The sequence below is a fragment of the Engraulis encrasicolus genome, chromosome 13 (assembly GCF_034702125.1).
Source record: "Engraulis encrasicolus isolate BLACKSEA-1 chromosome 13, IST_EnEncr_1.0, whole genome shotgun sequence".
In the NCBI taxonomy this organism is placed as follows: Eukaryota; Metazoa; Chordata; class Actinopteri; order Clupeiformes; family Engraulidae; genus Engraulis; species Engraulis encrasicolus.
In genome coordinates, this window is record NC_085869.1 from 17,625,292 (window position 1) to 17,683,043 (window position 57,752).

At 44.2% G+C, this 57,752-nt stretch overlaps 2 protein-coding genes across 6 annotated transcripts in view; both read left to right on the plus strand.

Moving 5' to 3' along the window:
• The first annotated feature begins 597 nt into the window (after positions 1-597).
• mid1 (midline 1) lies at positions 598-45,556 on the plus strand. 5 transcript variants are annotated; one of them, XM_063213320.1, is made up of 12 exons: positions 598-767; positions 25,742-25,982; positions 26,515-27,001; positions 28,889-28,945; positions 33,861-33,956; positions 34,861-34,968; positions 37,488-37,636; positions 37,795-37,922; positions 38,668-38,811; positions 40,471-40,632; positions 42,388-42,595; positions 43,964-45,556. In XM_063213320.1, the coding sequence occupies exons 2-12, from the start codon at positions 25,804-25,806 to the stop codon at positions 44,310-44,312; spliced, it is 2,067 nt and encodes a 688-aa protein (XP_063069390.1). In that variant the 5' UTR covers positions 598-767; positions 25,742-25,803; the 3' UTR covers positions 44,313-45,556. The 5 variants fall into 5 exon arrangements, with proteins under 5 accessions (XP_063069390.1, XP_063069389.1, XP_063069388.1 ...); XM_063213319.1 differs by lacking the exon at positions 598-767 and adding an exon at positions 11,639-11,919; XM_063213318.1 differs by lacking the exon at positions 598-767 and adding an exon at positions 13,807-14,504.
• Positions 45,557-46,970: 1,414 nt separating this feature from the next.
• The window catches only part of cog3 (component of oligomeric golgi complex 3), a 29,085-nt gene continuing 18,303 nt past the window's right edge, over positions 46,971-57,752 (plus strand). Inside the window, exons 1-10 of the mRNA XM_063213316.1 lie at positions 46,971-47,333; positions 47,894-48,040; positions 48,541-48,602; positions 48,896-49,061; positions 55,197-55,271; positions 55,363-55,455; positions 55,597-55,722; positions 55,918-55,998; positions 56,386-56,429; positions 57,350-57,476. Coding sequence (XP_063069386.1) covers positions 47,151-47,333; positions 47,894-48,040; positions 48,541-48,602; positions 48,896-49,061; positions 55,197-55,271; positions 55,363-55,455; positions 55,597-55,722; positions 55,918-55,998; positions 56,386-56,429; positions 57,350-57,476 — 1,104 coding nt within the window. The 5' untranslated portion in view covers positions 46,971-47,150. The remainder of the gene's footprint in view (positions 47,334-47,893; positions 48,041-48,540; positions 48,603-48,895; positions 49,062-55,196; positions 55,272-55,362; positions 55,456-55,596; positions 55,723-55,917; positions 55,999-56,385; positions 56,430-57,349; positions 57,477-57,752) is intronic.

A 57,752-nucleotide genomic window follows, 5' to 3' on the forward strand; every position in this document is an offset into this window, starting at 1 on the left:
GTCATGCATTGCCCGCCCTGTAACACCTCTGTTAATACATTGATATTGCTGGTGTATTGCTATGACAAAACAATCCAAAAAAAAGAATAAACCAGTCACGTCCTCTCTGCTTTTGATTATTCTCCCAAGTCCATGTTGACAAAGATAATACACTCAGATGTAAAAATAAAGATGTAAAAATAAAAAATAAATACAATTAACTCAACTCAAGGCAAAATGTGAGTGTACATATGCTGCCATATCTGCTTATGTTGACAAAGATAATACACTCAGATGTAAAAAATAAAAATGTAAAAATAAAATAATACAATTAACTCAACTCGAGGCAAAATGTGAGTGTACTGTATACGCTGCCATATGCTTACCCAAATGAAAACCAAATGCTATGAAAAGGTGTCTGTCAAGCCAGCATGTTCAGGGTTAAATCAGAGCCTTGACACTCCTTGCTCCTGTGGAAACCTGTAGGGCAGATGTGCATGTCGACTCGCCAGAGAGGTATGCGCGAACACACCCAGCTTAGGCAGAGAACTGGGGAGAGGGAGAGAGGTAGGGAGAGCTGTACTGCGGATTCAGGAGGAGATTCTCCACACATCATACACCCAAATACAGACAGACAGACAGACTGACAGACAGACAGACAGACAGACAGACAGACAGACAGAGTGACGGACGGACGGACGGAGAGCCTGAGTGACAGGCTGCAGTGACACTAGCCCAGTGTGAGGAGGCCGCACACTACAATACACTGAGGCACCATGGGGAAGCAGGTAAGACATGCCACTTACTTTACGCTCAAGTCATCTTGCTCTCAACTAATGAGTCGACAACATCCTTTTCTAACTTAATTCCTTCAGATTGTGAAAGTAATGTTTCACTCATTCACTGGCTCTGACTCATTTAATGTAATGATTCACTGGTATGTGTGTTGATTTTATTCTGTGGCAAAACGAGGCTGGGATGGTTTCTGTTTAAAGTCTTTTTTTCATATTTAGGTTACTAAATAATACAATCATGCAAGACCAAGTGGGAACATGGACAATGAGATCAGTATGAGAAAAACAATCTTACATCAATTTGTAAGCCGGGGTCTATTTACTGACATGCCTCCAAGTGGATACATACACGTAAAATGTGAAAACTGTTCCAGGCTCTTGCAATAATGAGAGTCTTATGGATTCGCAACTTCGAAAAGAGTACCGGTCACAGCCTGCATGGGTGGCAAATAGCAGAATGAGTGATGTACAGCCAAAAGTGCAGACTCTTAGCTCCTTCACTGAAAGAAAGGAGTGAAAGAAGAGGACGTGCACTTGGGAGGAATAAATCACAAACAGCTTTGGGGCAAGTTGTTTCTTGCATGAGCAAACAGTCTACTAATAGCTTAGCGAGGCGTAGCATAGGAAGGACCAGCAGTTTGGCCCTGTAGGGCAAGTGACTATACGTATTTGATCACTTACGATTCCTTGCACACCTATCACAAAGGCCCCTGCCATGCCTCTCTACAAGGGTTTACAACCAAATGGGTTATATCAAATCAATCAGGGGAAATCAGGCTTTCAAGCAGATAGTGAAATCCTGACATTTGACCAATCAGTAGTGGCCTGGAGCCTGTCAAACTTTTTTTTCACTCGGGAGATGAAATTTTTGTGCCCTATAAAGGGTTAACATGTTTCCTCTGCTTACGTTTGTTTGTGGTAACTCTGAACGTCATAGATTACAGATGACATGGCAGCCATCACATGTGTTTAGACTGCAACAGAAAGAAAGCAATGTCAGTGAATGTGACTAGTCCTGGCATTCTCTGGACAGTAACCATGCATGTATGAGGAGAGAGCCATTGTGCTTTGTGTTCAGGGCTGAACTGACCATCTGGCATACCGTGCATTTCCCGGTGGGCCCTGCACCCTCGTGGGCTCCAATTTTCAGAAATGTTTTTGTATTCTATTTTTTTGTACATTTCTGAAAATAGGGGCCCACAAGGGTGCGGGGCCCACCGGTGAGTCAGTTCTGCGCCGCTAATTATGAGGGGCCCCTTTAAGTCAAAAGTGCCCAGGCCCTATTTCTCCCCCTGTCCAGCCCTGTTTGTGTTTCTGCCTTCTTTGAAACAGATGCCTGACCTACAACAGAAAACTAGACGTCCATCCATTGTCTAGATTTGACATGAGAGCTGGTACAGCTTGGTAAAAAGCTTGAATGCATATTGGCCATGAATGATTTATTCCTGCAGTATACTTATGGTTTATCTGGATTTCATCTTGGGCTTGAGCTTGGCTGACTACAGTGGTTGCACTTGACTTTTAGCTCAGAAGTACACCTTGCATCTGAACTTGAAGTAGCAGAAAACGTAAATATATTTTTAGGGTTTGCTATCATGGTTCTGGCTGGGAAAGATAATGTGGTTCTGTTAGCATACATTTGAGATTCCATGCTAAGTAGCCTACCTGTATTAGCTACAATAGGTTCTCTGATTAGGATTTATCAAATACCACCAGCCTGGGACGCATTGTATCCCATTTCTGACAAAAGACATAGTACGTGTATGTGATAGAGATTAACATGTTTTAAATGTTTTAAGTTGACAAAGATGTAATGTGATGTATGACACTATCATCACCTGCCACATGTGCTTGTCACTGCTGTCAGAGCAGGGCGACATGAATGGTATGCAAAATAGAAGCAGCTTCTGAATTCATCTGGGGAAGTTGTTTGAGGGCTGTTGAGCATATGTGGCGTACTGCAGATGCAGACACATACAGTACATTTGGCAGACCATTTCTGTTCCCTTTCACGGATATAATTATGTTGTCTCCCAAGACTCCATTCTGCGCTTAACTTGCAATGCACTTTTTGTGACAGGGTGAGGCTTAATTAATGTGTAACGCTGATGTCCCCACGGTGTTCAACGAATCCATCACGGGCTGGAAGCAATTAAAATGTCTCCACTAGCAGCATGTGAAGAATGTGACCAGCTCTCTTACCATAAACAGGCAGAAGAGAGATGCCTTTGAGTATATTCCACAGCAATTCAGAAATGTCACTGGTTGTGGGATGGGGGAATCAGTACTTGCAATCTAACATTTAAAGACGTCCTGTGCCTGAAAGGCTTAAGAAGCCTAACTGTTGTAGAATCAATAATTACTTAGGCCTACTTTGTTTTTAGTTGGTGCAATTATTTTCTTTGGAATGTTTTTGAATGGTAGTATGACTTGTAAACTCAGTCAGTCAGTGTGTGTGCGTGTGTGCGTGTGCAGGTGTGTTAGTGTGTGAGTGCGTGTGCGTGTGCATGTGTGTGCGTGCGTGCGTGCGTGCTTGCTTGCGTGCTTGCGTGCTTGTGTGCGTGCATGTGTCCAGAGAAGCCTTAAAGTTGTCTTCGAGACCAACAGTGAAGGTCTTGGAGGTCACAGATAATCCCTCTTAAAGCTCTACCTCCATAACTGCAAGTGGGTGATAACATCTCCACACTATAGGAAGAGAGAGAGAGAGAGTCTGTCCTCTGGCACACGTCATTCATTCCCACTGGCCTTATCAATAAATACATCTTCTCAGCCTGGCTACTGTTTCAGCCAAAACTATAAGGACAGAGGGAATTTGGAGTTTGGAGATTGGAGTTTGGAGAAGGACCTTGATTGTGAAGTTCAATCCATTGCATGAGATACATGCAAAATCTGGCCATTCCTATTTGATTCTGTGTATAATGACAGGAATGTTGCTGCTGTTTAAATATCATTTGGAATTTTTTAAAGGTAGAGTTATTTTGTCGTTTTCTTCCAGAATGCGTATTAATCTTTTTCCGGTATTCTACGTATTTTCTACCACCAGCAATTTCTACGTATTCATTATGGGAAAATCAGTGGTGTAGTCTACGTAGAACGTGGGTATACGGAGTATACCCACTTCTAAATTTCAGGGATTTCAGTATGACCAATTAAAATGGATTGATCAATTGTTTTGAATAGCACAGATTTATACAGTATACCCACTTCAAAAAATGCTGAAATATACAGTATACCCACCATAAAAAAGTAGACTACACCACTGGGGAAAATGACACTTTTCATATATAAAAGGTGAATCCGTTTCTGGCTTTTAGACTTTCCAGTACTAGACCTTTTTAGCTGAAAAAAACCTTACTTTAGTCAGACCATACATTTTTGTTTATTACTTTGTAAATATTTGTGAAAAGATACAAATGTGGTAATGGGCAGCATAGTTGCAATGGGCAGCATAGTTGCAATGCCTGCTCTGCCACAATCCTAGCTTTAATCATACTGTCCTGCTTGTTTTCTGACAGTTGGAAAGCACCCATCTACAGTAAATACTCAGTTCAGATGTATCAAAATGTAACTTTCACTACTATGGATTTTTGTTTGCCCCTTCTGATACTTATATACCTTTCATTGCTCATTAACAGTTAAATTTGTCTCTCTCATTTTGAGCTCTTAGCTCAGTCAATATTGATCAGAGTTGTTGTTGTGGTTTCCGCGGCGATGGGGATGGGAGGGCTCTGGCATCCAAGGCATGAATGGCTGCTGGTGTTGGCAGCCTTCACCAGTCGCTATGCCAACAGCAGAGAGATGACTTCCAGGTCACTGCTCAGTGGAGCCTCGCTGCCGAACAGTGGCGCGGCCGGCATTAATGTGCGCTGTTGTAGGCTTGCTAATTATGGCAAGGCAGAGAAATTGTGGAAATTTGACCATATGATTTGGATCATATGGTGATGTCACCATACAAGAAGCAGAGACATGCTGGCAATAGCCCTACATACATCGTCATAATTGGGGAAAGCATGCCAATCATGTGCTTGACCTACTTCTAACCCGAGAGTAAATATAAGACTCATAATGAACTCAGTTCATTAATGTAAGCGGTGCATCAATCTCCCACGATAGTTTGATGTAGGCCTGCACTCTTGTAATTTTTTAATATAATATCTCGTGCTGTTTCGTGATCCCATGCTGTGTCGTGATTTAGAGCTGAGGCTGTGATGTGATGAGATGAGATGCCAGCTCTTCCGTCTCTCCCATGCACCTGCGCTTGGTGCGGCCCATCAGCTGGCCTTCTGCTGGGATGGGCAATGCACAGGGACGGATTATGACTCCATGGGCCCCTGGGCCAGGCAACATGAAAGCCCCCCCCCCCCCCTCGATGGGTGTTGATGGTGTACAACACGATTCAGGGTCTGAGGCAAAATGTGAGAGTCTAGTATGTTGTTGTTGACAAAATGTGAAAATAAAGTTGTTAAAAGTGCAATTTTTTAAAAAGTTTGTTTCGGGGGCTGTTTGGGCCTTTTATTGTGACAGGACAGTTTGAGAGGAGACAGGAAATGAGCAGGAGGGGGATTTGGGGCAGGGCTGGGAAATGACACCGCCTGGACTCGAACCGGAGTCCCCATGGGCATGCTAGCCCAAATGTGAGGGGGCTTATAAAAGTGTGATTTTTGCACAGTATTAGAATGGTCACATAGCGCCATGGGCTTCAGAGGGCCCCTTTGACTCTTGGGCCCCTGTACCTGGGCCTGGTAGGCCTGCGCATGAATCTGTCCCTGGGCATGTACGGTAGGGCTGAGAGCAGCAGGCAGCGGCTCTGGGCCTGTACAGTACAGTGGCACTGATGGGATGGGATGGGATGGGATGGGATGGGATGGGATGCCACACATGGTATGCGTGTGGTGCAGCAGTGTGGGGAAGCCCCCCTTCCATATGACCCCATCTGGATGCACCGGCTGCCTGGTTATCTGGGACACCTCATCAGCAGCGCGGCCTCCCGGAGGTGACACTCCTCCTCCCCCTCATCCTCCTCCTCCCCCTCATCCTCCTCCTCCCCTCTTCCTCCTCCTCCCCCTCTTCCTCCTCCTCCCCCTCATCCTCATCCTCTTCCTCCACCTCATCCTCCTCCCCCTCCTCCTCCTCCTCCTCCCCCTCCTCCTCCTCCTCCTCCCGGACGTGCCCCCCCCCCCTCCTCCTCCTCCATCACCAGCAGACACTGACACACCCACACACACACACTCTCTCTCTCTCTCTCTCTCTCTCTCTCTCTCTCTCTCTCTCTCTCTCTCTCTCTCTCTCTCTCTCTCCCTCACACACACACACGTGCACACACACACACACACCCCTCAAGCTCCCTCGCACGCACGCATGCACACGCATGCACGCACACACACACACACACACACACACACACACACACACACACACACACACACACACACACACACACACACACACACACACACACACACAACCCTGCAGGTCTCTCATGTCTTTGTTCCCTAATTTGCCGTGCCTTTGTTTTTTTGGGGGGGTTCTGAGCGAGGGGAATGGGGCGTGTCAGGGCCCCGAGTGTGGCCGCCAGGGCCGCTAACAGCCTTGACTGGGCCCAGGACAAAGTCATCTGATAAGGCCCCCCGTCCCAATACAAACAATGTAATGTGGACCCAATCCTGGGGCCCCTCTCTCTCAACAGCACACTGAATTGCATGTACAGTATGTATGAAATGCGCTATATAAATAAAATTGCCTTGCCTCTCTCCCCCTGGGCCCGGGACAACAAACCCATTTCTCCCACCCCTGTCGACGGGCCTGGTAGCCGCCTCTGGGACGGTGACTGTGGTGGTGGAGCGTGGGCTTCTGGTATGGAATGGCCCAGAGGAAGAGCAGCAGCCTCCCCAGAGGGGTTCACGCTGACATGGGCACGTCGCCGCGGCGGTGGAGGAGGCAGGGCAGGGGGGGGGACCGGGGGGGCGTGGACTAGGGAGAAAGGGGGATGGACCATGCTGCCTGGCTACAGTAGGTGACCGGGTTTTGTTTGGGACCAGGGTTTTGGGACATGTGTCAGTGTGTGTGTGTGTGTGTGTGTGTGTAACGAACAGCCCATGCAGCCAGCCTCTGTCTTCTACGTACTGTGCAAGAGCAAACCTCCATCCATCCCTGTGGGCCAGAATCTTTAGTGTAAGTAGCTTCTTTTTTTTAGCTGTGGTTTCAGGCTCAGCTAAAATGATTTATGACCTAATTTGTTTCGTTATATGTGTAATGGGATTCTGTGTGTGTGAAAAGACACAGCTGGGGCTGTTTTTGGGGGGTTGTTTAAGCTGAGAAAAATGATGCATGCGTTTACTTCATTTGAAGGTATCTTAATGAGGTATCACAGCATTATGCTTCCCAATGGTGTTCGCTAATTCTCCTGATGTTGCTCTCAGCACCAGCTGAATATATGCAGAAAATACCACACAGCACTATCCTGGCTGGAGAAATAATTTAGCACTATTATTTTGTTAGACTAGTTGTATGTGACCTTGTTGTATACACTGTTCAGCATGTGGAGAAGTACATGCACATGCACTTTGCTCTGAATGATAGTTCTGTTCAATGGCAAATACTTGCAGTACATGCTGTTCAAATCTGTGTTGATGTAGTGCACAGTGCACAGTTGATGTTGTGCGCATGCCAAATCAATTATGTATAAAGCTTTGTCTACGGTATGGCCTGTATACTGTGACTAGTGGAGGGTGACGCCATATTCCTTCAGCTTGGTTGCAGCTCCCATCACATTAGCCCCACTGGATGTAATGCATTGCAGTGAGGGGGGCCACACAGACAGTGTTGCCAGATTGGGCTGTTATCCCGCTCCATTGGGCTGCTTAGGATAGCTGTCTGCGGGTACGAACAGTCATATACTGTATGGGCATTGGTCGGATTTTCCTGTAGACTTATAGCCATAGAAATTATACAGTTTGGTTGAAATTTGGCGGGATTTGAGCATTGTTTAGGGCTGGAATTATCAGACACTTCTGGCATCCCTGCACACACAGACCCATTGGACCCAATGGATGTAATACTTTAGAGTGAGCTGGGGCACACAGACCATGAGAGACAGAACCCATTCTGCTTGAACTCAAGCTCAGGCCCTTTTCAATATGTTTCACTGCCAACAGCAGAATGTACGGATGCTGTTGGTTTATTTCAAAACTACATGAGCCAATAGCTGAAAGGAATATTTGATGAATAGCGGGTTTGTTTTGGGGTTTTTTTGTTTGTTTTTTCACTGACTGGCCTGCTACATCACTTGCCCTGCAAAAGCTCACCATGCAATGTTTGGGTATTTTTGGAGGGAGATGGAAATGATGTAAGACATCATCATTATCCTCCATCCACAAAAAAAGCTGATGCAACTTCCCAACATGCCAGCCACATTCATTATTAGTGTTCCACCACCATCAAATATTTTCTCTGAAATCTCAAACATGATGCTGCTGCCAGGCTGCCTTCAGTGCTGTCCAAACTTTTGTTTTCTCTACCCGCAGTTTTCCCCTCCAACTGCACACGAGAATCGAGAATCCAGCTGCATTTCATGTGGGCGAATTGGAGTCAGTGCCATAACCACACACATCTCAGAAATATCTTCTTGGAATAGGTCAAGTGTCCCAGCAGAGCAGATTCAAAGTTTCCACTCAGCCTTGGGTGTTTGCAAAATAAATGCTTTCAGAGTGGACTTTCAGATGGTACGTTTACTTAGCTAGATGTTATCAGCGAAGCGCATCCTTTGCAGAATGGCCAGCACTTAGACATGGCATATCTAAATAGGCCAGAGAGTGCCTGGTCTCTTGTGTCAAACATTTGTTTGATGCTCCTTGTTGTACACCAATTCATTGTTATGCACTTCGGGTGGGATTATACATTTTCAGTAAGGGAAGTGCTGGCATTGTCTCATGGCTTTTTTTTTTTCATGTTAAACCTGAGCATGTGTCTGTGTGTGCAGTATGTAACTGCAGTTTGTAGAAAGTGGGCATCTTGCCAGTCAAAACCAGCAGGTGAATGTGTTTGCACACCTGGTCCTGAGGTGCACTTCAGAAAATTACCACATTACTCACGTAGGCAACATGAACATGCACTGGAGTACAAACACAAGGACAAATGACAGATCACATACATAGCTCGACTCACACGAGCTGACATCACTTAAAGCAGTGGTTCCCAAACTTTTTCAGCAGGGACCCCCTGTATTATTACTGTATTCATGGAAAATCTAGCAATATTAATGGACAAAAAAATAGTTTGTCCGCAAAATTGCTAGAAATCCACCAGACAGCAAATACATCTATTAATCATACAAGTAAATAACAGTCCCTTTTGTCCAGGCGGACCCCCCTTCAGTACCTCCACGAGCCCCATAGGGCTCCCCCCGACCCCCAGTTTGAGAACGGCTGCACTAGCTAACATCACTTAAACTGAAGCAGCGGCCTGCTCTCTTGGAGGTCGTCGGATAAGTATGCCTGACAAGATGAGTGTCCTCCTGACAACTCTCGTGCCTCTCCGTGTCAACCTGTCAACTTAAGGCCTTTGTTTAGGCCTCTGCTAACTGACAGGCCCTTCACTGCTTCTGTTGCCTTGTTGAGAAAAAATGCCACCACCGCGACAAACAACTTGCTTTTCTCTATCCCCCCCCCCCCCCCCTCACCCACCCCCCAGTGACTCCAGTGCCTTTCACTGGTTCTAAAGCTTGTGTGTGTGTGTGTGTGTGTGCGTGTGTGTGTGTGTGTGTGTGTGTGTGTGTGCGTGTGTGTGTGCGTGTGTGTGTGTGTGTGTGTGTGTGTGTGTGTGTGTGTGTGTGTGTGTGTGTGTGTGTGTGTGTGTGTGCGTGCCTGCGTGCGCGCGTGCGTGCGTGCGTACGTGCGTGTGTGAATTGCCGGCCAGCTATGTGTCCGAGCAGAGCAGGAAACAACAAGCTGGCTTTCATCTGCTAGGCTGGAAGCCCTGGGCTGGCCATGAAAAGATTAGAGTGAGTGCTGCTGGTTGCACATGCCAAGATGTGCCCAGAAGCGCTCGCACACCGCCATGGCAACTGGACCTGAGCAGGCATGAAATGTGTGGTCAGGCAAGCTGACAAGGGGGGACAAATGGGTCAGTTGTCCCGGGCCCAAGGAGATGAGGGGCCCCATAATTGGGTCCTCATTACATTGAATGTATCGGGTGGGGGGCCCTTTCAGATGACTTTGTCCCAGGCCCAGCCAAAGCTGTCAGCGGCCCCTTGTGTGGTGATCTCTTTGCTGCCCATGCACAGCTACAATGGAAAGGGTGCAACACAAAACAATTGTCTAACTCAGTCAGATACTGTACTTATAAAGCAGTTTGTGTTTATAGAGTACCTACTTATGGTATGTGCTCAAAGCTGTGGTTTGAAGCATAGTAGGTGCCAGAAATGAGGATGCAGTGGTGCATTGGCATCCTCCCTTTAGGGCTCGCTAAATGAGGCTCTCTCAACTTATACTGCAGACAAATGAGTGCAGCAGCAGTAACATTGTTAAGAAATAGGCTAAAGAATCAAGAATGGATGTGATGTGTTCCTTTTTCATTCTTAGCTGATAAATATGATTACTGTATATAAATATGCAACGGAATAAATACCAACTTAGTGTAGTGTGGATGAGGCAGTGAGTGGTATGCAGTAGATCACCTCACATTCAGCATGAGCTCCAGCTCTGTAGTGAAGCTCATTCAAACCCCTCTTGTAGAAATCTGAATAGACGGCACTGGGGTTAACATGTCAAGAATACACAATCACAGCAATTGTTTACAATGTTGCACAGCCTAGGTAATACAATTAGCAAATGAGTGAGGGGTACATTGTGAAGCTTAAAGTAATTCCACAACTGAGCCTCACTCATGAAAGACAGGTCGATGGAGAGAGAGAGAGAGAGAGAGAGAGAGAGAGAGAGAGGGAGAGAGAGAGACAGACAGAGGGAGAGAGAGAGAGAGAGAGAGAGAGAGAGAGAGAGAGAGAGAGAGAGAGTCTGCATTCAGCAAGCTTGATTGACTTATTAAAGGAATAATACGGCTATTGTGTGTGTGGGTCAGCCTATGTCCGGCATGCCTGCCATGCAAATGAGATGACAGTGGCCATGATGAAACCACATTAATGTGCACAGCGGCCAGCGACGCAGGTCAGTTCAGTCTGCAGGTTCTGCGGCTCTGCGCCCCCGTGGTGACAAACCCCCACCCCAACACCCCCCCCCCGCCCTCCGCTGCTCCGCCGAGTGCCGGCATCCTATCCCATAATGGCCAATCAGGAGTGTCTCCTTGGCAGCCACCCCCCTCATCCCCCCCTCTCAACCACCCCTCCGTCTTGGCCAGCAGAGTTGAGAGACAGACAGACAGACAGTTCCCCACCAGAGGAGGAGAGCAGGAGGGTGGAGGGCGGAGAGCGGAGGGTGGAGGGGGGGATTATGTACCTCACCGGGCTCCCCCAGGGACGGCCTAATGATCCGGGCCAACAAAACGAGACAGAGCAGAGCCGAGCGGAGTGGAGCCGAGCTGAGTGGAGCGGGCTGGGGAGCCTGAGAAGTTGCTGCCGCTTCTGGAGCCATTTGGACAGCACCAGCACCACGCAATACCCCCCCCCCTCCAAAAACCCAAACCCCCATTTGGACAGCACCGGCACCAAGCAATACCCCCCCATCCAAAACCCAAACCCCCATTTGGACAGCACCAGCAACAAGCAATACCCCCCCCCACACACACACACACACACACACACCAACCCTCCAAAAACCCAAACCCCCACCACACCTCCGCTCCAGCTGCCTCCCCCAGAATGGACTAGAGTTAGGACGGAGTAGTGTAGTGCGGGTCTGTGAAACTGTGAGGAGAATATCAGAGATACTGTGGTGGCAGGCAGCGGAGGAAGAAGGCAGTGGTCTATAGCTGAAACTCTGATTCTAGTAGAGGGGGACAGACACACAGAGGAGGGAAGAGAAACAAGAGAAGGAGAGAGAGAGAGAGAGAGAGAGTGAGAGAGGGAGAGACAGAAACAGAAACAGAGAGAAGAGGAAGAAATTCTGGTGCTCTCTCAGCACTTTTCCCCTCAAGTCTCCGGCGCCTTTGTGCTGAGCTGTCTGTCACTCACGTCACGAGGGTGGATGTCAGTCTGGTAAGGCGATGCTGAAATGCCATGCTTCTCTGTCATTAGCACTAATGTATTTTGCTCGGGGAGCATTGTGGTGTTTCTCTCCAGGCAGGAGAGAGAGAGAGGAATATTTGTGGGCTTTGCTGGAAACGGAGGAGGCAATGCTCGTTGGCAGATGCACCCTGCATTTCATTTCAAGCATGTTACTCTACTACCATGCCTCTAAGGACAAGAGATGGAGACTTTTTTCCCCCTTCTTTCTCCTTATTTGCTTGCGTTGTTGCTTTCCTTCTGATGTCGTTAATTATTAACTGTTTGTATGGCAAAGCTATTCAAGGAATGCAGAGTTGTCAGAAATCTCCTGACATGTGCCAGGCGAGCATTTGCAATGTATAACGAGTTGTGATGTAGGCCGACTTTTATTTTCTTTTAGTTTCTTAGACAACATATTTAAAAAGTTGCTGACTCAAGTGAAAAAAAGCAATAAAAAGATTATTTGAAGTGATTATTTCACCAACAAAACTGAGAAATGAAACCAAGTAATGCTGAGACTGATCGTGTATGCAGTTGAGTCATAACCTGCACGCATATTTCTTTACCTGTAACTGTAACTATTGAGCCCTGTGCACTCCACAGCCTCTCAGGATAGTGTGTTGTAGGGTGGTCCGGAGTCTGGAAGCCAGTGAAACTCCCGTAATCCCAGAAGCCTCTTTGCTCCACGTTTGCTGTTGAAAAGGCGATTAACCAGTGTAGTGGTTTGCCGCCTAATCCCCATTACAGGGCCAGTCTTGGGCATATAATTCACATTATTGAGTTGGAGCTGCAACTCAAAGTCTCAGCCTATCAGCCTCATGCTGTGGCTTTGTTTACACTGAAGTGGACTTTGTTGTGATATAACTTAAGGAGGCGTTGGTTAATTCAAGTTTGGCTGTGGCCTACTGCACAGTGGAAAAGAACAAGTGAAGCTCCTTGTGTGAACTGAAATTATCATGTGAGCCTAAGCATTAAACTATAATAATACAGTAGACTAACAGCAACAGGAAACCTCTACTCTTGGTAGGCTACACTGACTGGTCTGAGGGGATCACACATTATCTTGTTGTCATTTAATTGTGGGCTATAGCTCAGTTCTCTCAGACTACGGAACGAGAAGTGCAGTTCTTCTCAGTGTACTGAATTCTAAATCCTTCCAAAAAATCCCTATGTCATTTCTGGAGTAGGATAAGCCAACTGCATTCTTCTTTACAACCACGGCATGGAAATAAGCAGGAATTGGGAACTGATGCCATGGGGAGCCGAGGAGGGACACACACAAACTTACAGTAGTCTCTATCATTTCCACCACAAACAAAATTCCCCTGTGTTTATGCAAAGCAACAGAAAGTTTTGCAAAGCACAAATAGCTATTGCGATGTTATTCTCCGTGTGGTTGAGTGCACAAACTGAAAGCTAAAATAATTTCACGCTGCTGGCACACGCACGGATGGAGTCGGGGGGGGCACGTTGACTGACTCCGCTCAAGATACCAATTGTTAATGCCACGAAGTAATGATAGGAGATATTCTGTGGAGATAGAATTACTCACATTTGGAATTCATACAGAGTTAAGATCCTTATCTGATCGTCTGGAAAACTTTATATTTGCCTTTAACTGAATGATTGAGAGAGAGAGAGAGAGAGAGAGAGAGAGAGAGAGAGAGAGAGAGAGAGAGAGAGAGAGAGAGAGAGAGAGAGAGAGAGGGAAGGGAGAAAAGTGATTCCATTACTGAGCTGCGCTGCCAGCTACAAAGAGAGAGAAGCACTTCAGGAAAGTGAGACAGAATAAGGAAAACTGATGATCTGTGCAGATATGATCATTTTGGTTATGGATTATGCCTCCCTCCAGAGGCTCCCTGCAGCTACGCTGATTGATTCTCTCCCTTGATTAAACTGAATGAGAGCAGCTGAGACTCTGCATGTTGTGCAGACAGCAACACAAATGTGAAGTGGATGGCACTCAAATGGCAGTATGGCACTGATTCATTCTTATTTTGAAAATGACTTTCTTTCTACTGCCTCTGAACCGTTTAGCCGTGAACATAGACCAGACTTTGCATCATATTTCCTCATATGCCACATTGCCCTTTCTCCTTGTTATTTTCAGAAATTCAAATTATTACAAGCTCTCTCCATTTTTTTTCATTCATAGCACCACATGTGTTTAGGGCCTGGAATTCTTTCAACTCTTGTCCAACATACCAGTACTTTCATATGTCCCACCTCTGCTCGCCGATTGGCTAACACTGCAATGGCCCCACCCACTGCTCTGAATGTCAAATTCTATTTGAGAAGCCAGAAGGGACGGTTGGTCAGAGGCCCCCCCCCTGCACTCCTCTTATTGGCTGAGCAGGAGAGCTGGAGGGTCAGACAACTGCCACAAGACGCAATTGCACACAGAGAAGATAAACAAATAAAGTCAGAGAGCTGTTCCCTTAACTTTCCATGTCGATGTTCTCATCTCTGGGGCATCAACAGCACAGCAGCACACAGCAGGCTCAGGCGTGACTCCCAGACACGCTGACTCTTCTTCTCCTCTCTTCATGGATTATGGCAAAGTAATCATGTGGCAGGTAAGGGGTGACGTCACTGCTATATCTTACATACCTGTCACAAAGACCCTTTTTAGTCTTTTAGTCAGAGCTAGAAGTGGAAGAAGAGTATACTCTAGAAGTAGAAGTGGAAGAGGAGTATACTCTAGAACTAGAAGTGGAAGAAGAGTATACTCTAGAAGTAGAAGTGGAAGAGGAGTATACTCTAGAAGTAGAAGTGCTCTAACAGATGTAATTACAACACAAGTGGTATGATGTTACATGGTTACGACTTTGGAATATCATACATGCAGTGTTGTAATTACACTTCTACTTCTTCTATTTTATACAACTCTGCTCTTAGTTGTCCTACCATGTCTGTGGGCAAGTGGGCAATTCCTTACAGCATAAAGGCTAGTATTTTTGTGTTATTAAATCGATTGAACAGTATTGAACATAAATATGTTTGTTTTTTTGTTTTTACTTGGTGTGCAACCAAGCAAGTGTGTTTTTTTCTGGTAGAATGTGTAGGCCTGTGGAGTACCACCTGTGTTGTCATTTCTGGCTACATTTTAGAGAATCTCTACTGTATAATATATTGCACTGCTACTATAATCTGTTCAATTAATGTGATCCTGAGTTTGAGTAGGCTGTATCCTCGTACTAGGCAGACAGCTTGACTGCAGGATCTGTCTATCTCCGTCAGTTTTACAGCACTGTGTTGTACTGTACATGCAAGATGTCTGTGGGCAAACAGAAGGCTGCGAACTCTGATCCAGTAGGAGCTTAGTTGGCTTAGTTGGCTGTCTTAGTCAAGTCTGACGAATTAGTTACTGAGCTGAGATAGTGGAGCAAAACACACATGCAGCAAGTCTTATTCGCCTCCAGTTGGCTTCAATGATCCGAGCTATCACCATGAAATGCTCTTAGGCAGTTTTATTAGCCTGAGTAATTGTGTCTTAAAACGATGAGGCATTTTCTTTTGTTGGGTGATGAGGAGTGCAAGCATGGCGAATGCAGATAATTGATCATCTATTAACTAGAGTTCTAAATGTAGTGATCCTTGCTTGAATACCTTCCATCACCTCAGGGGCAAACTATCTTGTGCTTGTCACCATGGGAAACAAACTGTTTCACTGGGGGTGTCGTTTCGGTTGGACCTGTTGTTTCACAGAAACCAAAGTCATGACGCTGCGTGTAAGGTCTGGATTGCATTGTGTGTGGGGTGAAGATGTGGCAGCATGCATAGCACCTGAGGTCATTTATTCTGGCAGCTTACTCAGGCTTTGTGGAAATATCTACAGCTCTGAGTGCAAATGACAACACACTCTCTCTTTCACTGGCTACGCCCTCTTAGACTATAGGCATCTTTCTGCCAGGAAACACAAAAAGGGAATTAATGGGAAGTTGTTGAGAACAAACAACTTTCCTGGTACTTTGAATTTCTGCTATGTATAATGTAGTCTTTCAACTAACCACAAGATGGCAATGTTGGCATTTGAACTGGCTTCAAGCACACATGATGGGAATGTTGTGATCCAGGTCTTACAATTCTCATTTAATCTTTTCATTCTTCACAAGTGCACAAAGGAAATAATTCTGCATGAACTTTCTGTATGGCTGTGTTTTTGTGTGTTTGTAGGCCTACCTCTTGGTAGTCTGTATTTAACCTTGAGCGAAAATGATTATATTCTTTATTCTGTCAGACCTACACAATAGCACTGTGGTTAGAGACGACACTGTTGGTTAAAAAAGAACATGAACTTTCCCCTTTCTTTGGGCTTTGCTTAAAGCTGGCCCTCGGACAGTCTGCACTGCAGTGTGCAACGGTCTAATAGAAGGTTACCGACTGAGGAAAGGACAGGGCTTTTGGAAGGAATTTTGGAAGTTCACAGCAATGGAAAGAAAACAGTGTTTTCCTGCAGACAGCACCTGCCAAACCACGGGAGGAAGTGGGCGAGTTCTGATTACTGACCGGGACAGGCCCGGGACCGGGATGACCCGGAGAGCAGCAAGCCTACTCTGTGCTCCCCCCTGGCAGAACACTTTGAGCTTGTTCCCTTTTTTCATTTTTATTCTCATTTTATTTTCCAGTGTCTGGTCTTGCAGGGTGGGCCTAAATGAGAAGAGTTGTATAAAGTAGAAGTAGGCCTAATCTTACAAATGTCATTATAACACTAGTGGTATGATAGCCTATTACATGGTTTCAACTTTGCAATAATATACTAATAGTGTTGTAATTGCATACTGCATGTAAGAGTACTTCTGCTACAACTCTGTAAATGAGTAGACTATCTATAAGTAGAGTAGTCAAGCATTACAAACATCATAGGCCTACTTACAAACTCAGCCACACCTATGTGCTATGTGCTTAAAGGCTCCTTTTACCATTGAGTCCTGTCCAAAGATGAAAACACTCAAATAAACAATGCCGTTTCCCTTTTTCAGCTGCAGTTTCCTCAGTAATTTGTATCCCCCTGAGTTTCGATAAATCTGCCATCTTAAAGACATAAATTGACTTGAGGGAGACAATGTTTATATCTGTAATTGCTGCCATACTATGGCCATCCTCGCAGTAATGTGAACAGGCTGTGGTCTGCTGACCAGAAGATACTGAAGAATGTGTCTAAGTGTCCTGTTCAAGATTGTGCTCTCAGCAAGCCTGCCAAAGAATCTCTGGCCTTTTGCACCGAGTGGAATTCCTCTGCCTCCAGCAGGTATCAAGCAGCGCTCCTGCCAAAAGACCGCGGAGAAAGAAAAACATATCATGAGAAAGGAAAAAAAACAGCTTTGCCGTGGTGGGCTTTACTTGACAGCGCGTTAACATCTTACCTCAGACTCAGTGCTATAATCGTGTTCCTTCCTCTACAAATTCGTTCTATGCTAATTGCGCCCTGGATCATATTAGGCAGTTGGGCGGGAGCTTATCGGTGTGCCTGGAAGAGATGGAAATCTTAATGAAGGCATTTCAGATCACTTAAGTGATGATAAGCCTTGAAACTGAAGGTCAAATCTTTCTCATGCCTGCCTTTAATAGCAAATTTGACTGGAGCAGAAAGAAGCACAGACTTGTTTTAAGCTTGTTTGCTCTGTGATTGTTCAATACCAGTCCGAGCACTAGCGCCCACATGCTGAGAGTGGCATCAGCCAATGTAGGCCTAGCCGTTAGGGATGTGACGATACACTCAACTCACGATTCGGTTTGTATCGCTATTTTTGACCTACGGTTCGATACACTCCATGATTAAAAAAAAAAGTTGTCTTTTTGATGGTCGTTTATAGGTAGAATAGGTTACAAGAACTACTAATTAGCCTACTTAGGCCTACTAATGGTTTTTTTTCAAAGTTTTAAAATAAGGGCCCTGCCTTGCCTAACGGTAGGGCACTGGGTTACTATGCTTGCGACCCGGGTTCGAAAGGGCCGGTCTTTGCCTTTGAGGCCATTTGCCAATCTTTCCCCATGTCTCTTTCCCCACTCATTTCCTGTCTCTCCTAAACTGTGCTATCAAATACATTATTATTGAAAATAATAATGATGTTGATTTGAAGTTTGGAAGTTCTGTCACATTATATCATGTGGTTGTTTTCTGAACCAAAAGGTAACAGAATTTTGAAAGGGCATATCACGATACAGTATCTGCGTATCACAATTTCTCGGTTCGATACAATATCGTTACAGCCTTAATAGCCGGCAAAAAAAATCTAGGGCAGAATAAGGATAATCACACTGATAATCGCTTTGATACGTCCGTCCAGAGTGAAGATTTAGGAGATTAAAGTCTGTCTAATCATTTGCACCAGAGCTGTGAATCACATTAGGAGGAAAATGGGCCTGCCTGCCCCCATGGAGCGCTGTTGTTTAGCAGGCGGCAAAGAGGAGTGATTGGACACAGATATGGTTCTGTGAGTGGATTACAAAGAACAAGGATGGATGTGTGGAACCAGTGGGAAAAAAACACACACACACAAGCGAGGCAGAGAGCAAAAAACAAGACCAGGATATGGCTAAGTGCTCAGCTGTGCCACAGATGAGAGATTTTAAGGCTTGTCTGCTGAGGTTGTATTGTTTGCTGGTCATTTCTTGGGCATACTGTTCTGTAGTATATACTGTAGAGATTTTAGTTAGGCCTATATGTGGCTTATTGACAGTGCTGAAGCGAGCACCACTGACACAAACTGACATGTTCTCCTGACCTCAGAAAACCTAGGGGCTTGCAAGTCTTTTTTTGTCCAAAAACAGAACTATTGTTTCTTTGTTGCTTGTGTTTGTGTATAGTCTCCAGTTTCAGCATGACATCCAAAATCTGTGAAACAGAAACCACATATGGTATTTGAACATGTTTGTCAGGGCACTTTGTCTCATGTCATGAAATGACATCGGACACATTACGGACCATTATGGAAATCCACAGTTATTTGCAACTATCATGTTTTTCCCACTCTGGCTCCTGCTATGTGCTTATAGTTTTGGAGGCATCAGAGGCAAAAGCAAATTGGCAAGTCAATACGTACTGACAGGGCTATTTGGATTCCATTTAAAGGTTACAGCTTTTTCCATTGCGGTCACTGTATGGACCAGCAGTCAAATAGGCTGCTGGCTGGTTCCAGCTAACGTCTATGTACAGGAGCGGCGCTATTGGGTGGGCAAAAGAAGGGCATTTGCCCCTGGGCCCAGGGCCCTCCCGTAATGGTGTTGGGGGTCCTATTATGACCTTGGAAGGCAGTTATGGCAGGTATGGAGGGTCCATATCTGAGTTTTGCCCTGGGCCCCTATGTACAATTTGTTCCACTATTGTCCATGCATACTCTCTGTCCCCAGCCGTGATGTTATCAGAGAATACCATGAGTACCATTTAGCAAATTGCTGTTGTTGGGCATTAAAAATACCAATGTGACTACATTGCAAAGCTTTCCCTTAATAACACAGAGGATAGCGTATCATCTCCTCTTCCTCCTCCTCCTCCTCCTCCTCCTCCTCCTCCTCCTACTACTACTACTACTCACCACTTGATTGCATGCCAGTGTGGTGTAGGTAGAAAGTAATGTAGGGGCCATGCGTAGGGAGGGAATATATATTTGCTACTACCACTACCACTATAGTAGTATTCGTAGAGTAGTAGTAGGCCTAGTAGTATACTAGGCCAACTACTACTCTACGAATACTACTACTTCTACTACTACTAGGCCTACTACTCAGCACTTGATTGCATGTGAGTGAGGTGTAGGTGGTGGTGAGTGGGAAGCTACAGTAAGTAGTGTAGGGGGCATGCACCAGGGGTGGGTACCCAACCCGGCACCCCACCCCACCCAGCACCCCACTCAAACCGGCACACCACGCTCCTCCATTAGGGGCCATAAAGCATTAATTGAGTGGCACAGACGGTGCCCAGTCAGGCCCTCTGTGATCCACTGACGCCCCCACATTCCAGCCCAGCAGGACGGCTTTGGAAGGAGCGTGGGGCAGGAATGCCGCTTGCATTCCATTCAGCCCCTTGCGTTGCGTTCCCTTAGTTAACTTAGCCCTTGGCCGGTGGTGGTGTAGTGTTCACAAAGGCATGCCTCCAAACGCCCCCGGCATGGAGCTGCGGGTCAACGAAGCGGGCTATTCCCACCCTTCGGCCGGGAAGGAGTGCTGAGAGATATGTTAACAATCAGCAGCCAAAAAATGTATAAAAGCTGCAGCTGAGGGGGGTTGGAAAAAAAAGTCGACTCATGAGGACCATATGAGAGGTACTGCCACGGCCGGATTAATGCACAGGCTAGATATGGCTGCAGTCTAGGGGTCCCCACCTGCCAGGGGGGCCCTGATTGGCCAAAAGTGAAACATTGCAGAATTGTGACAAGATGCAATACTTGAAAATGAATCTGTCCTGTTGAATACAGTTAGTAGACATGCTATCCTTAATTCATACCTCGTAATCTATGTAAATTTGTCTCAACATTTCCCTTCCGTGGGGCCCCACAGCAACCGGTAGCCTAGGGGCCCCAGGCCATCTTAATCCGGCCCTAGGTACTGCCTAAACAATCTCATGACAAAATGTATCAGAGGATGGGAAGTGTGTGACAAATGAGCTCTCCATTCAGGTGTTATGATTATCTCTCAGCAGGGTCTAACGGGTGACAAATGATCTACTGTTAGGAGCAAAATGTTACAGTGAAGAATGGAGAGCACGGGATGTTGTGTTGGAGTGATGTTGGGTGCTTTTAGAGATGCTCCACAAAACTTTTAGCTGCCACTGTGTTTTTCATGTATTGTTGTAAGTTCTGTTCTGTTTTTGTTCATGTTGTGAGTGTATTACAAAAAGAACCGGCTGCACTTTCTGGTCCCGTTAGGCTTTTATGGTGTGTCAGGCCTCTTTTTGACCACACCCACTCCTCTAGATTGCAGCTAGTCACAAGTGTTACTTCAGAGCTCATAAGTGAACCGTACTGAGACCAAGTCAATGAAGGTCTCAACACGGTTCACTTCCAAGGGGTCTGGGTTAGGGGTGGGCGATATGACGATATTATATCGTGAATCGCGATATTGAGTAAAATATCGTCTCAAATCTGCCAAAGTGTAGAAATCGTATAGATCGTCTTGCAGTGAGGATGTTTATTATCAGTATCAGAGTGATGTTTTCTCACTTGTGTTGTTGTCTTAACTTTATTCTTTACATTATTGTATTCCAATTGTACACTTTATGAGAGTATCATCAGTGTGTTAACATTTTATTGACTGCAAATTACAAATTGCAAGTATATGAAAGTTGTTTTTTGTTGTTTTTATTTTTTGGATGGAAGATCGTGATAAAAAATCGAAATCGTGATTTCATGTTAAAATATCGTGATACAACATTTTTGCCATATCGCCCACCCCTAGTCTGGGTACACTTTAGAGCGTTCACACATGCACAGACAATTCTGAGTCACAGGTCTGAGTTCACTTAAATGTCTGAAAGGGACCAGGTGTAAAAACCCTATTAGTCTCAATGGGACACTCCTGGCTAAATAAAGGAGAAAGGAAATGAAATGGTATTGTGCAACCACTCATACAGTCTGTTGATCTCACATACAAATGTGCATAGAGAGGTGCAGAAGGGGTGGGGGAGCCATGTGTCAGATTTTTTTTTTTTTTTTTTTTTACTTAGTTTAATGTTTATTTGACATGGACAGAGCACAACATACAGTTGAGCCAGATTATAGCCACAAGGCAAATTTTCATCTGTAGTTCCTATAGTAGGGCAGACATTTATGTTAAGTTAAAAATATGATTAGAATTAATAATAATACAAAAACATAACAAGTAATGGGTGGGACTATGTGCAGATATACGTAGATTTTGGCACCGTTGTTGGATGTTGTTAGGCAACCAAACAGTTAAAAATGCATCCAGTGGGAGCTGTCCAAGTGAACCTTTAGCGACTTTTGTCCAGCAGTTGAACTTACATATACCCCGTTTTGGCTCTGAGAGGTGATGGATTTTGGCTGGATAGCTGGAATGGCTGGATGGATGTGGCACATTGTGATGTAATGTGTTGGTGGTGTGATGTGGTGTGATGTGGTGTGATGTGGTGTGATGTGGTGCGGTGTGGTGTGGTGTGGTGTGGTGTGGTGTGGTGTGATGTGGAGGCAGGTGGAGGGATAGAGAGATGCAGGCTGTATAAACTGGTGCCATTGCTGAAAATGAATGAATGAATGACTGAAAAAATGTCAGCAAAGTCAACAGACTTATGTAGAGGGTCACAGTGACAGGTTGGTAACACTGAGGAATTTGTGTTGTGGTGTGGTCTGATGTGGTGTGGTATGATGTGGTGTGTTGTGGTGTGGTCTGATGTGGTGTGGTATGATGTGGTGTGGTGTGGAGGCAGGTGGAGAGATGCAGGCTGTGTGCTCTGCTCCACGTCCACATGAGCGAGCGAGCCTCTCTGCTGTGCTGTCTCTCTCTGACGGTAGTCCCGCTCTGCACCACGCTGCGTGTCATCACTTATTCTCCTCCTTAATCTCCGCTGATAGAGCTGTGGAAAGTTCCCGCACCCGCGACCGCACCAGAGTGATGGGATGTGGAGAAACCGTAACGTCATGTAGAGTGAGGCAGAGTTAAACTCTGAGAGACAGGAAGAAGATACAGTAGAGAAGAGATTCGGGAGATATACCGTACAGTAGGTCCAGTTGGAAATGTTGGGAGGACTCTGACCAGGCCACACGAAAGCTGGATAACCTCTGAGGACTTCATCCAAGAGACTTTCCTGTCTTGTGCACCTTTTTTTCTATCCCTCTCCTCTACTGTGCAGTCCTTTCCCCACAGACTTTTCTTTGTCTACCCCTCTCTCTATCTTTCAATCTCTCGTACTGTCCCTCACTCAGGATTACCCTGCGCCTTCTGTCACTCTTATTCTCTCTCTCTCCCTCCTCTTCCTCCTCCTCCTCTCTCTCTCTCTCTCTCTCTCTCTCTCTCTCTCTCTCTCTCTCTCTCTCTCTCTCTCTCTCTCTCTCTCTCTCTCTCATTTTCTCCGTTTGTGTCTGTCCTCCCTCTGCTCCTCTCCTCTTCGTATTCCCGCTCCGCTCCGTGTGCCGGTCACTTCTCCTAGGTGGAGCTGCGCTTTCCTGGAATTGTCGGGCAGCTTTTCCTGTTGTGGTTGCTGCCTCTCTCTATCTGTCTCTCTCCCTCTCACACACACATACACACACACACACTCTCTCTCTCTCTCTCTCTCCCTCTCTCACACACAGACACACCCTCTCTCCCTCTCTCACACACATACACCCCCCCCTCTCACACTCATTCTCTCTCTCTCTCTCTCTCTCTCTCTCCCTCTCTCTCTCTCTCTCTCTCTCTCTCTCTCTCTCTCTCTCTCTCTCTCTCTCTCTCTCTCTCTCTCTCTCTCTCTCTCTCTCTCTCTCCCTCTCTCTCTCACACACATGCAGTCTGTCTCTCCCCCACTCTCTGCTACTCTCTGAGATGCTCAGTGTGCTCAGGGCTGGTGTTTGTGTGTGTTGCCACTGGATGTGGGATTAGTGGGTTATGGACAGCCATGCCATCTGGATATCCATGCCTGCTGCTGCAAGAGGAGTGTTTTTCCTCTAAATGCGCTTTGCTTTTTTGGGTCAGAAGTTCCACGCCGGTCAAAATGTCTGTGCCGCAGCTCAAAATGGGACGAAATCCATCGGTGGGTAAAAGTGTGAAGTGTGCTGTAGTTGGTGGTGCGAGTGGGGAAAGCTTTCTAGTGAACAGCCAGCATTCAACGGGGCTGCTCATGGAGCGCTTTCCCCCCCCATGTGCTCTTCTGTGCTCTTTTCTCTCGTCTCTCATGCTGCTGATGTACTGTAGTGTATGTGGAGATAGCTATCCCGTCAGTAAATCACCTCTAATATTAAATGCAGGTGTTATGTTTGGAGGAGTTTGATGTCAGTCTGCAAGTATGCAACTTTTTGGTCTTGTGCCAGGCTATTTTTCAGACATGTTGAGACATGTTTTACAATTAATTATTCATTGTCAAAGGTACTCATGTTGACATTAAATATGTCCTATGTTTGTGAAAGGACTCTGTGGACTGGATACCATGAATTTAACACGAAACTATGCTATGTACAGTACAGCTTTGCTGCATGCAGCACATGTTTTGCACTGAGCCCTCTGAGCTCTCGTTTAAATGTTTTAAAAGGGCACACATGTTGGCACATGTTTGTTTTGAAAAGCACAATAAGTAGTTGCATGTCCCAGCAGGGAATGCATGACTGTTTAATTTTATTTCCCAATGAAATAAAATGTCACGTTGCAACATTTGTGATATCCAATGATGAGAAACTGACCCATCAGTTGAAAAAAAAAAAAAGATCACTGAACCCACAGTGTCCCAAAATGCCGGCAGTACAGTGCAACGCCTGGGACAGACTCCTGGGACCGCCCGGAACAATTCGCTCTTGTATTCCAAAATGTGGACTGTAGCGAGCTGCTCAGCCTTGTTGAATGGACTCCAGTTAACGATCCCTGGCCCACTGGCCGACCAGCCGGGCAGCATAATTGCTGCATCTTTTGCCACTTCAAAGAGCGCCCGGCCCGGCCCGGCCCGACCCGACCCGACACCGCTTGGGCCTGTCTGGTCTGATAATGAGCTTTAACTCCACTTCACACTTAATGAGTGAAGGTAGAGTTAACCCGGTGAAAAGAAAAGAGAAGTGGCCACAGCCTTGCCTCGCCTGCCCCGCTCTTGCTCGCAGCTGTGGTGTCTGTCAGGGCCAACGCTAACAAAGGCTTAGTGTACGGCAAGTGCGTGGAAATCCTGCACTGAGCAGTCATGACCAAGCCTTCTGCTTCACTGAACCATATGCAGGGCAGCCGAGGGGGGGTTATATTGTCCTGGGCCCAGGAAGAGAGGGGGTCCAGAATTGAGTTCTCATTGCACTGTATGTACTGTATTGCGTGGGGGGCCCTTTCATATGACTTTGTCCCGTGCCTGGCCAATGCAGTCAACAGCCCTGACCGTATGGCATGGCCACCCTATGGGCCCTGACCGTAATGGCATGGCCACCTTATGGACTTGCAGACTCATGCTAAACAAGCTGCTATACATGTGTGTGTGTACAGAATGCCTTGTTTTTGACAAGGTATCTTCCTCTTCCTCTTCCTCTCCACACATTGCATAACCAATGCTGCATGCGTTCAGAAAGGTCTTGCATAATATATAGGGAGGTTGATTTGTTTAGAGTTTGTTCCCCTGAGTAGCTTTGGGGACAGGAAAGCTGGGCAGAATCATCAAAGCTGAAAAGGGGCGTAATTATATCAGCCACCATGACATGAAAATACATTTTCAGAGCCTTTGTGTTCTTGTTCTGTCTTTTTCAAAGTAAGTGTATTCATGATACGATACTCTGCATCTGAAAGGTTGAGTCCTTTTTTGTGTGTCTCAGTGAAGATGCCTTTGTTTAACAATCTACGTTCTATGGGTCAGAACAATGTTTGGATTGTAGGCCTACATAACTTGATAATGAACAAGGTGTCTATGTGTACAGTATATTGCCTCTTGTATCTTGTTTAGGTTTTGTTTGTATATCTACTGTATACTATGTTCTTATTCAATTGTGCCCTGTAAATGCTGACAGTGCCCCCATTTAATTTGAACATCTTACTGGGTTTTTAAATCAGTTTCTTCTCTTGAACTCTCTCCCTCCTACCCCCCCCCCCCCCCCCCTTTTGTTCTCTCTCTCTCTCTCTCTCTCTCTCTCTCTCTCTCTCTCTCTCCGCACCACTCACTCATCACATCTTAAAGTGAATTCTGCATTATCTCCCGTTCCCACAGATAGCTGATCAGCTTCCCTGGATTTCGCTGACGACACCCCTTTCTCGTTCCGCCGCGTGAAGATGGAAACCCTGGAGTCGGAGCTGACCTGTCCAATCTGTCTGGAACTCTTTGAGGACCCCCTGCTGCTGCCCTGCGCCCACAGCCTGTGCTTCAACTGTGCCCACCGCATCCTGGTCTCCCACTGCATGACCAACGAGTCCGTGGAGTCCATCAGCGCTTTCCAGTGTCCCACCTGTCGGTATGTCATTCTTCTGGGATACATTGCTTTAATCCAGAAAGTCAAAGAATGCGCGCACATTAGTGGCACAGGTGCTGGACCAAACGTAAGATAACTGAAAAGAAAATAAAGGTCCGCAAAAGGTCGTTGCACTGTGATGAAGGACGGTTAGTCCGAAACGTTGTGCCATTAAATATTTGGGAGCATTTAACAGTGTTGCGGACCTTTCTTTTCTTTTCAGATACATTGTTTTAACACTTTGAGGTATAAGTATGCTCCCCTAGGGCCTAGGGGAAGTAACATGTATCTATGTTTGGAAGTCAATCATTGGGTCAAAGGTGAACACCCCTATAGAGCACACCTACCACCTATGGGTGCAATTGCTATTACACGCTGGAGAAGGGTTCGTGGGCAAATAAACACAGAAAAATCTGAAGAGTGCTGTCCTTTGCTTCCTTTATTCATTCATGGTTTATGTGGGATTCAGCACCCAGTTAAGAACTGTGAGAACCATTAGGCGATAGTGTGAGCATGTCTTCTTCACTTTTTTTAGGTATGCCATCACCCTCAGCCACAGAGGCCTAGAGGGACTCAAGCGCAACGTCACCCTTCAGAACATTATCGACCGATTCCAGAAGGCCTCGCTGAGCGGGCCCAACTCTCCCAGCGAGACGCGGCGCGGCGTGCGCGCCACCACCTCCGACATGACTTCGCCAGGCGAACGCGTGCAGTGCCAGTTCTGCGAGCAGGATCCTCCGCAGGACGCGGTGAAGACCTGCGTCACCTGCGAGGTGTCGTACTGCGAGGACTGCCTCAAGGCGACGCACCCCAATAAGAAGCCCTTTACCGGGCACCGGTTGATCGAGCCACTGGCGGACTCGCACCACCTGCGCGGCCTCATGTGTCTGGAGCATGAGGACGAGAAGGTCAACATGTACTGTGTCACGGACGAGCAGCTCATCTGCTCCCTCTGCAAGCTGGTGGGACGACACCGGGACCACCAAGTGGCCGCGCTCAGTGAGCGCTTCGAGAAACTCAAGGTAAGGAAGAGCCTGCCTGATCTGCAGCCTGACCAATGGATGCACGTGAGAAGCTTCACTGTGAAGGTGATGATAACACTGGGCAACTTTTTGAGAAAACTGTCTGGGCAGCGATACAATACGATGTAGTTAAGACTGTTAATCATACAACATTTTTATTAGGAGGATTAGCAACAGACAACTTTTTTCAGCCATTCTATCAGAAAATGAATAGCCAATCATAATGTTGCCTGGTAACATTGCTCAAAAATTTGCCCTATTTATCATTACCTTAAGAGATCCAAGCTAACATAACACTGCAGGGGATTTAAGGGAATTTAGTTATTTAATTTCTTCACTATTTTATTCACGGATTTTTCTCATTTTGTTTCACGTTTTCATCTCATCATGGGTTGGCCTATTTATTTATGTGTGGCCCTGATCCTCCATCTTAAACGACTCTCTTAAACAAATTCTCACTTATGAGCAAAATTCATTTTTAACAAGATGAATCAATAAACAAATGAACAAAATTAATGACATGTTCTTTGTGCCACAGATGTGAAAATATGTTATATCAAGCCGTTTGTTCCATAAAGACGACAAATAGGATACAGTATATGAATAATATTCGTATTTTCAGTCAGTATAAGTGAGCAATACATTTTCACTTAAGAACTCTTTCCATGTGGCAACCACTAGCACAATTTGAAGACAGTTCTTGATCTCTGTCAGACAATTAGCATCAATAAGGACCGCTTTTAGGGCATTTCACAGTTGCTTAGAATCGATGTCAGACTGCTAACAAATTAAAACGAAAATGACGGCATAGCCCCTGATTTGACTCTGTAGGTCAGCTTTTTTGCCAACACGCAGTGGAGTTTGGAATAGGCTGTTAAGTATCTGTGTAATGGTCTATGTTGAAGTAGACTTGAGCTTCTGCAGTGTTCATTTCCCCCCTCAAGTGATAATAATTACCCCTTCATATCACACAAGCAGTCCTGCATGAGCTGTGAACCCTTTTGTGCTGTTATGTGTGTGGTTCAAATGTGCCAAAAATATACACTCTCTCCCCGAGTTAATTAATTGTCAGAACGAAGCACATCTGATATCACTTTGGCGAGCCCTGTAGCAATTAGAAATTAAAATGGGGTTTGGATGTGGAAAGGAAACGACTAGAAGAGGAGAAGTTAAATGATGTTCCAGTGCTTAATGCATCTGTCAGAGAAATGATTGGAGCACCATTGATGATTTGGCAAATTTCCAAGGACTCACCAGTGGTACTGCTATACATGGGTTCACCGTGTTTAAAAACACGATGTTGTGAGGAGGGGCAAGACACTGGCAGCCAACCATGTGAGCCACGACAGCGGTTTCCAACAATCAGAGGTTGAGTTGTGCGCAGCTAGTGTCGCACAGCCAGGAGAAAACAAAAAACGAGAACCCATGTATATCTCCGTGGATAACAGTTCTGACATGGTCGGGACTGTCGCGTCTGCTCTGCTGTGTTATTCACCCTCCTGCCCTACCCAGTCCATACCAGTGTATTGTATTATGCATGGACCCCGCTGACAACTCAGTTGCTCGACTCCTTCACGTTGGTACCTGTACCTGCCCTACTGTGTGCACTGTCTTATGTCTGTCTGGTCACAAGGTGAATGTATATCAAGTACAGTAATGTGACCCACTCTCACCTTCCCCCACCAATCCAAATAATTGTCAAGTCAAATGGTAATGGCATAGGCCAAGGAGATTATGCCCAAATAATATCTTCTTAGATATTAATATAATGTATTATAATATTATAATATATATTATAATATATAATATAATATCTAAATAATATCTTCTTAGATAAAGACTTAACTGGTTTCTCCTTCCATGCTGTCGGTCATGTTGATGGGGCAGAAAGAGGCTGACCACTCTCCAAGTGAGGAGCAGGGGCAACAGGAGCAAACGGAGCAGGTGATCCTCATCACATAAACTCCCCCCTCCCCCCACCTGACAGGGATACCCCCCCGAACTGGCACAGGCAGGGACATACAGTGTCCAAGTCCAATCTCACGCACATTCATTTTTCGGGTGCAGGTTCAAAATCATGAAGTTCATAAGGTAATGCAAAGAACTGGAGCTCCCATTTACTCCTCAGACTGAGGAAGGGCCAGGGTGGCCCGAAACATCCCACAAGAATAAAATAGAGTAAATGGGAGCTCGCATCAGTGTGCGGTTCTTTTCATTACCTTAGGATACAGTGTACCTGACATTTGAGCATCCTCTTTAATCCTCTACTGGATTTTACGAACTAGATAGGCATTAAGAAGTCATGATCATCATCAAATATGCATGAATTTATGTAATTGTAATCCTCCCTCTTCAAACATACAGTGCACTTAAGAGATGAATATTTCATGATATTATTATTATTTGATACGTCTTTCTATTTTCAAAACACCAAATATACTATTTTCTCTAAGCAACCAGAAACAGCTAGACACAGTGGTCTGGCCCTCATGTCTCACTGCCGACATGTTTTGCTCCCCTGCATTTCTCCAGCCAGGACAAACACTCTGTTTGATTGACAGGTTACATTGTCATGTGGTTTCACGCCTTGTGTTTACACTTCAGATTTGAGCTTGTCACAAGATGTTATCTTGCACATGATAGGCCTATGGTTCTCAGGAGCAGGTGGAAGTGGAAGGACACAGAATATTATAACAGCTGACATGAATCAGAAACACGTCCTTCTGTAGTCTATTAATTCATCAGAGGTCATTGTGTGAAATGAGTATACACGGTGTGAGATATCTTGTGTACATTGTAAAATGCTGTTCAGTATATGTTATAGCTTAGAAAACCTTTGAGCAGATAGGTAAAGCCTATATTTGATGACTGAATATTAAAATGAAGTTGCATAAGATGAAGCGTTTTTGTTAGGGCTAAGGGGGTGGGGTAAATAGATAAAATGTACCTAACGGCTCACCAATGCTGAGGGATTGTATTATCTAGTCCTATAAACTCAATTATTACATTAAATAAACTATATAAATAAAGACACACATATAAATTCATAAGTGATGCAAAATATTACTATTCCACTACCATTCTACCATTTTAGATGAACTGGAAATATCTCTAGTAGGATATGTCATTTTGGAATATTAATACTCAAGTAGCCTTTCAAAATATAGCTCCTCTAAACAGTTTGATATATTAGGCCTACCTAATATTTCATTTTCATTATGCACTTTTTGGCCTGCTCAAAGAAGAACAGTCTACTTCCAGCTCACTCATCTAGCCAAGAAGTATCGGCCAAGAGATACATATCCCTATTTGGTTATGTCTCAAACGCATTGAGTTCTACAGCAGGAGCTCGTGACTGGGGGTCATTGTTCATACATTGGCTTATCAAACTAATGAATTGAAAGGTCACTTGTGTTGCATAATGTGATAAAAGTGTAATGTAATCAGTGGCGGAGCAATTGCACACAGGGCCACAGGGCAAAACACTGATAGGGCCATCCATACAGCCTGCCAACGTCATAATAGGGCGCCCACTACCACCAATACGAGAGGGCCCTGGGCCCAGGGGCAAATGCCCTGCTTGACCCGCCCGTAGCTCCGCCCCTGAATGTAATCATATGCTCTTTTTTTGGATGAGTGATTTGGGGAGGAAAAGATTGTAACATTTCTACTAAACAAATCTCTCTTTATTAAATGTCAATTCACTTGGCTTTATGTTAGAATTAGAATTAGAATTTAAAGAAGAGCTTGCATTCAAGTTAACCTTTAAGAGTGTACCGTCACACCGGTGTGACGGGAATGTTCAAGCAGTGAAAGTTCTATAGAATTCTGGGCATCATTCAATTCAATGTGGAATTTTAGAATCTTGCATTGCTATAGAACACATTCTTTTTATAGAATGTTCAAAAACCCACCCTCTTAAATAGCATTCCCTCACGTCTGCCGGGTTAGCTCTCCTGTTTTTGTCCACCTCTACCAAGGATGAATCTCTATCTGCTGCTCGCCTCCCCAGAGGGTCATACAGCTCCTGGCCACCCGCAGGCAGACCAAAAAATGGAAAGCAATTAAAAATGACGAGAGAGAAAGAATGGCAGCTTCCTGTGGTTGGAAAAAAAATCCTTGCGGTTCCACACCTTTGCTATGTGATTGTGAACCTCTTTTCCTTCCTGAGAATAACCTGAAAGTTTTCCTGCAAACATTGACGTCCTGTGCCATGCAGGTTACATTCCTGCGCCTGCCTCATCCCCATGTCCCTCCAGGGCAAAGACAGGGGAACACTTTACAGGATTGGTTTATTACACATTCACGGGCAGCAGTGCGCCAGTAACTTTTCAATGAATTTGACTGATCTACTCATCTATTCGCCCATGAAAAGTCAAATCTTTCCAATTTTACCATGTCCCATTTTTACTCAGGCAGTCACGACCTAGCACCTCCTCTGCTCAACTTCATTTCACACTATGACTTTAAATGAGACTGGCTGACGCATCGGCCTAATGTTTTAGTCAGTAGAAGATGTTTTCTTAGACAGCCCCTAAAAGTTGCCCTGAATCACAGGCTCTTCCTGAGAATGGAAACACTCTTCCCTCTCTCTATTCCAACACCTAGAGTTGAAAAGTGTTCTCATCTGGCTGCTGATTCCACACTCCTGGACTAATGGCTTTCATCACCTTCCCTTCTGCATAAATAAATGATGGCAGGGCTGTTGGGCTGGCCATCTGGCATAGCGGGCATTTCCAGGTGGGCCCCACACCGTTGTGGGCCCCTTTTTTCAGAAATGTTTACAAAAAAAATCACTGGTTGGTCAGTTCTACACCACTGCACCGAGGGGCCCCTTTAAGGCAAAAGTGCCCGGGCCCTATTTCTCCCCCAGTCTATCCCTGCAAGTCTATGATAAAATCTCCAGCACTATTTCTGTGAGACATGACTCACTCGGGGGCCATTTATGAAGTGGCAGGATGAGAGAGGAGAGAGATGACCTGACCTGAAATGGCTTTTTTGCCTGTATGTTTTCTAAACCGTGTATAAACGTGGTCCTAAGGGCTGGGCCTCTGCTTTCCTTCTGATTCTCTATGCCAATCATTCAATCGGGCAGTCATGGGTGAGCGGTTAGGGCGTCAGACTTGCATCCCAGAGGTTGCCGGTTCGACTCCCGACCCGCGAGGTTGGTGGGGGGAGTAATCAACCAGTGCTCTCCCCCATCCTCCTCCATGACTGAGGTACCCTGAGCATGGTACCGTCCCACCGCACTGCTCCCCATGGGGCGCCACTGAGGGCTGCCCCCTTGCACGGGTGAGGCATAAATGCAATTTCGTTGTATGCAGTGTGCAGTGTTCACTTGTGTGCTGTGGAGTGCTGTGTCACAATGACAATGGGAGTTGGAGGAGTTTCCAAGCTGTGTTGCTAACTTCAAATGTGATTGTGGATCAATTTTAGTTCAGTAAAAAATAGGGCTGGGACTCGATTAATTTTTTTAATCGAATTAATCTACAGGCTTTGGAATTAATTAATCGAATTAATCGCATTTTAATCACATTTAAATATCTGACTTGAGAACAGTGAAAAATTAGTTTTTTCACATGGATTTTGAATAATTACAATAAATAAGCTTAATCTAAAAATATTATACATTTTTAAAAGAAGGGAGAACTCTTCTCAATTTCAGCAGGCTGTTCACCATCAGGCGTAATACTGCCCTCCACTGGTCTAATCCAGAACTATGTACCTATATTATACTGCGATTCATTTTAAAAATCGTGTTAATTAATTAATCGCATTGTGTGATAAATTAATCTAAATTAATGCATTAATATCCCAGCCCTAGTAAAAAAGCATGGCACTAGGCTGATGGTAACGGATGGCAACCTAGAGCACACTACTGTATGTCACCTCATGGTAAGGTCGCACTGTAGGCTGTACATGAACCTGCATAACACAATATTATACCACAAATCAGTAGCAGGGGTTAAATGTATTGACTTAATACAATATGTTACTGCTCCACAATCATTTGTTTATTTTTTAAGATACTGATACTAAGATCGCGAGGTAAAATGAAAAACTTTAAAAAATTTAATTCATTGCTAGAAAGTCATAACCTGGGAAAGATGCATGCGTGTGCTGTATTGGGATGATGACCATTTCCTACAGGAGACCTACATGGACCTCTTTCTCATAATCACAGCATTAAGCTCATCCAGGATTACACATATGAAGTAGTAATATACTCCAACCCCCAACACACACTGCCCCCTCCATATGTCTCTGTGCACAGCCTTCACCCGTGGGTCTCACACAGGTCAACTGTGTGTCACTTATAATGCCCTATTGTGTGATGAAAATGGCTACCGATGATGCCAAACATCATAATGTGCACCGTACTTACTCAGGACAGAGTATCTATGCACTCAATACTTTGTTGTGTTCGTCTGGAGTCGTGGAGTCAATGGAAGCATTTGGGCTATTTTAAAGTGTTCACATTGACAATGAAGGGTGTACAGTAATAGACGTCATTGGTTGCACTGCACTCCACTTTCTGACATCAGAGGCAGATGCTTCAGTCCTTGCCTCCGTGACCTTAGCAGGACCTCCCAGACCAGATGAGGGGATTTCTGGTGGTAGGGGGTTGTCCAAGCATTTGAAATGAGACTGATTATTAAAAAAAAACAATCTGACACGCTCACTCAGTCTTTGAGACTGTTCCGAGCTGTGCCATCAGCAAATGAATGTTGGCTTTTTAATATATTTTCCTAACATCACAACTGATGACACATTATTTATGTAGTTTTATTTTATTTGATATTTTCGTTACTCTTTCCTGCTTCCTCTCTAACGTATTGATGGTTTGGTTTATTTCCAGCAAGCTCTTGACGTCAACCTCAGCAACTTGATCAAGAGAAATAATGAGCTGGAGAATCTCATGGGCAAGCTGATCCAGACCTGCCAACATGTAGAGGTGAGAGAGCTCATTTGCTTTGGCTCTTTAAGTTACAATACATGTTAAAGTTAACTTGCAACCTTAACATTAACAATGTTATTACAGTAACAACTATGTGCTAGTACAGTAACAACTATGTAACATTGCAATTGTTGCTGCGTTTACACGAGACATTTAATTCGGCGTTAACTGATTTTAATTCTGAATGAAGCTTAATTCCGCTTTGAAAACATCATGTAAACACCTCTTAATTTGAAATTAAAGGAAAGATCAAAGTAAACTCGAAGGAACTATTTAATTCTGAATGAAAAACATCATGTAAACGTAGTGATTGAAACATTGTACATAATTAATTTGTGTCTTTTCTTTACACATAAGAATTTTGTCGTTTCTCACATTTTTTAAAAATAATTAATTAATTCACCGAACAAAAGCTAAAACAACACAAATGAAGGAATATGTCATATAATATAGGCCTACCGTGCCATGTGTGCAGCAGTAGAGTAAAGCATGCTGGGATGCTTCAGAGTAACAATACGCTCTCTGCCATAAATATGAAGCCCACACGGGGTCACATGTGTTGTGCATGCATGAAGAGGTTTCATGGCATATTAACTAAGAATAAGCAGTGGGTCGTAATGGCCTCGTTATTCCTCCGATGCGATGTGGGGATGGAGAGATGGCATGGAAGCGTACTCACTACTCACTTGCCTTCCACCTGCATTGCTCCTCTGTCAGCTGGATAAATTGCTGCCTCGTGCCAGAAGAAAATAACAAAGTTGCATGATCTCTCTAACACACCGTATGGGCTTTTAGAGAAAAGAAAAATACATTTCACCTCTGACTGAAAGTTCATATGAAATCATTTTAAATGTTAGAACATGATATGAACCTCTCTGAATGTGTCTAAAAAATCTTTCAGATAAACGCAGCTCGTCAGGAAAGCAAGTTGCTTGAGGAATGTGATACACTGATTGATATCGTACAACAGAGACGGCAGATCATCGGCTCCAAAATAAAGGAAGGAAAGGTACTGTACTACAACACCAAAGTCCTCATGTCACATTTGTTTTGTTTTATTAGTTTTTGTCTATCTATTCAGTGTTTATGTTCATACAAATCACAATAGAACTAGATGAGATCTTTAACGTTAAAGCCCGACTGGGAAACTCCAACTCATTGTGACACAGCACTCCACAGCGCACAAAATATGAAAAAGAACAAAATGTGTCCTCATATTGTTGTCATGACTGATGGCGACAGGGGTGACATTTGAGCCAGCCATTTTTGTACCTCCTCTCAATCCTCACTTTACTCATTGACCCATTAAATAGAGTCAGTAATCAATGTTTTGATGTGATCCCAAAACTCCAGTGCAGTGAAGTGCAGTGCTAACTCTATGTCCTCCTATGCCTATGGGCTGAGGCAGGGAAGCAAGGGGGGACAAAAAGGGTCAGTTGTCCCGGCCCCAGGTAGGGGTGGGGCCCAGAATTGGGTGCTCATTACATTGTATGTATTGGAGGGGGGGGGGCATTCAAATTAATTTGTCCTGTGCCCGGCAAAAGCTGTCAGCAGCCCGGGGCTGAGGTTTCGGTCGGCCTCCCATTGCCCATTGCACATGATTTCCCTGATTATTCAAGTGGGCTTGTTCTTCTTCTTCTTCGGGATCATTTTGACGTTTATTGGAGGGAGCAGATGGGCCATGGTGCCGCGGGGCCTCCGGTGCAGCCAGCACAGCTCTCGTTCTCGCTCTATCTCTCTCTGTCTCTCTCTCACACACACACAGCTCTCTCTCTCTTTCTCTCTCTCTCCCTTTCTCTCTCGCTCTCCCTCTCTCTCTCGATCCCTCCCTCTCTCTCCCTCTCTTGCTCTGTGTCTTCCTCTCTCTCTCTCTCTCTCTCTCTCTCTCACACACACACTCTTTCTCTCTCTCACGCTCCATCACTTTCTCTCTCTCTCTCTCTCTCTCTCTCTGTATCTCTCTCTCACACTCTCTCTCGCTCTATCTCTCTCTCTCTCTCTCGCTCTTTCTGTCTCTCTCTCTCTTTCTCTCTCTCTCTCTCTTTCTCTCTCACACACATACATGCGCACACACACACATACACTCTCTCTCTCTCTCTCTCTCTCTCTCTCTCTCTCTCTCTCTCTCTCTCTCTCTCTCTCTCTCTCTCTCTCTCTCTCTCTCTCTCTCTCTCTCTCTCTCTCTGTCATCCCTCCTCCCCCATGCTAATCAGCCCTTGTCCCCATGGCAGGGTAGAGGCCAGGAGATGTTGATGCAACGGCACACATCCTCCTGTACTGTACGCTGCCTCCCAGTTGGCTGTCCTTGCTGTGCACTCCCCTGGGCTCCTAGGCCAAGCACAGCAGGTTGACTTTCTGCCATTTGTTTACTTGAATACACTATTTATGTTGCGCATCAACAGTCTTTCGTGTTTCGTGGGCAGTGACATGTCACTCTCGCAAGACTTCAAATTAGCCGTGTCTGTCTCACATTAGTGTCTCTCCAAGCTGTGGGGCGCAGAAGTACACACGGTACGTGCTTCTGTGTTAGCACTAGCGTACTGTAGCGTGCCGCATTGTAAGTAGGCCTAGTTTTCATTTCCTCTGCTCTCTCCGCTAGAGCCATTAAGGGGGTCTTGGCAGGGCAGGGTCGCTGACAGCATTGGCCAGGCCCGGGACAAAATCAACTAAAAGGGCCACCCTCCCAATATAGTATATAATGTAATTAGGACCCAATTCAGTGCCCCCTTTCTCCCTAGGGCCAGGGACACCTGACCCATTTGTGTCCCCACCTGGCAAGGCCCTGGACAAGATCAACTAAAAGCCCCCCCCTGTAATTAAAATGTAATTAGGATCCAATTCTGGGCCCCCTTTCTCCCTGGGGCCGGCACACCTGACCCATTTGTGTTCCCACCTGTCAGCTAAGCTTCCCTGGCCCTGGCCTCGTAGGGGCACAGCTGCCCTGCTGAGTGGCTGAGCCTACGTCTCCCGCTGATGGGGGAGATCAGGGGCGGCTTCCGGAGGACCTCCCAGGGGAGCGGCGCTTCCTTCCTCTTCTCGTGGCAGAGTCAAAAGGCCTGCCATCTCCGCCTGACAGAGCAGGATCCACGTTACCATGGAAATTAGATTTCCACCAAAAAAAAAGTTATAGTTACTAGGGAAAGAATTTGGATGTTGCTTTTACGTGTGTCTTCCATAGCACCAGCCAAAGCCATATCCTGTCCATCGAGATTACGCTAAAAAAAACAACTTGATTAAAGTGCTTGATAGTTGGCCTCAGTGTTCACCATGTTATGATGGTATGTGGTGTCATCAACCTCTTGACCGTGTCGAGTGACCGAGTCAGCATTTTGCATGCATCTCTGTGAACAATTGTGAAATAATGCTTCAGGAAATTGGGCCTGTACACTAAGGTATTGGCCAAGGGTCGGTTTTGCGTTTTGCGTTTGCCTTTGTATCCCAAGGGCACTGGGTCAATGTTGGTAGTTGTCGCCCTAAGCCTATATAGAGTCATGTCAATTGAAATTAAATGATCCGCTATTTTCGCAGGTGGTTCGTCTGAGAAAGCTTACACAGCAGATTGCAAATTGCAAACAGTGCATAGAGAGATCATCATCACTCATCACCCAAGCTGACCAGACCCTGAAGGAATCAGACCCAGCTCGCTTCCTCCAGACTGCCAAAAGCATCTCTGATAGGTGAGAGAAAGTGCATTTTCATAGAATTTTGCACAGTCCTATACCAACTTAAAAGAAGATCACTGTGTCTTACATTATGTGATACTAGTAGTATAGGCATATATTATTATTACATCAGAAATGTTTGAGGTAAATCTGTTTTGTTTTTACCTCCCCAGAGTCTCCATGGCTACGGCATCATCTCAGATCTTGATACCAGAGATAAACCTAACGGATACATTTGACACATTCACATTAGACTTCACCCGGGAAAAGAAAATGCTGGAAACTCTGGATTATCTTACAGGTCAGTGTAAAACCTGTGCTATGTCAGATAGATTCATATTAAATAACATTCTATTTTTTTCTGCTGAGGAACACACATTTGGCTTAGGCAGCGCATTGTACAATGGCATTTTTACTCAATATAAAGTCAGTGATGTTGTGTTTCAGATGCTTTTAATTGTTTTGTCCCTGGGGTCTCTTGCTGGCACAGAACTACTCTGCGTTGCATGTTTGAGGGAAATATAAAAGCACTAACTTTAAGTATGGCTGTAAGACCTCATCTACAGGATATTGCTTTTCGTGTTGCGTGTCCTGGCTCCTCCCAGGGGACAGACGACTAGCTGACTTACACAGCACGAACAGTCACGGGCACTTATTGTAACTGAAGTCAGCATTTGGGCATCTGCACTGCATTGCATTGGAGGATTGTTTTGCAATAAAAACATACAAACACAGCTTCAGGTTTTACTGTAAGATGGTACATTTAATACATGTGCATGTGGGGTCTTGTCTCTGTGGATAAGTAAGGTAGGGATGTTTTGCAGTAAAACTGTATACAAACACAGCTTCAGGTTTTAAGATGGTGAATTTCATGCACGCACATTTGGGGTCTTGTCTTTGTGGATAAGTAAGGCTGGGATGTTTTGCAGTAAAACTGTATACAAACACAGCTTCAGGTTTTATGATTGTGAATTTCATACACGCACATGTAGTGCTTGTCTTTTTGGATAAGTAATAAATCAAGATCCTTCTATTTCCTTCTCCAGCTCCCAATCCCCCTGTAATCCGAGAGGAATTATGCACGGCATCTTATGACACGATCACTGTCCACTGGACGTCCGACGACGAGTTCAGCGTCGTTTCCTACGAGCTGCAGCACGCCATCTTTACAGGACAGGCCAACGTCGTTAGTAAGTGAGCCATTCATACACACACACACACACACACACTCACACACACACACACACACACACACACACACACACACACACACACACCACACACACACACACACACACACACACACACACACACACCACACACACACACACACACACACACACACACACACACACACACACACACACACACACACACACACACACACACACACACACACACACACACACACACACACACACACACACACACACACAGGACAGGCCAATGTTGTTAGTAAGTGAGCCATTCACAGATTTATCTTCTTAAGAACACATTTCAGTTTTAGCACCTGCCTTGTGTACCTTTATTTCATGCTTTCTTTGTGTTAAAAACCAATGTTTTTTTAAAAGTATACTGTGCTGCTGAATATTATGTTGGTGTGGCCCAGAATGGAGGAATGCAACCGCTGTGATGACATGGCTTTGCGTCTTCTCAATAAATCAGTTATTGGTCACTAAATCATATGACAGTACATCATAGACACTAAGTAGCAATCACAGACACAGACACAGACACACACGCACGCATGCACGCATGCACGCACGCACACGTGCGCGCACACACACACACACACACACACACACACACGTGCTGACAGTAATAAGGAAGACTACATACTATATGAAATTATTCATAGAGTAGTCAAACGTAAGAGAATGCGGCATTAGGAGCATATGCTGTATATTGAAGTAACACAGTATACATATCCAGTCTTTTTATGATACGAAAAAGACAAAATGAAGAGAACAGGACAGCACTACTCGTGTACTTTATTGTGTACTTTACAGACATTTCGGTCTTAACCTTCTTCAGTGTCGGGCCAATACTGAAGATGGTTAAGATAGATTGAAATGTCTCACATGCAATAAAGTAGACCTACAGTACACAACGAGGAGTGCTGTCCTGTTCTCTTTATTTTGTACGCGTCTTAAGGAATGTAGAGCCCCCGTAGAGCCCCCGTTGAGAAAGAGCAACTGTACAGTGAGAGCAAACAACAGCTTCAACACAGCGATGCCCTGCAGGTTTTTTTCCATTCTGTGCACATACCGTATCTATGCCCAGTGGACCCAGTCGTGTAATGTTTTGCAAGAGAACTAGCTTTGAAGGGAAGGAAGGCATCATTCACCAAGCCATTTAGAAGTTTTGGCTCAGGGGTTTAGCTCTGCAATGTGCACATAATCACACGGTTCAAAGCTAATGGCTTCATCAGATCTCTGATTATGTAATATTGAAAGTCATTTCCTGTACTCGTGACGCCCCCTGTGAATGCTTTGTTTTTTGTATTGTATTTTTCCCCTCATCATTACCTATGTTGTTATTATGCTTCCTCAATTCTGCCTGTTTACCTGTCTGCTCCATGTCTGGTACACGCCCCTGCCTTCCCTTGTCTTACAGTTTTGTGTACAGGTGTATAATGTACAGGTGAGTTGCCAGGTGTTCTTATAGGTGCTGCTCTGCAGCGACTGAACAATGTGTGGTGAGAACGAATTTCCCACTGGGGACAATAAAAGCTATCTATCTATCTATCTATCTATCTATCTATCTATCTATCTATCTATCTATCTATCTATCTATCTATCTATCTATCTATCTATCTATCTATCTATCTATCTATCTATCTATCGTAGGTCTGTGTAATTCGGCAGACAGCTGGATGATCGTGCCCAACATAAAGCAGAACCACTACACGGTGCATGGGCTGCAGAGTGGCACGCGGTACGTCTTCCTGGTCAAGGCCATCAACCAGGCCGGCAGCCGCTGCAGTGAGCCGGGCAAACTCAAGACCAACAGTGAGTCTGCATGTCTTATGGCAGTCTTATGGCATGTGTGTGTGTGTGAGGGGGTGTGGTGGTGGTGGTGGTGTGTGTGTGTGGGGGGGGGGGGGTGCTTGTGTGTGTGTGTGTGTGCTTGTGTGTGTGTGTGCGTGCGTGCGTGCGTGCGTGCGTGCGTGCGTGCGTGTGTGTGTGCGTGTGCAGTAGTAGTATTAGTAGTAGTAGTAGTAGGTATTGGAGTAGTAGTAGTAGTAGTAGTAGTAGTAGTAGGTAGTGGAGTAGTTGTAGTAGTAGTAGTAGTAGTAGTAGTAGTAGTAGTAGTAGTAGTAGTAGTAGTACTAGTAGTAGTGGTAGGTAGTGGAGTAGTTGTAGTAGTAGTAGGTAGTGGAGTAGTTGCAGTAGTAGAGTATTAGTAGTTGCAAATATTTTCTTAGTTCACAATAGACCGTCTCTGGTAGTAGTATTACATTGACCCATGACTTACAGTAATTAGTCAGTTATCCAAATTAGGGGCCTTTCAAGAAGGGGCCTGTTTTTACAGTATTTCTCAATTGGTTTTGTACATTTCTCGAATCTCTCTCGCAATTTGCAAAACATAATATTCATTCTCAAAACAGCTTTAACAAATGGCAAAACACTGTGGATGACCTGCAAAACCGAGTCTCTTGCTCAAAACCCAAGTTTTTGTGTCAATGAACGTATCAGTGCCAGCAGAGTGGTTAGTCATTGTGTCATAGTGTAGTCCGTGTATGGACAAGCTAGTCAAATCGATTTGTCATGTTGTCAATTGAATAGTACACTCTTGAGGATCTTTTCTGAAGCAAAATGTTGTTTAGATTGGATGGGAAATGTTGTAAATTCGACTTTATATTACATTGATCAGATAAGATTGTCCTAGATATACATTTAGACTATGACCTATTTATTGATAGGTTTTCTCATTGCAAAATAGGAAAAATAGCAAACTCTGGTTGAGGTGTCAAAATGCGTCCTCTACCATCCCTTTTTACTTGTCTTGCAAGCCCATGTGAAAAAAAATCTAGAACTGTAAAGCGAAATAAATTTGAAACAATACACTGATACTGTATAAAGTGCACTTACAGTCTTGTGAAATTATAGGGAAATATTGTAATTTTGCGTGGAGCGTAATTATAAAGGCCACATGAGGCAAAGAGTCATATAATGCAGTACAGTGCCTACTGTTGTATTGTATGCCTGTTTTCTCTATCCCTTATACTGCCTTTGATTAGAGAGAGTCAATATTTACCTGCGAGCAATTTACCAATTCAGATCACATTTATAGACAAAAGTCCAATGGAAATTATACAGTGTTTATCACATTATGACAGCTTGGTAAATCATTTTGCATGTCAAGACTTAAACTATGACCTAGGGCCTAAATGTTTTGGGGGGTGCGATAGTTTCATGCATTCAGTGACAAAGCTTTTTGAGTGATATGACAAAAGCAATTGATAATGTACAAAAAAGCTGAGAATTGTACACAACCATTGCATGGTGGACGAAAGCATTTGCTAAATGCTGAAAACTATGAAAAACGTATTTTACCATGTGCACAGGTAACGGCAGGAAGTCACAGTTGAACAAGAAGTTTTGAGAATGATTATTCTGTTGTGAGAAATGTACAAAACCAATTGAGAAAAACTGTAATCTGATTTACTATAGAGCATTTTATCTCTATCTCGCAATATCTTCACTGAATTGACCATGAGAAGCTGAAGGTTTGACACTGATTTCCTCCTCTCCTTTTTTAAGGCCAGCCCTTCAAATTGGACCCAAAGTCTGCTCACAGGAAACTGAAGGTGTCCCACGACAACTTGACGGTGGAGCGAGACGAGAGCTCCTCGAAGAAGAGCCACAGTCAGGATCGCTTCAGCAGCCAATCAAGTTACGGTGTCACGGCAAACGTCTACATCGACAGCGGCCGCCACTACTGGGAGGCTCTCATCGGTGGAAGCACATGGTAGGGTACCACACACTGATGATCAGGCCCGGATTAATGCACAGGGTAGATATGGCTACAGCCTAGGGGCCCCCACCTGCCAGGGGCCAAAAGTGAAAAATTGCAGGATTGGGACAAGATGCAATATTGAAAAACCGATCCACCATGTTGGGAACAGTTGGCAGACATGTTGTCCTTAATTTCTAGCTCGTAATTATGACACCATCTACATACATTTTTTCACGATATTCGCCTTCTGGGGGACCCCACAGCAATCTGTAGCCTAGGGGCCCCGGGCTATGTTAATCCGGCCCTGCTGATGATGGCTTACTGTAAGAGCCGAAACCCGTCTGCTTGGGGAGTCGCATGGTGGTAATCTATAAATAAATAATGAGACGTAGCTAGTGAGTACGGATTTTTCTTCTTTATAAGCACATGGTAGGTGTCAGCGATGTGGGCTTGTGACTGACTTGTGACTTGGACTTGAGTCAGGCTTGTGTCACAATTGACTTGACTTGAGACTTGACTTGGCAATATTAAGAATGACTTGTGACATGACTGGACTATCTATCTATCTATTGACTCAAGACGTGACTTGACTTGACAGTTTTAGCTTGCAGTGACTTGCAATGACATGTCAAGTCTACATAATATATCCACACAGTGTTAAGAATGCGACTAGCAAAGGATGGCATGCATAGCAGTGTGGAGAAGTAATTAATTTATGACCAAAAGTAGTTGGCAAGATTGTGAATACATGGTGACTTGTTAAGGACTTGGGAAAAATGAGACTTGGACTTGGACTTGACCTGGTCAAATGAGTCTTAACTTGTGACTTGACTCGGACTTGACTGGAGGGACTGGACACTTACTTGTTGTGACATGCAAATGAGTGACTTGGTCCCATCTAGGAGAATGTATTATTAAGATATTACTTAGTAGGGTACTCACAGCAGTGTTTTGTGTTAATGATGCAGCCTAATGAACACATAAATATTCATTTTCTGTCCCTGGTGTCACATAATATAAAGTGTGCTATTAGCGTACGCACATGAAGGAGTTGCTAATATAGTTTTATTGTGGTGTTGTGTTTATTATGTTGTTTATTTATGGGTGGGGCGCACTTTTGGAAATATCAGCGGCTTCATTACCAAATTATCTGTTCTGACTGCAGGCTTAAGTGGCATCCATTTGAAATGATTTCATACATCAGTGTAATTACAGCATATTGTTTCCTCCAACAAGTGAATGAAGGAAGCGAAGGACAGCACTCTTCAGATTTTGTCTTTGTTTATTCGCCCACAAACATGGTGGGCCCGCATGGTGATTGCCTTCAACAAGTCTCAAATTTCACATCAGTTTATTTTTTTCTTTCCCTTAATGTTCCAGGTTTGCTATTGGCATTGCATACAAATCGGCTCCCAAGCATGAATGGATTGGCAAGAACTCTGCTTCCTGGGTGCTGTCTCGGTGCAACAACACCTGGACGGCACGGCACAATAGCAAAGAGATGCCCATAGAGCCCTCCCCACATCTGCGCCGCCTGGGCGTGCTGCTGGACTACGACTCTGGGTACCTGTCCTTCTACGACGCTGTGGGATCCCACCATCTCTACACCTACGACATCTCCTTCATTCAGCCCGTGTGTCCCGTCTTCAACGTGTGGAATAAGTGCTTGACTGTTCTCACGGGGCTTCCCATTCCAGACCACCTGGAGATCGCAGACTCTCAGGATTGACAATAAATAAATAAATAAACATCTGAACATTTCCAGAATCTCACTCACAGAATGCTCTTGCACAAAAAAAGAACTATTTCTCACTCGACCGTGGAGAAGACTAATGTTCCTCCAGCTGTACAAAGTAGAAATTGAAAATAAATAAACAAAGCCTTGATTTTAATTATTGAGACCACCATACTCAGATGGTTCATTAGTTTGATTAGAGAACATTATTTATTGAAATGAAAAAAAAAAACAAGTAATTGGACATTAGAAGTTATTTTCCGCTTTGGGCTTTGCACATCTTTTGTGTTCATGCAGTTTTATTGAGCTCTCCATGGAGGCATTATTTCCGTAGCTCTACTGAAGCAAGCTAATGTGAAATTGTACTGTTGTGACAAACCCATTTTTGTTGAATAATTATTGTCAACATATGTGAATATGCAGTGTACTATATGTACTACTTAGGCTATTGTTCATTTCGAATTTAGAAGTGAATGGTCAAATAATTGTTTGTAATTTTAATAATCAGCTTACAAGTGGCAGTTTGTCATTTGTTAGAATTATATTTCAGAGGTACACATACAAATTCAAATCCCTAATACCACTTTTGGTCACAACGTGTTTATAAATTACACATAAATGGTTTCCACATGTCTGTTCTGTAGGCCTACGGTACATGTTGTACTGCAGCCATTTCTTGAAATGAAAAATATTGCACTATATTAAAAAAAACCCTGCTTTAATAATAATGCATTATTGTGCTGACCGAATGTGCAATACCATGTGGGATAACATTGTGCTTCATGATATTTCCTACAGGCAGATTTGTCCAGTTATTGACTTTGGTGATACAAGTGCAAAGCAAACACCTATATGTCAGCTTGACAAGATTCCTTTTGACATGTCCATTTGCTCGGCTTTTGTGTTATCGCTGGGGTCTCCTGGGTCTCTTTTCAACTGTGCGAGACCAAACATGGCTGAACTCACACTGACCTTTCCTTCAGTTGGCCCTGAGACACAGATCAGGATGACGTGACCGGCGACGGCGTGCTATGCTGTAGGTTGTCCTTGTGGTGCGGTGTCACAGACATCTCTCTCCTGAGTCAGTGAACATGTGCAGCGTCTTCCATTCCTCCTTGTCAAGCTGCATCTTGAAAATATGTTTGTATCGTTGATGTCATAGCCATAGCCTACTTAGTAGGCTATACAGAGATATATACTGCGTATAGAGATGGAGTCTGCACACTTCAAATCCTTTTTTCTTTATTTTTTTTTTTATTCCATGGGAGGATAAGGATGACGTTTCGACTGTTATCTTCATCAGATTCTCTGAAAAAAACAAAGAAAAAAGGATTTTCGGTGTGCAGATTTCAAGTGTCTTGCACCTTTTGGGATGTGCAGTCTTCACCTTCAGCTATGTAGAGAATATAGCCACAATTTTAAGGCGCAATCACAGAAGTTTCAAAACACCACAAATTCAAATCAGGGGTGGCTCAGATATGTAGTTTGTATCTTGTTATTTTGCCAGTGTTCAGAAATGATCTTGAGCTTAATTATAGGAACTTTTAGGGTATGGGTAAAGCCAGCACAACAAACACAACTTCTAATCATGGATTTGTACAGTTGTCTATATATAGCCTAACCCCTGGGCATGATCCTAAAAAAAATCAAATGTCTGATCCGGTCTGGTAGGTCAACCACCCCAGTCGCTCTGAGTTGAACATTTTCAGAGGACAGTTATTGACTATCACTCCACATGGCCCAATGTGACATAGCCAAGTTGCATCAGCACAGTGTAACAAATAAGGCAACCATTCTGTATCTGATGTAAGATATGGAAAAAAGAAAGCAATGAAGAATCCACGAATGATCGAAAGAAAGGCGCGGAGGAAGAAATAATTTTTCTTGAGAACATTCTTTACAGCAAAAGTAAACAAAATGGAACCAACAACAAGCCTTTCACTTGATTTTTGTTTCTGTTTTTTGGTTACACTTTATTTTAGCCTAATGGTTCACTTTTACAGTGGATCTACCACATTAGGTAGGCTACAGTATAATAACATATTAAACGATAACAATATTAAATACCATGCAATACAAGTGTAACACCATATACCAATTTTGTACATCTGGGGTTAGGGTTAGGGTTGGTACATGGTAATACACTGGTGGTATTAAATATTGTTACACTGATTATTACACTGTAGGCCTACCTAATGTGGTAGATCCACTGTAATAGTGAACCATTAAAATAAAGTGTTACCTTTTTGCACATCTTGTTTGCCCCCAGCAAAATAAGGACAGATAGCCTCAGAACTCACCGTAGGTCTCTGTACGAACAATTCCAGTCCATTACAAACACTGTTCCAATAGGCACAGATTCATTGGGCTATATGGACATATACTTAGGGTCCTCTGACGGACCACTTTAATGAAAGCCTTGATAGCAGCAGCATCCCCATGGAATCACACATGGCAAGCAATGTGCCACTGTGTCTTTGAAATCACATGGCAAGGTAAAGACCCTTGATACTCACCACTTCAACCCTCTGATGCTTGAACGTTTGACTGCACCTGACTGCAACAACAAAAAAGAAGGTAGGTTTTTTTAAAGAGGGAACATGGTTTGAAATTGCATTGACAACACAGTAAGATGCCAGTCATTACACCACTAGGAATCTCAATAGGCCTCAGGACATCAGAGCGAGGGCGACATCTAACGGTTAGACATATAAACATCATAGAAGTGTTTTCACTAATGATGCTGGTGGGCGGGGCCACGCCGCTTACGTAGCGACGTACACGTCACGTCATGTGGAACGTGAGAAGCAGGAACTAGTGTGATGACGTTGAATGTTGACAGAGACGATGGCGTCCATGGATCAGTCTCTTTCAGATTTAACTGACAAGGAAACGCGTGAAAAGTTGTCATTATGGGACCGACGGAGTGATCCCATGGCTCCACTATCAGAAAAACAAACAGACTCTATTCTGGAAATACGAACGGCAGCTGAAACACTACCCATTCCATCAGAGGTGAGTGCATGCTAACTTGCACATCGCTAGTCATTCTGCTGGGGACACATCAGCTTTTCCTTGTAGTTGGTTAGCTGTCAAGGAAAACATTGGGCATGCAGCCAAGGAGTATCTTGAATAAAGTAGCATTTGCTCTGGTTCATCGCAAAAACGGTCTGTCGTATGATGCAATTGGACCGACTAGCAACAGCAACGAATGAATTGGAGGATTGCTAAGATGCCATTTGGCTCTACTCCCAAACCTATCATTAACTCCTGCTAGCGCTAGCATGCAAGTGATCTGTGAAGTTATTAACGTGCCACGTCGCTAGCTGACTTTTATATCGACATGTCAAATCGTATGACATGTAAACATTATGCCAATACATAACCATGAGAAAGCAATGCAATAGCACGTAAGGCTTTCACCAGTGGACTTGACACATTGTGGAGGAAGAGGATGGCTGACATGATGTCAGCTGATGTGTTTTGTTATTGCTGTTTGTATTATCATGGTGTGGATTTGTTCATAGCTTTTGCCATTCGTACAGTCTTTTGAAATACGTTTTGTTGTCATGAAGTTACCTATCGAAGACCTCTGTAGCCTGACGTCACGGTCTTCACGCACCACCTTCACAACAACTGTGCCAGCATCTACTGAGGACGTGCTGCTGAAGGGCTTCCAAGCACTAGACCTCGAGAATGAAAGAATAGAGACTGCGCAACAGGTTGGTCTTTTATTCGTGTCTACATCCACTCATTCCATGCATTCGGTCATATTTTTCTAACTCAGGCACATGGGATGACTACTGAGTATGATGGTGTGTACTGACCTGATCACAGTCTACCCCTCTCATCCCCTCCATCACTCCTTCCAACTGCTTCCATCAGGTTGACACTTTAATGTTCCTGTCTAGCACACAACAACTATATAAAAAGATATGAGCAATCCTTCATCCCCTCAACCCTACTCAACAAAATATGAACAATGACCCGCTATCCAGCCTCAGCATACATGTCTTGTTATGTCCTGTTTTGTCAAGTCTTGTCTAATGTCTGTGGGAATGACTGGAGTCACACTAAAGACAGATTTTCTGTTTCATGTGTTAGACAATAAAGTTTTATCTAATCTAATCTATATGTTTTGATTGTTTCATTGACGTATAATGTGTGAGGGTCAAATCTTGAGGCTAACTGCACATTATCATTTCCTACTTCTGTTCTGTAGTTCTTCTCATGGTTCTCCAAGCTACAAGTGCACATGGATCAGGATGAAGGCGCCAAATACAGGTCTTGTTTCCATATTCACTTGAGTATTTACATGAGTAGTGTTGTCTGGCATAGTGGGCTTACACCTGTCTACACAAAAAATGGATGTTAGTGTCCATTTCTGTGTGCTAACCAAAGACCAACTTACTAGCCATTTTGACCCATTATTGAGTGTGTTTGGCTAGTGAGATTAAAATCTACCATCCATGTTAACTGGTGGTGAATAAAAATGAATTTAGGGCCCACTTAGAAGAAAAATTATTGTGAGTCCCTTGGGATCGTCTGATGAAAATATTTATTTCTCCTCCTTACAGAAGAACACGAGACGCGCTCAACTCCTACCAGGAACAGTGTGACAGCATTTTAAATGACGTCAATGAGGCACTGCAGCACCTGGACTCGTTGCAAAAGCAGTATCTGTTTGTCTCTACCAAAACGGGCACCTTGCACGAGGCCTGCGAGCAGCTGCTAAAAGAGCAGGTTAGTCAGTCATGCACTTTGTCAGTTACGCAGCAACAGTAAATGTGGTATAATACCATATTCACCATAAGGCTCTTTTCCACTGCTGTTTTTCTGGTAGGCCTACACAGCTTGACACAGCGCGACTCTGACGCTTTTTGCTTTTCTGTTGGGCATGACACGGCTCAATCGTAAAGCAACAAGTGGCGGCTGAGTCGCGCTGTGTCGAACTGTAGGCCTACCAGAAAACCGGCAGTGGAAAAGAGCATTTTAGTGCAGCAAATACCTCAAACAATCTTTCACTTGGTGATGCAAGCATCAAATTTGGTTCAGAGGTGCTTCAGACCCTACCCTTTTAGAAAAGGTCGCTATCCAGGTGAAAAAACAAAATGGCGGCCATTTTCCAAGATGGCCGCCAATTGAACTGCTTTTAAATGGCTTTTATGTATATTTTGATTGACTGATCATATTTTGAATATCTATTTATGGAAATATATTATGTTGAGCATGGAAAATTCAATGATACACACAATATTGACAATTATAGTATTTTCATAATTACATGTAAATAAACTAACACTCACTGAATGATTCTAAATATTACAAAAACAGAAGTAGGCCTATAATGATTACATGTTTGTTGTTTGGGTAGGAAAACTCTCTGATGCACATGTTGGATTAGTTATTTTTAGTCTTCCACATTTGCAGGAACATAACTGTGTACAGTTGAGGCTAAAGCAATAGCATTAGCATCTTCCTCGGCAGTCAGTCTTGCATCTACATTTTGTCAGTTGCTGGCAACTCTCCGCAATTGTAGGAAGCTTTGACCAGATAACTTTCCAGGCCTCACCATCTTTTTGCCACCCCCAGTTGGCAGGGCTTTCAATTGGCATTTTGCACACAGTAGCTCGGCCCCGTTTAACATGATGGACAAGGGATGCACTTGTCGGTGGAATGGCATCATAGGATCTTTGTTTCCGAGCAAACAAGTCCAGTCTTAACCTCATCAACCTTGTCTGTTGTGCTGTTCTTGTCATACATATTGATGACAAACCTCTCAAGAAGGTTCAGGTCAGTATCTTCAATTACTTCTGGGTATGAATTGAGCTTTTTGAAGACATGAGTCACTTCAGGGCAGACGTCCCATGTTTGCCATGCTGTTTTCTTGCCTTTGCTATGGAAAGCTGATACAACATCACAGCCAGTGAAAGAATGGAAGGACATCATGCTTTTGGATTTCTCTGGCCCAAGATTCAACACAATGTCATGAATTGGCAGCCACCTGATGGAATGGCCATGGCCGAATTCGATCCACATCATCTCTAATCCTGCATACTGGAGAATTTCTTTACATGCACTGGCCATACAAAGACTTGAAATTACGTTTCTTACTTTCCCATGCAGACATAGACATAGACTTTAGGTGTGGACTTAGGCAATTAGACATAGACAGTACACATGCATTACACCTAGAGTACCTATACAATACCCTTACAGACATATAAAGTGCAAGACTGGGCAACAGCAGACATACATAGAACATGTATTAAGAAGAGGTATTGTTGTGCATTTTCAGTTATGTCCTATTGTGACGATTCTGATATGGTGATAGTAGCATTGTGAAATAATAATACATATAAAGTAAGCAATTGTAATGTGCAATATTTACAACTATAGTTGGTAGCTAGTTTTCCAGTACAGTCATTAAGTAACAGGCATGAAGCAGCAGCAACATGTGTGTGCATGTTTGTGTGTGCTTTTGAGTTAGTTCAGTGTTGTGTGTGTGTGTGTGTGTGTGTTTTGAGTTAGTGCAAGTAGAATGTGCAATCACAATTCAGTGTTGTGGGGGGGGGGGGGTGGGGGTGGGGGGGGGGGGGGGCTATCAGGGATAGGAGGGCGGGTTAAGAGTTCAGCATCCTGATTGCTTTGGTGTATGAAGGTCTTTGTCAGCCTGGTGGTATGGGAGCAGAGGCACCTGTACCTCTTTCCAGAGGGCAGGAGACTGAACAATTTCTGTGCAGGGTGACTTAGGGCCAAAACATACCAAGGCGGAACGGAACGGTCGCAGGACGGACGCGGTCTTTCTGCTTAGTTTTGGCCGGCGTGCTTTTCTCTGCCTTGCACACTGACAGCGTCGGCGTGCGCGGCCAGTCCTATTCAAAACCCTAGCCACAGCCAAAGCTAGCATGCTACTTTGCCATTCATTTGAATGAGACACCGCCGGTCGCCGGCGTGAAAAATACGCTCGAGTTTTATTTTCCAAATGCAGCGCGGCGCGGAGCCGGCTCCCGCGCCGCTGACGCTCGACTACCGCCGGTTGGTGTGTAAGGACAGATAGGTTTCAATGTATTTTCACCGACGGCGGTAAAAAACGCTGCTGTTCCGCGACGCTTTACTGCCTTGGTGTGTAAGACCCCTTATGTCCTTGGTGATCATCAGTGCTTTTCGGGTGGGGCGGGGGGTGTAAATGTATTGCAGGGAGGGAGTGGCGCACCAATGATCTTCTACGCTGTATTCACAATGCGCTGGAGTGTCTTCCTGTTTTGCTCTGTGCAACCTCCTCCTCACACTGTGTCACACAGCTGGCCAGGATGCTCTTGATGGTTCCTCTGTAGAATGCTGTCATGATGGAGGGTGTAGCACTTGCCTTCTTCAGTTTGCACAAAAAGTAGAGGCGCTGTTGGGCCTTCTTCACCAGTGATGATGTGTTTGTGGTCCAAGAGAGGTCGTCGCTAATGTGCACTCCAAGGAATTTTGTGCTGCTCACTCTCTCCACAACATCATTGTCGATGGTCAGTGGTAGCAGTTGTTTTTGGCCCCTCTGAAAGTTGACAACAATCTCCTTGGTCTTGTTGACATTCAGCAGGAGGTTGTTGTCCTTGCACCATCTGGCCAGCAAGTCTACTTCTTCTCTGTAGTGAGTCTCGTCACTCTTAGTGATGAGGCCCACTAGTGTTATATTGTACGCAAACTTCATCAAATGGTTAGTGCTGTGGGTCGTTGTGCAGTCATGTGTCAGCAGCGTGAACAGCAGGGGGCTGAGCACACAACCTTGCGGGGCCCCCGTGCTCAGGGTCAGGGTGATTGAGGTGTTGTTCCCGACACGTACTGCAGCTCAATGGATTTTTAGCAGACATCTTGTGTAATACGGTTAAAGGCCGAGGGTCTATCCTTTTACCATCCAACCGTTCAAATTATCAAAGCACATTGAGATATGGGACACAACAAGGTTAAGTCATCTTCTGCCCTAGCCGGGCTCCGCCCTACTGGTGACGCAACGCCTTTGGCTCAGCTACACACAGTAGGGCTAGGAGCTTGCTCTCTCTCGCTACAGCGGGATCTCCACCCACTTTGTCTGGAACCAATCAACTGTGCATTTCCAACGGCCCTGGGTAGAGAGACGTGTTCAAGGCAGTGACGTGGTTTAAAGTGGTAGTTCGCTATTTTAGACATTAAACCCTGTTTGTGTGACTTCTGGGGTGAAGTAGAGATGTTCTCATCACAATTTTGACATTTGGTGCTGAACGGAGCATTTGGGTATTCAAGACTGCAGCCCCCCCACCTTTACATTGACTCCAATGAAGCACTCAAGCAATCGATCATAAAATGGCATTAAACTTTCGTTTGCAGAGACATGAAACTCACCGAGTGGTCAGAGGTGGGCAGCGATATGTTGGCTCGAAAATACGCTTCCAGAGAAGATATATTCATTATTGTCCGTCTTCATTGATTGTATTGGTTTGACTAGTATTACTCCGCGCGACCGGAAATGGGGGTGCATTTGTTTACGTTACTATCTATGGTTTGTATGCAAGCTGTAGTTTTTGTAGCCAGTCCCGCTCAAAGATAGCCGTTCTACCTCGCTCCTTGATGTCTACTTAAACAACACACTATCGCTACCTACTGGCTGGATGTCTACTGCTATTCAACGGCGTCTGGGGAAAAATAGGTCCGCCAAATGCTAAACAACAGTTAGAAGGCATATTTCGCTGCAATTTTCGGGTCAATTTATCGCTGTCTACCACTGACCACACGGTGAGTTCCATGTCTTATCAAACAAAAGTTTAATGCCATTTTATAATCGATTGCTTGAGTGCTCCATTGGAGTCAATGTAACGGTTGGGGGGCTGCAGACTTGGATACCCAAATGCTCCGTTCAGCACCAAATGTCAAAATTGTGATGAGAACATCTCTACTTCACCACAGAAGTCACACAAACAGGGCTTAATGTCTAAAATAGCGAACTACCACTTTAAGCAGAGACGTTCTATTGGGCTAAGAAATGTTTGGTTTAAACTTCGGCACAGCCCTCAACCAGTAGCAAGCCGAGGGAGGCGGGTTAACCAGGCCATGGAATCAAAGTTCATCCTGTATGGAAACGCTAATCGTTATAGTCCTGGTCAGACCAGAAAACGTGATCTGAAGTCTATGAAAATCAGGCAACTTCTGCCTTACACCCAGCCCGATCGTTCATCCAGTGTCATTTAAGTCCCGTGCAATCTGTACACTATCCAGGTAACTGAAGCCCTGTTACCCTTGGCTCGGCTCTCCCACGCTGGCACATCCTGTCAATTCAGGTGCAGCTATCTAACTAAATTTCTAACTACACTAACTACATTTCTAATTAAGCTATATACAGGGTCTTATTGGATAGCATAAGGGAGACTATAAATACTAACAACTAAAGTGAGTATACTAAAGAGTTAGTAAACTACAACTACAGCTATTGTACCACAAGCCGACACTGAACCCCATGAGTCTCACAGTGATGTCACCAGTGTACCCTGGTTGTGCTATAACATCACTCTAATACAGAATGTAAACAAAATTGTTTTTACGACATTGTATTCCAACAGTGATGGCAAGGTTAATATGCATTATTGAATACCTGCTATCGGACAGCTGTATGTCATAAATGTGCATTTTCAGTCATGTAAGGGCTGCCATTTTGAAAAGTGGTGGCCATTTTGTGATGAAATAATGATACTATGAAGTTGTCCTGGTCAGAATGCATACATTTTAATATTTCCATCACTCAGATATCTTGATTACTTGGCATTCTAAGACGAAAACAGCTTTTTTCACCTTTAATGAGGCGGCCATCTTGAAAAATGGCCGCCATCTTGTTTTTTCACCTGGATAGCGACCTTTTCTAAAAGGGTAGGGTCTAAAGCACCTCTGAACCAAATTTGATGCTTGCATCACCAAGTGAAAGATTCTTATGGAATATTGACTTAAGAAGCCTCACTATTTAGTCACCTGGGTTTATCTGTCCATGTTTCTCTGATGCCTGTGTATTTGTGAATGTTGAAACCAAACTCATGGCACTCATGCCTCACAATTCTGCATTCAAGCAGCTTTCCTTTCATAGAGCAACCAAAGTTCCAAATTATGATTCACTCTCAATTGATTGAAGGATATGATTCATCCTGATAAAGGCATTACTTAACTCTTACACCTGATTCACATACCGCGTCAACGGTTCGGAGACGATAAGGATCCACTCCAGTTTCCAATTCACCACCAGCCATTGCACTGCTGGTGTGAAAGGACTCTTTTTTTTTTAGCACATAACATTTCAGCACAGACTTCCGACAAAAATGCCTCCACACCGCTGGTGCACAGAACTTAAGGAACATCACCCTCCCATCACCTGTCATTAAGTGCTTCTGCACAATCTTAAAGGATAACTTCAGCCAATTTCAACATGCAGTTGTAATGCTCACACTACCCTGGACTTGTCAGTACCTGAGAATTTATTTTTTTCTTCTTCAGCCTTTTCTGAGATTCTGCTCATTGTAATGGGTGCAGGTGTTTGTTTACGTTTCAAAAAAACATCTTGATTTATTCCCAATAACATGCAAAAGGGTATCCAACATCAGCAGACAACTAGCAAACAGTGATACCTTTTGGGAAAAATATTTGGAGTAGGCCTATGTTAAGATTTTTTTTAAATGTAAACAAAAGCTGCCCCCATTAGAATAGCTCAGATCTCGGAAAGGACAGAGCCGGAAAATGCAGCATCACCGGATACTGACAAGTCAAGGGTAGTGTGAGCAATACAACAGCATATTGAAACTGGCAGAACTGGTCCTTTAACTTGTATCAAACACAACTTTGAAGCTAAATACTTAATCCTTTCTCTTCCTGTTTCAGTCTGAGCTAGTTGATTTGGCAGAGACCATTCAGCAAAAGCTGTCATATTTCAATGAGCTGGAGAACATCAACACGGTAAGCTTAGTCAATAGATTGTGTCATCTTCTCAAATCATGAAATACCATAAACGCTCTCTTCAAATAATCACTGACCTTTTCTTCCACAGAAATTAAACTTGCCTACCCTGTCCGTGAACAGTGAAGAATTTATTCCAGTGCTTTCAAAACTGGATGACTGTATTGAGTATGTCTCTTCAAATGTAAGTATACGGATGGACTGTTTACCCGTAACATGTCATGAAAGATAAAGTAAAGTGTGTGATTATCAGTGATTCAGTCTAATGAGTGTGTGAATGTCGTGCACATGCTTTTCCCCTTATCTCTCTATTTTTGCCATTCAGCCCAACTTCAAAGACTACCCAGTTTATCTCACCAAGTTCAAGCAATGTCTCTCAAGAGCTATGCATCTGATGAAGACCCACACTGTGAACACCATGCATAACCTAACCAGCCAGCTCACTAAGAGGGTATGTGATTTTATGAACTATCTGATTGAAGGAGTCTAATGACAAAGGCTGTGGTACATAGTATTACTGTGTGTCGTTTTAATCCTTGGCTCTTTCGGCATAGCTGTTACATTATCGTACTGAGTATAATGAAAATTAAGGCATTGTATTTCTTCTCCTTCTTCTCTATTCTGCTTCTCTTGTCTCACCTGCTAGGATCCACTGGGAACAGCGAATGCCGATAATGCATTCACACTCTACTACGTGAAATTCAGGGCGGCGGCTCCAAAAGTTCGGGTAATGAAGATGGTGTTTGGCCTTGTCTGCTGCTTGTTTACATTTTATCAACCTTTTTCGAGACAAAGCAAAATGGGCATAATCTGTTTGGCATTTGGCAAAAGTTTGGCATTCTATGGAAATGAAGGTGGAATGTCCGCACACTGCTCCTGTTTTTCTTTTGCTTTTTTATTTTACCAAGTGGACGTGGAGAGCACACCACTCGAAAACGTAAAATAAAAAAAAGCAAAAGAAAAACGGGAGCAGTGTGCGGACATTCCACCTTTATTTTCATGGTATTTCACTTTTTGTCCTGCACCTGCATCTTGGATGTGCGCTCCTCTACCTTACTTGAAAAGTTTGGCACTATTCACCACTTTAATTGTTTTGTTTTTCTGATCCTTTCAGACATTGATAGAGCAAGTGGAGCAGCGGTCAGAGAGAATCCCAGAGTAGGTTTTGCATCGATAACACATCACATAAACACTACCCTGTTGAGTGTGACGCTCGGGTGCAAATCATTTCCCTCAACTCTCATGCTTTCCTCTGTCCTCTCACCTCTGCCTTGTTGACCTGACCTGGATCAAGTCAGTTTAGTATTGGGTATTCATTTAGCATTCGAAGCACATGCATGATATACCTGAAAAAAGTCACAATGGAGTTTTTATTGTTATCCACATGCCGTGTTTACACGTAAACAGATTTTAAAAAATCACATTTTAAAATATCTGGAGGCTTGTAACCAGCACCTAAGAAATGGCACTCTGTCTTCACTTGACTGATGAAAATCAGGAAGAGTACTCAACATCTTCTAATACAGTGTTTCTCAACCTTTTTTTAGACGAGGCACCCTTTCAATTCATGAAAAATTTCAAGGCACCCCAAACCAACAAGCCGTAACATGGCATCGCATCCAATACCACAAAAGCTTAGAAAAGTAACACATTTGGAGACGTCACACGAGCTACGTTCAAAGTTGCAGCTGACTGGGGCGACCTATATTTAGTACTTTACTGTGCGTAAATGGCAGATGAAAGATTCCACTGACTAGCATTAACTTATCAATTTAGACAAAAATGTATCATATTACATAATTTATTATACAATATTATCATTCATGTTTCCGCGGCACCCCAGGGTGCCCTGGCACCCCTGTTGAGAAACACTGTTCTAATACACCACACTGGGTGCTTAACTTTGTCGATGAATTAACTCAAACCTGAAAAATAAATGAATGGAGAAGCACTCCTTAGATTTCTTTTTGACTTTACAACCCTCCTCAGTGTGATCCTGAAACGTTTGTGAGGCGATTAAAAAGTGAAAAAAAAAATCTGATTAGTGCTTCTTTATTCATTTGTTTTCCACTTGACAGGTACCACCAGTTGCTGGATGAGATCCACCAGTGCTATCTGGACCAGAGGGAAGCCCTGCTCAGCCCCAGCATAACCTCCACCATCACCGACCTCACCAGCCAGAACAACAAGGACCACTGCGCACTGGTACTAACCTGCACTACAGTTCGAAGGCCTCCACTATTTTTCTGCTCTCTATCTACTTGTATACTGCTGTACTAGTCTGGGGTGGATTTCTCAAAACCAAAGTTGCTTACTACATTAGCTACTTTGTTGTTTTCAATGCATATTTCCATTGGCAACTACCGAAGTTGCTAACAGGCTAACAACTTCTCTTTTGAGAAATGCAGCCCTGTACTGATGCCTCACTTTGTACTTGCTTGAATGTCCTCCTTGTAAGTTGCTTGGTCAAAGCTGTCAGCT

What these genes read in the sequence shown, in the direction of transcription:
- mid1 (XM_063213320.1), top strand. Translation starts at nt 25,804, where the DNA reads ATGGAAACCCTGGAGTCGGAGCTGACCTGTCCAATCTGTCTGGAACTC. An exon ending in AGGACAGGCCAACGTCGTTA is followed by an intron (nt 38,812 to 40,470) that starts GTAAGTGAGCCA and finishes TATCTATCGTAG; the next exon opens with GTCTGTGTAATTCGGCAGAC. An exon ending in CTCATCGGTGGAAGCACATG is followed by an intron (nt 42,596 to 43,963) that starts GTAGGGTACCAC and finishes TTAATGTTCCAG; the next exon opens with GTTTGCTATTGGCATTGCAT.